Source organism: Rhinolophus hipposideros, assembly GCF_964194185.1.
Source record: "Rhinolophus hipposideros genome assembly, chromosome: 24".
Classification (NCBI taxonomy): domain Eukaryota; kingdom Metazoa; phylum Chordata; class Mammalia; order Chiroptera; family Rhinolophidae; genus Rhinolophus; species Rhinolophus hipposideros.
Window position 1 is genome coordinate 13,367,626 of NC_138070.1, and position 51,427 is coordinate 13,419,052.

The following is a 51,427-nucleotide window of genomic DNA, read 5'->3' on the forward strand; positions in this document are numbered from 1 at the left end:
GGAGGTAGTTCTTTCTTATGGTTTCTCGGGGAAGGGCATTTTGAACCAGATAATTATTTCTATGGGGGTTGTCCTGTGCTTTGTAGGACATTCAGCAGCATCCCTGGCTTTTCTACCCACTGGATGCCAGTAGCCCTACCCAAAAAATGTCTACAGACATTGCCAGTTATTCCCTAGAGGAGAAAAATCATCCCCAGTTGAGAACCACTGTTCTAGCTGAACTCCAAAATAGGTTATGATTCAGTTACTTATGGTGGTGGTTTATTCCACATATGAGTGTCATTTATTTTTGAAGCTAACCTCTTGAATTTCGGTTATGGCTGAAAGGACTAATAGAGAATTCCCAGACTTGACCACAGCTTACAAGTATAAAGCTCATTCTTTGAGTTTCAACCTAAGACTCTATAGCTCCTTGATTCAATGAAGAACCAAGTCAATTTACAGCTACTCACCAGCCTGAGCTTTCTGCACACCTGTCTACGACTAGACCACATATCTGGGTGAAGTTATTTAATGCCTCCTGAAAGCTTACCCTCTGCCTTCCTTGCTTGTGCACATCCAGCTTTTCAGATGCCTGCAACAACAGCTGCTCAAGAATCCTGGATTAATCCATTCTCTACACATGCTGAGTCCAGAAGATTTGTGAGTCTGCAAACCAAAATAGGATGCAGGAGCATGGGGATGGCATCCAGACGCTCTGTGGATGTGTGGGAATTATGTGGTTATGCACACACCACGTTTATCAAAATGGAGACATGGACAAAAGACCAGAGCTTCTGAGACCCCTTCCAGGACTTTCTATCCTTTCAGGAGTCTCGTGCAACTTAACCTTCTTCCTCGTTATTGTCTCATGGTTATTGAACATCTCTTATCCATTGGTTGGAAAGCTCCACAATGGCTGCTTACCAGAGCACCAAAAGTCAAAACAGTACCTAGCCCATAATACGCATCCAATATTTGCTGAATGAAGCTCATAGTTGTGTTTCCCTATGAGGAATAAGTGAAGAAAACAAGACGAAATCAGTATAACTCTGCTGACTTAAAGTGGAGTCTGTGTAGTCAAGGTGACAAAATTGGTTTGGACCATATGAGCTGACTCATAAGGAATAGATTTTATTTTACTTTAACTTGCCTAAGGACTTAAACCATTGAACTTTTCAGTTATGCATAGATAATCCTCTGAAGGACTAAGGAAAGAACGTTCACATGTCCGTACCTCCTGACAATCATTATGCAGACCACCTAACATATGGAAGGTCACCGTCTCAGACCAATCCAGAAGCTAAGAACGCAAGACTTATTCTTCGCAAGAATGTATTTTTTTTTTATAAGAACCATGAACTTTTATCTTCAGAACATTCTGGGTGTTACCTGGTAGTATTTTCAATTTGCAAATCCTAATACCTTTGAATAAATCTTTGTCGTGTATTTGTAGTCAAAGCCTCCTGACTCTTTTATGCTGGGTTGACACACATAACACACACAATAAATATTCATTCGCATTAGGACCACATCTCTTCTCTCCTCCACACTGATTAAACTTATCTCATTGCGTTTATCTCACAACGTCCTATAAATTACTCTATCTTATCTATTCCTATTTTCTAAAAAGTGATTATAAAATAATAGTAATACCAAATACCAATAATAACAGGAGCTGTTATTATTGAAGACTTACAATGGGGCAGGCACACCACACCTTTCTGTAAATTATTACATTTGTCCTTATCTAGATAGTAAATATTTAGCTTTGCAGGTCATATATGAGTTTTATTGAATATTCTTCTTCCTTTTTCTCTTCCTATTTTTCTTCTTCACAAACCTTTAAAATTGTAAAAGTCATTCTTAGGAAGCAGGCCATACAAAAGCAAATTGAGGGGTAGAGGGAGATAACACATTATCTCCGTTTTGCGGATGATACTAAAACTGCAGCCTAAAGAAGCATCTAACATTTTTATTTTACTTATTTTTTATTGTAGGTCTATTGCAGTAGAATGTAAGCTCCACAAGGACAGGATTTTTCTCTCTTTGCTCACTGCTGTTTCTCTAGTGCCTGGAACAGTGTGTGGAACATAGCAGGTGCTCAATAAATATTTGTTGAATAAAGGAATGACTACACGGCTTAACTTGGCCAAAATTATACTGTGTGATTTGACTATTAGTTGCCTCAGTCATGTTGTGACTGCGTAGTCTGGTCATTAGGTTTTGCTGTTTGCGCTGGTATCAATCGGTGTTGGGACAAAGCGAATCTCTTCTAGGGAGGGAGACCCACACTCTAGATTGACAAGTATGACACAAGCTGTTGGGGCACATATCTGCCCTCACTCAAGATGGAGATAAGGCAGCGGTACCTTTCCGGTCACATGACTGCCGGACGCCGACAGGCGCCTCCCCGCGCGTGCGTGCTGCGCCCCGGCTGCGAGGCGCTGAAGGGAGAGGCGCCGCCGCCAGCGCCGCGGAGAGGACCCGTTAGAGCGGAAGCGCTGCCGCCGCCGCCGCCGCCACTGTCGCCTTCGCTGTCCCGGGGCCCCCAGTACCCGGCAGGTTGGAGGTGGGAGCCATGTCGAAGCGGCTCCGGAGCAGCGACGTGTGCGCTGACTGCAACGGGCCGGGTGAGTCGCACTGGCCGGGCCCGCTCCCCTCAGCTCTCCTGACCCGGACCCCTGCCCGGGGACCGCCCCCTTGGGTCGGGCGGGTCCCGGCGGCGGCGCCCCACACCCCATGCCCGAGGTCGCGACGAGAAGGCATCGGGGCGGCTTGGGGACGGGGGCCGTCGGGCCTGTCAGAGCCGGGCGGACAGGGGGCCGCCGCCCGCCGGTACCTCTCGTCCCTCGCTTCCCTGTGGTCCCCTCTGTCCCAGGCCGAGTGGGGCGGCGGCGGGCTCCGGGCTGGGGCCACTTCAACAGGAAGGGGCTTGGGCCATCCGCGGGAAGGTCGGTTACCGACGTGAACGGCGAGCGTCCCGCCGACTGCGGCGGGCGGAGGCTGCAGGTGTCGCCCTCCCGTCTGCCCCGCCGCTCCCCGGAGCCGCGCTCCGCGAGGGGGCCCTGCCCGGAGGGACGCGCCCGAGGACCCGCAGAGGATTCCCTCTCTCCCGCCGCGCGGGCTCCCACTCGGCGGGCGGAGTCGCCGGGGTGTCGGGGGTCTTGCCGACGCCGCCGGCCCCGCGGAACCTGTGCTGCGTTTCGTGTGCAACGTGCGTCTCAGGTTCGGCGATCGGAGCGGCGTGCAGTCAACCTGGGTTTTGCCTCCGGGTGACCTTGGGCTGATGACTTCGTTTGGCCGAGCCTGGATCTCCTCCTGTTTCCAGTGTGGATGGTGGGGAGCACCACGCTCAGTGGTTAGCAAGATGCGCTCGATAAATGTTCTTAGGCTCATCTCATCTCGTAGTGTGTTCTTTAGTCCAGAACCTTGGCAGCCCCTTAAAAGCCACAGTTGAATTTCTGAACCGTACATGCATGACAACTTACAAAACGAAGCAAGAAAGAAAAAAAGAAAAAAAAAACACTTTGGTAAATAGACATATTTGGGCATTCAGGCAGTAGAGGCCTCACGGGGTTGTTGAAAGGTTAAAACCATTTCTCCCATGCAAAATTTTCAGATTTACGAGTTCAGGTCCATCTTAGCAATTGGGATTGAATTGACAGGTCTCTGCTGGTCTTCAGTGTTCAGGTTTATCTGCTTTGAATTTGAAATGATTCGAAGGTAAGATGGCTCTCTGGGCACAGCAGCGTCCAGTAAACGATCTTAATGAAATCATTGAGCAGCCCGTGTGTTTGCAACTGTTGTAAACTTCATCTTGTCATATGGAAGTGGAGACTGATTTTTAAGTAGTACTATGATAACTCCAACCTTATGTGGTTATTTCGTGGCCGGTATAGTGCCAGTGGGGTTACCAGTTTCCTTTGAAGATAGAGAGAAGGGCGGAGGACTTTAAAAAGAAGAGTTTTGTAAACCAACGTAGTGTGGGTTATACAAACTCCATCGTTTTCTCTAAAAACGGTATTTGTTCCACTTCCTTATTTTCTTGCCTGTTTGCAGTTGAGCTGTCTGTGATGTGTTTGATTCATGTGAGTCTAGATTCAAACTTCCTCTTGGAAATCGTAGTCTTTACTTCTTAATGGATGATAGCTGGGGCAGAGGAAAACCGTGGCCTAAAGACTACCTGGCACGTCGGGAGTGTTTTATGCATTTCAGAACATTTTCTCTTCCACTGTATCATTTTAGTTGTCTCATATGCCTAATCTACAGAGACTTGAGTCACTTCCTTCCTGTTTTGAGTATAATTAGTTTACCTTGAAATGTTCCGTGAACTTGAACAGCTAGGAATTTATGCTGCTTTTTCTGCAAAGCCCTAGCGAAAGAGTTACCTTTAGGATTAGGGACCTTTTAGAGAGTCTGATGAATGCTGAGGTCCTCTCCCCAGAAAAACGCATGTGTACTTACTCTTTCATACGGAATTTATGTTAAGATTTCTCAGTGGGGTCACAGACATCTTTAAAACCCATTTATTGTATTCCTGGAGCCCAGGTTAAGTATCCCTGGCATTAAACATTCAGATAAACGGGAGTGCTCACCCAACATCATTCATACAAAGTCTAGTTGGATTTTACTGTGTTAACATTCTAATATTTGTTCCATGGGATTCTGATCCGTGATGTTAAAGTGATTAACTGAGAACTTTGCTTAATGTGTGTTAAATGCTTGCTGTCTTGTTCCTGTTTAATTTCCTCCAAGAACATCGTGAATCATCTGAGTGATATGTGAAAACTAAAGCTGTGATTCAAAATAGTCTGGATTTTTTTGGGTCATTAGTAGTGGTACCATACTGCAGAAAGCAATGTTATGTATCATTGTAGGGATCCTTCATCTTGATGTTTCCGATCTTTGCTTTTTATTTGTTTATTTTTTCACTGTTCAAGGTTTATTTGGTGTTTTAGTTGATATGACACTTGGATAGTTGGCTGCATTATTTATATGTAGACTTTTCTTTGTACATTATATGCCAATGTACACTACTCTGATACATATAGGACACAAAGTAAGAGTCTTTAGAACAGTTACGTACAAGCCAATCTTTGTTTTTTAGAATGATGTGGTAGTACTGACAGAGTTGTACTTCATTGAATTATTTTGTTTCTGTTTTATTTCATGACAAACATTTAACCATGATCATGTCTTAGTAAATATTTTACTTTAAAAAAAATGAATCTAGTTCAATTTAAATATATCCTACTCTGAGTTTAACTACCTGAAAACGGCTGAGATTTTCACTATAGTAATACAGTGTTCATGTGAAACATTCGACATTTTGAGTATTAACAATCAAAAACTTTTTCCAGTGGTCACTTTTTAGTGGGCTCTTGAAAATGTCTGAATGATCCTTAGAAATTAATCTGTAACAGCTAACATTTCTGAGTACTTACTATATGCAAGCAACTTTACTCACTTGTTACATCCTCATTACCCTGAGATGTATTCTTATTCCCATTTGATCTGTGGTGAGGATAACTTGCTCAAAAAAACAACTTGCCTGAAATCACTGTCCGAGAAGTGGGAGAGTTGGGGTTCAAACCCTGGACTGCTTGTCTCTACGGCCAATCCTCTTAACCACCACACTCTCGGACTCCTAGGATTTGTCTTTGATTGAAATCCCATAACTTTTCATTTTATGGTTGGAAAGGGTTTGAATAAGGTGTTAAAAATGGTAAAGGTGGTACATATGCATTTTAAAGATTTTTGTGGATCTTGAAGAACTTTTAAATATAACCTTTAGACCACACAGCTTGAGTAGCACCTATTGTCACCCCATTGTGAGTCTCATGAAATGTAGGTCTTTTTTTTTTTTTTTTGGCTTCTAAATATTCAGTTTCCATCCCCAGTGTGAATTACTCTTTGTTTCAATGGATGTCTTACGAAGTTCTATGGGACTTCATGGAAAAAAAAGTATTATACACACTCCAGAAATATTACTTGTTTTTATTTTACATCTCGGCTTCTGTGAAGCTGCTGTTATTACAGATCTGTTCTTTCAGATCAGTTGCAAGATGGACTCAGGAGTTTTATTTAAAACAACTAATGAATATCCTAGAACATCCCCCAGTGGAGAGGGCGAGGTTTCCCAGTCTGTCCCCAGAACCATTGCAGCTGAACCGTTTTATAGTTTTGTCACTCGCAGTTTTCTGCTAAGCAGATAGTCACATAGATTTTTAGCAGTCTTTTCACTCCTCAGCAAGTGCTGTGTGGATTATTCACTGTCACAGTTATATTACCTTGCCATTTGTGGAGATGGCTTTAAAATGATTCATCTGTATTCTCTCAATTTGCTTCTTTCATGTTGAATGAAGGAACATATATCTGAGATGGTAGATCCCATTCGGGCTTCATACTGTGGCCATGAACCAGAAAGTAGCTAACTGCTTAGTTAGGATTTCCACTCATGTTTTTGGTTTCAATGAACATTGTACCCAGTCAGCCAGGACAGGTGGTATCACTAGACAAACGCACTGGCTTGATATGTCGATTAGCCTACTAATACTAAAACGACAAAAATGTCTTTTTTTTTTTTTTTAAACTATACTTCAGTCATCTTTTGCCATCTGGAAGTAAAATATCCAACTTGTATCCTCGCCTCTGAGATTTCATTCTTCCTTCCAGATCCTTCCTGGGCATCAGTAAATAGGGGAACTTTTATATGTGACGAGTGCTGCAGTGTCCATCGGAGTCTAGGGCGCCATATCTCTCAAGTAAGGCATCTTAAACACACACCATGGCCTCCAACATTGCTTCAGGTAAAGGATGAGAATTCTTGTGGTTTGTAATTTAAGTTTTTAGGGCTCATTGTTTTAGGAACTAAAATTTCTCCTACTCTACTTAAATCGTACAAAAATGTTTGAGTTGTAACTGAATAGAGGTTCTGTGCCCAACAATGCTGTGTGTGTGTGTGTGTGTGTGTGTGTGTGTGTATTGAAGTCATCATTTAAGATTTTGTTCCTTCCTAACATAAATCTTGTCCCAATAGGTCGATTATAGAAAGACAGATACATAAATAGTCATCAAAATTTCTTGGTACTGTTTCAATGCTGACTTTCTAGAATGTCTCCAGAAATTGTTTTCAAACAGTCTATCTTTTCCACATACCACGATGAATGTTTCTGAAAGCTACTGCCTTAGAAACTTTTTCATTAATGTACATATTCCTGAGTATTTGCTAATATTTTTAGAACATTTTTTCCTACTTTGATAGAAGCATGAACTGGGAATTCTCAGAAGTTTCTGAAACATCTGATTTAAGTTTTCTTCAAGTTCTTGTTACTAGTTAGAGACCAAATCAATGAACATATTTTGATTGATTGCCTAACACTCTGCTAGGTGTTAAGTGGGTTGTTTTATTTGGGGTTCAATGTCATGTCACCTGTACTTCTATTTTGGGGTGCACATTCTTCAAGTTCTATTGGAACTAAGAATTAAGCATGTGTTTCTCCTTCATTTGTCTTGAGTACATATTTTACTAAATCTATGGCAGCTGCACGACACGTCCCTTCAACATGCCTATGTGAACCAAGGGACCAGGGCAAGCGGGTTTGGGTTTCTGATGTGAAACTATCTCCACTAATGTAAAAACCAGATGGGGCCATGTCAGAAGTCATGCTTTGAAATGAAATTGGGAGATATGTTTTATTACTAACTTTGCTCACAGATTTCTAATAGCTCATTCTCATGTGAAAGTGGGTGTTTACTGCCCTCAGGTCTGTGTTTACAGATTTTATTATAGGATATGAATCAAGTCCAGAGATGAGTAGTTTAAAATGCCAGGGTTGACCCTAAAATAACAATTCCCAAAGTATGGCACATGAACCACCAGTGGTACTCAAGACAGATGTAGATAATACTCAAGTATTTATTTTAGTGGTTGCATTATTTTAATATATATAACAAAACTATAACTAGCACATAAAACCATAATTGCCAGTAAAAGTTTTTTTAAAAGTGAGTGTTTTTAAAGAAAAATTTAAGTGGATAGTGCATGGGTTGTCAAGAATCTTACAAATAGTATTTGGATAATCAGTCTTGGGAAACACTGCCCTAAAGTGTCGAAGTACTCTTCCTTCATAATCTATAAGCACAATATATTCAAACCCATGTAGGTATTTAGCTGTCCTACTAGTCAAACCTGAATTCTGCGTACAGGTTCATCTTTCTCGTTCTACAATCAGATATCCCAGTTAGGCTAGTGTTTGTAATGGGGCTTGGTTTTCCTAGTTCAGTTACTGATTCCTACTGAATATTTGTGGAAAGACATTAAAATATGATTTTATACTGCTTGGTTTTAGATGGTTGAAACCTTGTATAACAATGGTGCTAATTCTATATGGGAGCATTCTTTGCTGGACCCTGCCTCTCTCATGAGCGGAAGACGTAAAGCTAATCCACAGGATAAAGTACAGTGAGTGGAATGTTTATAAATACCTTTATTTCTTTGTAACACATGGGGCCCACTGAAAGGAGTGCAGCTATTTTTGACTAGCCTCCACAAGGGCATCACAGGAGGTGGTTACCCCGATTGTTCATTGAGCTGGTTTCTATTGGAAATGCAGAACAAGGCTGGGCACCGGACCATCTCTTTTGCATGGTTCCCCAGCACAAGTCAGTGGTTTCTCCAGTTTGAGACTAAGACTTGGAAGTTGTTGATGTAGTCAGATTTAATCTTAGGCGTTCAAACAAGAGGCTGTCAGACCAGAAATCTAGGCTTTGGGCTCCACGCTACCTGATGCCTCAAATATAAGATGGGATGAAATGCTGCTTCCTCACAACGTTGCTAGGTCAGTTAAGAAAATTGCGCAGAGAAGAAAGATGCTGTACCAAGCTGGTATTCTGCAGTCCTGGCCATTATAATGACTAATACATGTTTTCAGACTTCAGGTCTTACCCACTGCTGAAACTTTTTCAGTATTGTTCATTTTATTCTTGAATGGGGGATGTGGGTCACTTCCTCTTCTTTTTACACTCTAAAGAATGGGGAATGTTGTATCTGAACTGCAAGTGAACTGTTTTCTTTTTGTTTTCCAACCAGTCCTAATAAAGCAGAATTCATCAGAGCCAAGTATCAGATGTTAGCATTTGTCCATCGCTTGCCCTGCCGGGATGACGATAGTGTCACTGCCAAAGATCTTAGTAAGGTGGGTCACACCTTTGAAAATCTCTAAAATTGCTGGATGAAACCGCATATTGTTTTGTTTGGAAAAAAAAACTTTCGAAGGAAGAAAAGAAAAACAAAACAAAAACTGCTTTCTATTCACTAAATCGTAACAGCGTTTGTTTTTTTGTTTTGTTTTGTTTTTGCAATTGGTTTTGTCTTGAACCTTACTTCACATGGCAGCCATTCATGTTAGTAGAGGTATGGGCAAAGAGGGAAAATAAATATCTAGAAAACTATTTGTTTTCCAGATATGGTTTGAAAATTATATTCTGTACGTTTTTTGTTTATTTAATTTTGAAATAGGAACCATCTCAGAGTTTGTTTCTAGAAGGGACTAGAAAGTTTGTGGGGCTTCTTCAGGTTTCTAGATTGCATACTGAGTAGGATCTTCAGGAAGCAGGGTGTGACTCAAAGCTGTAGTACATGGGATGGTTTATTATATTTGTAAAATGAGTAGATGGTTTTTTTTATGTGGGCCTTTGCATGTTTTTGAAAGATGCTCCAAGAAATATGCATCTTTATGTTCAAAGCACTGCTTTTGGCAAATGCTCACACAGCACGGGCACTCACAGTTCAGAATTTGAAACTTGGCGTAGAAATGTATATTTCTTTCTTTCTTGTTATTTCCGTTCTTGTTACTTCTGTTAATTAATAAGATGTAGTACGTGTTTTTTACCACAATTTTTAAAAATAAAATAAATGAACTTCAAGGAAGACTTAGATATAGATGTTAGGGTAGATTTTTTCATTCCTATGGAGAGGGTTATTGCATTTTCTACAATTCTAGGTTAAACTTGAAGGAAGGCAGCTCGTCTTCTGAATATATAATCACGTTTCTGCAGTGGTACAGAGTTTGGTACACCACAGGCCTATTTCCCACCCGGAAAGACTTTATTAAAGCATTGTATACAAGGCCAAGAGTAGCGGTGTGGGGAGGGTGTGGTACAAGGCAGAACCCCACAGTCTGCGCAGTGTAGCATATGAAGTCCTAAAGCCCTAGGTTCAACAACAACAACAAATAATAATAATAGTCATAGTGGCGGCTGTATACTTGGAGCGTTTTCTATGTACCAGGCTCTATGCTAGGCACTTGATTACATCATTGACTCCTTACAGTAACCCTGTGAATAGTTGTCATTATCATGCCCATTTTAGAGATGAGGAAAATGAGGTTCAGATGGCTTAAAGAACTCACTTGAGGTCACACAGCTTGAAGGGTGTATGGTTTGAAATTCAGGTCTGTCAGACTTCAGAGCCAATCTCAGCCACCTCCTTATCTTGCCTCTCCCGCAAGGTCTAATTGTGCTACTTAGATAGGTCCTGCGTTTGGGCAGGTTTAGTTTCCTTATCCATAAAATGGGCCTGACCCTGCCTTAGTGCCCAAGGCTGGTTGTGACCAACAAGGGAGAGATTGCTTCATCTGACTTCCTTACCTAAAGAAAGATTATGTGTTACCAAAATAACGCCTTAAAATGGTCTGCCCGCTGCTCTAGGATATCACTCTTTACACTTTTAACAATATACTTTTTTGTTTGTGTTTTTCAGCAACTCCATTCAAGCGTGAGAACAGGGAATCTTGAAACCTGTTTGAGGCTGTTATCTTTAGGAGCACAAGCCAGCTTTTTCCACCCCGTAAGAAAGCAGGGATTATCCACATATTAATTTGAAACTGAGTGGATTGTGTTCATGTAGTCTCTTGTTTATTTTCTTTGCTTGTTTTTTTTCTTCTTTCCTTTTTTTTCATTTTGGTCTACTTTCTATTAATGATTCTTAGGAAAAAGGAAATACCCCACTCCATGTTGCCTCCAAAGCAGGGCAGATTTTACAGGCAGAATTATTGGCAGTGTATGGAGCAGACCCAGGCACACAAGATTCCAATGGTAAAACCCCTGTTGATTATGCAAGGTAAGAGACCTAGATTCTTGTCACTTATCTCCATTTGGGCTTGTTTGTGTTGTGTATGATTCATTGTTAAATAGCTAAATTGCATATGCTTAACGTTTCACCTCTTTAAAGATTTAATTTGGTTATTTTGCAGATGACATTGTAAACGCATGTGAGCTCAGAACCTAGCAAAGTCAGACAAGGTAGAACCATTAACCAGTGAGCTTAGCTTCCAGTCTTTCATGTAGTCCTTTATAACACTGTGGGGTTTGAGACACAGAGTCCAAATCAAGTATCAAGAATGGCAGAACCCACTCCTCAATTTTTTAATGCTTTTAGTCATTGCTTAAACTTAAAACAAATCCATGTGGATAGATAGATATATGATTAAACAAATAGAGTAAAATGTTAATTGTAGGTTTTAGGTAGTAGATATCTAAGTGCTCGCGTAAAATTCTTTATATTTTTTGTTGTTTAAAAAATTTGTGAAATGCTGGAAAAGTGAATAAATAAATCCATAGGTTAGTCTTGAATATCATTTAAATGACAGAGGATGGATCATCTTTCCTTCTTTTTCCAAATTAAATTTATTAACTGCAAAGTACTATACTATTCTCTGCAGAAAATAAAATGGGTGAAATGACAAAACTGCCCTCCTAGAATTTACTGTCCCATAGAGGAGATGATTCATAAATGCATGAAAGAGTTAAATGAGGCAAGTTAATGTGGAATTCATTGCCAAAATGGATAACTGGATAGCCACTGAAAAAGAAAAAAGCTTGGGCAATTAAATGATGATGTACTATCAATTGTAGGATACTTTCTGATTTCACAGATGTTAAAAAAATGAGAGAGAAAAAAGATGGGCATCACAGAAATCAGAGCTGGGTGGTAGGCTGGAGAATATTTTGTAGTGCCTTATATGGAAGGAAGAGAAACTGACAGAAAGTAGTCTTTGTCTTTTAAGAAGAGAGCCCTCAGTAAATGATGCTTACCATCTCTTACCTTGGAATTTTTTCACATGTGCCTTGCATATAATAGTCTCTCAATGTAATAACAAGTTATGTGCCTTGTTAATAAAAGAATTTTAAAAAGCTGAAATATTTATTTTACAAATAAAAGGGAGGCAAACTTAATGTTTTCTGTTATGGAAATTGAAGACAAGGAGGTAAAATTAGCTATAGGTGTGGATTAGGTTGGTCTGTCTCTCCCTTGAAGTGGTTGTTAAACTCTCAGGCAGATTCAAACTGGTCATCAGAAGCATCTAAAGGAAGGACCTTGTTTAGAATACTGATGTTCACACTCATCCCATCCTTACTGACATGGAATTTCCAAGGGTGGGGCCTGGACATCTGTATATTTTTTAAAGCACTCTAATTAATTTTTGAGACTCTCTACCCTACACCACTTACTAATTTTATCTTCTACTTCATTGGATGAAGTTATTCTTTATCCTTCTCATGAGTCGTTTAATTTATCATTAAGTATTCTGTCTTGTAAATTAATAAAGGAGAGGGAGTAGTTCAGATTGTGAAAACAGTTGATAAAGGTGGGAGTCAAAATAGACGTTAACAATTTACCTCACACAAAAAGGTTGATTATTCTAAGAAGTCATGTTTGATCAATCATTCAGGTGTCCCAGGAGACATCTCTGTACTTTTGTATTTTAGAGCCAGTGTCTGGTGAACGGTATAAATGGTACTTTGTTTTCTCTTGCTAGGCAAGGAGGGCACCACGAGCTGGCAGAACGCCTTGTAGAAATACAGTATGAGCTGACTGACAGACTAGCCTTCTATCTCTGTGGCAGGAAACCAGGTGAGTGAAAGGACAGGGGCCTCTCCACACCTCCAGTCAGTCAGTCTCTGGGAAAACAAGTTGGGACACTATTACTTATGACCTCTGCTTTAACATATCCTTAAGAAAATTGCAAATAATTTCTGTTTGAAATGATAACTACAGCATTTTCAGTTATATGTAGACAATGTCAGTCAAATCTCCTCAAATTCTAGTTTTTAAAACTTTATTTTGGCTCTAGAGTAGTGACTGTTTCAAGCATCCAAAAATTGAACCAAAACTGAATGTGGACCACAGTTCTCGCACATAGTGGGACAAGGAATGGAAGAGCAAAACAACCACTTCTGTAGTTATTTGAAGAATTCTGCTATCTAAGGAACAGAAAAAAGTCCAAAAGTGAACTTTGCTGTTAGCCACCTTTATTTGTGAGGTAGACTTGGGGTTGGTAAACCATGGTCGGTGGGCAAAATCCAGCCTATCACCTATTTTTTTTAAAAGATTGTATTGGGGAAGGGGAACAGGACTTTATTGGGGAACAGTGTGTCCTTCCAGGCCTTTTTTTTTTTTTCCAAGTCAAGTTTTTGTCCTTTCAATCTTAGTTGTGGAGGGTGCAGCTCAGCTCCAGGTCAAGTTGCCATTGCTAGTTGCAGGGGGCGCTGCCCACCATCCCTTGCGGGGGTCAAACCAGCAACCTTGTGGTTGAGAGGACGTGCTCCAACCAACTGAGCCATCTGGGAGTTCAGTGGCAGCTCAGCTCAAGGTGCCGGTGTTCAATCTTAGTTGCAGGGGGCGCTGCCCACCATCTCTTGCGGGACTCGAGGAATTGAACTGGCAGCCTTGTGGTTGAGAGCCCACGGGCCTATGTGGGAATCGAACCGGCAGCCTTCGGAGTTAGGAGCATGGAGCTCTAACCGCCTGAGCCACCGGTCTATCACCTATTATTTTAACTAAAGTTTTATCGCAAGATAACCACGCCCATTCTGTATTGTCTGTGGCTATTTTTGCACTACAGTGGCAGAGTTAAATAGGTTGAGTAGGTGTGACAGAGACCGTATAGTCACAAAACCTAAAATATTCACTGTCTGGCCCTTTACAGAAAAAGTTTGCCAACCCCTGGTGTAGACTGTCCACATATATGTATACAGTGGTTCTCCACCCTTGTTGTACATAGAATTACGAGCCCCTGATGTGGTTCCAGTTCCTGGTGAGATGGAGTAAGCACACTCCACCCTGTTTCTCCTGAATACAATGAAAACCCCTGGACCAAATGAATGGCGTAGCTATCTAAGCACTCTAGCTGGTGCATTAGGGAACTCAAAGTACCGTCAAGCTGGTGGTGAGTGTCCTGTTTATTTTATTTCTGAGATGGCCTCCACGACAGCCTGAAACCTGGAACAGCATAACAGATGCAAAGAAACCTTCTTTCTCCATCGGGTCCAAGGAGTAGGAAATGGAACTCCTACAAGACAGAGAGCAGGGAAATTCCCCTGGGTTTGTTTGGGGTTTTTTTTACCCCTTCTTCCTTTTCCCCCTGTTCTAGCCCCTAGGCCATCCTGTAGCTGCAGTAGTGGCAACAGCAGTGACAGTGCAGGTGCCTAAATCTCTGACCAAGAGCCGGGGGGAGTCCTGATTGCTTTTATTTTTCTATTCTCTCACCACTTGGCCTGGGAGGCAGAACCTAACCTGGTCACTTGCCTGCTAAAACAAAAATATTAACATTCTCCATAGCATTTAAGGAAGACTCAGAGTCTCACAACATAATATTGAAAATGTCCAGGATACCACCCAACGTTACTTGATACATGAAGTACCAGGAAAATCCCAAAGACTTGTAAGGGAAAAGGTAGTCAACAGATGCCAACCCTAGACGACACAGTGGTTGGAATTATCAGACAAAGATTTTAAAGCAGACAATAAAATCATACTCTAAGAAGTATGAACCTTCTTGAAACAAATAGAAATATAAGTCTCAGCAGAGAAACAGAACATATAGAAAAGAACCAAAGAGAAATATTAGAACTGAAAAATACAATAAATAAAATTTTAAAACTCACTGGATGAGCTTCTTATAAGCAGATTGGAGATGACAAAGAAAAGAGCAAATGGATTGAAAATAGATCTCTAGAAATTATCCAGTTTGAGCAATAGAGAGAAAAAAAAGTGGGAGGAAAAAAACTGGACAGAGCCTCAGGGACCTATGGGATAGTATCAGAAGTTCACATTTGTAGCATCAGATTCCCAGAAAGAGCTCAGAAAGAGTGTGGAGCAGAAAAAGTATTTGAAGACATACAGGCTAAAAATTCCGAATTTGCCAAAAGACAAACTTACAGATTCAAGAAGTTCAGTGAATCGCAAACAGGATAAACTCAAAGAAATTCTCATTCAAACACATCAAAATCAAAACTGCTGAAAACCAAAGAAAAAGAAAACATCTGGAAAGCAGCTAAGGAAAAAAGTGACACAACATATAGATGAACAGTTATTTGAATGACTTGATTTCTTATTAGAAACCATGGAGATGAAAAGGAAGTAGAACAATATTTTTAAAGTGTTGGAAGAAAAGAATTGTCAACGTAGAACTCCATTTTCCATGAAAATAACCTTCAGGAATGAAGGAAAAATGAAGAAATTTTAAGATGAAGGAAAATGAGAGAATTAATTGCTCTAAGAAACATGCTAAAGAAAGTTCTTTGCATAGAGGGGAAATGAAACCGGAGGGAAACTTGAAACCTCAGGAATGAAAAAAGAGCAACAGTAATGATAAGTATTTGGATAAATATAACAGACTGTTTTCCTCTTAAGTTCTTTAACGGATGTATGACAATTTAAAGCAAGAGTTATAAAATTGTCCAGTGGGATTTTCAGCATATGTCAATGTAATACATTTGACAACTACAACATAAAAGGGGGGAGAAAATTAGGAGACAAGATTGCATTCTTCAAATGGTAATATGTTATTTCTAAGTCAACTGTAAAAACTTATGTATATTATAATTCCTAGCACAACCACATGAAAAAAAACTATATAGTGATATATGGTCAAAAACTCTAGAGATAAATTAAAATGAACTATTAAAAATTACTCAAATAATCAAAAGATATTTTGATTCAAAAGATTCAAAAAAAGAGAGGAAAGGGAAGAGAGAGGAACAAAAAACACTGAGACCCAAACAGAAACTAAATAAAGTCATAGACTTAAGTACAAACATATCAATAATTACATTAAATGTTAATAATCTAAACATACCAATTAAAAGCAGAGATTATCAGAATGTATTTAAAACAAAAAACACACAGTTACTATATGCAGTCTATAAGAAACCAATTTTAAATATAATGACATAGTTAAGTTAAAAGCAAAAAGGTGTAAAAATGTATACCATGCAAACAATAAGTGAAAAAAAGCTAGAGTGGCTATGTTAATATCAAACAAAATGGACTTCAGAACAAGGAACATTATTAAGGATAGAGAGACACATAACATGTTGATAAAAGGACCAATTCACCAAGAAGACATAACAATCCAAAATGTGTTCATATCCAGCAACAGAGTTTCAAAATACATGAAGCATACTTTGAGAGAAAAAGGAGAAAAGATCAAATCCAAAATTATTGTTGGAGGCTCAACAGTCTTCATTTATTAATAAATAGAACTGATAGATAGAAATCAGCAAGGATATTGAACTGAAACCATACTGTCAACCAACTGCATCTAGTTGACATTTAGTATACTCTACCCAACAACATCATTCCTTTCAAGTATACATCGAACATTCACCAAGATAGACCATACCCTGGGTCATAAAACAAACTTTAGCAAATCTAAAAGAATTAAAATTCTACAAAGTGTATTCTCTGACTATAATGGAATTAAGCTGGCTATAACTAGAAAGTACCCAAATGCTTGAAAATTAAAAAAACATACTTCTAAATAATCCATGGGTCTTAAGAGGATAAATTCTTACATTGGAAAAGAATAAAGGTCTAAAATCTTTAAGCTTCCCCCTCAAGAAAGTAGAAAAGGAGCAAAATAAACCCAAAGTAAGCAGAAGGCAGGAAATAATAAAGAACAGAAATCAATGAAATTGAAAAAAGAGAACAGTTAGAAATCAATGAAACCCAAAGCTGATTCCTCAAAAAGATCAATAAAATTGGTAAATGTCTAGCCATACTGACAAAGAAAAAAGGAAAGAATACACAGAGTGGGATATCACTACAAATCGCACAGACAGTAAAGGGTAATAAATACTATAAGTAACTCTATGCACATAAATTGGACAACTTAGATAAAATGAACCAATTCCTTGAAAGTCACAAACTACCAACACTGACCTCAGAAGAAAGAGATATTGAAAATATGTAATCCTACATTTTAAAGAATTTGTACTTAAAAAAAAATGCTGTTAAAGAAGATCCCAGCCCAGATGACTTCATTGATGACTACTGTGAACAAGCTGAAGTAGTGTTGCTATGTAGCAATGCAGTAAATACAGTTTATGACTCACGGTTTGCTGGCTTTGCAGTTATTCTTAATGCATATTGTTAACTGTTTGGAATTCACATTTCAAGTTTTGCACATAAAATGAGACTATTCTACCAATCATTTGAAGAACAAATAACATCAATCCTGCATGATATTGTTTTAGAAACTAGAAAGGGAGAGAACACTTCTCAAGTCATTTTGTGAGGCCATCATTATCCTGATACTAAATCCAGCAAAGACAGCACCAAAAAATCGCCCTTGTGAACATAGACACCAAAATCCTCAACAAAATGTTAGCAGATTGAATCCAACAATATATAAAGAGAAGAATACAACATAATCAAGTAGAATTTACAGGTTTGCATGACTGATTAAATATTTGAGAATTAGTTATTGTAATTGTAATCCATCACATTAACAGACTAAAAATTGAAAACTATGTAATCTTATCAGTTAATGCAGAGAAAGCATTTAGCAAAATTCACTATTTTTCATGATTAAAAAAAAAGAAAAAGCATAGCAAACTAGGAATAGAAGGGACTTCTTAACCTGATAAAGAGTATCTATGGAAAACCTACAGCTATCATCATCCTTAATGATGAAAATTGAATGCTTTAGCCCAAAGATCAGACCTATTCAACATTGCCCTAGAAATCCTAACCAGTGCCATAAGGCAAGAAAATAAATAAAAGGTATACAGATTGAAAAGAAACACAACTGCCCCTTATTCATAAATGGGATGATTTCTGTGTAGAAAATTCCAAGGGATCTACAATAAAGTTTCTAGAACTAACATAAGTGAGTTAAGCAAGGTTGCAGAATACCAAGTGGACAACCAGAAATCAATCATAGTTCTGTAGACTAGCAGTGAACAACTAGAAACTGAAATTAGAAAAACAATACCATTTACAGTAGCTCCAAATTAAATACTTAGGTATAAATCTAACAAAATACGTATTGAAAACTATAAAATGCCAGTGAAAGAAAGCAAGGAGGACTTGAATAAGTAGAGATATATACTGTGGTTATGGATTGGAAGACTCAATATAGTTAACATGTCAATTCTCTGCAAATTAATTTGTAAATTTAATGCAATTCAAGAATTTATTGTACACATTGACATGCTGATTCTAAAATTTACTTGGAAACGCAAAGGAAATAGATTAGCCAAGATAGTTTTGCAAAAGACAAACGGGAGGGATTTGCTATAAAGCTCTACTGTACTCAAAACAGTGTGGTTATGGTGAAGAGACAAAGATCAATGAAACAGTATAGAAAATCCAGAAATAAAACCACACAAATATGTTCAATTGATTTTTGACAAAGGCAATTCAATCTAGGAAGGATAGTCTTTTCAATATATAGTGTTTGAACAACTAGACTTCCATATGCAGAAAAATGAACCTCAACCTAAACCTCACACCTTTTATAAAAATAAACTCAAAATGGATCATAGATCGAAATGTAAAACCTAAAACTTAAACATAAAACTATTAAAACTAGAAAACATGGGAGAAAATCTTTGTGATCATGGATTAGGTAAAGTACTTGGATATAACACCAAAAGCATAAGCTGTAAAAGAAAATACTGATACATTGGACTTTGTCAAAATTTAAAACTTTTGCCCTTCAAAAAAACTAGTTAAGATAATGAAAAGGCAGTCACAGACTGGGAGAAAATACTTGGAAATCACATATCTAACAAAGGACTTGAATCCAGAGTATTTATATCTAAATACTTAAAACTCAACAGTAAGCAAACAAACAAGTAATAACGGGGCAAAGACAATATACAAATGGCAAATAAATAAGCACATGAAGAGAGAAGCTCAGTACCATGAGCCATTAGGGAAGTGCAGATTAAAACCACAATGACATACCACTGCATACCTGTTAGAATTACTAAAAAAATTATTTTTAAAAAATGATAATTCAAGCACTGGAAGAGAGGGAGCAACTGTAACGCTCATACATTGCTGGATGGAAAACAAAATGATAGAGCTACTCTGGAAAAAAGTCTAGCAGTTTCTTACCAAGTTAAACATGCATGTATTTATAACCCAGCAGTCCCATTCCTAAGTATTTCCCCAAGAGAAATAAAGGCTTATGTTTACACAAAAACCTACATGTGAATGCTTATAGTGGCTCTACTCATTGGTGTGTGACTAGTGTTCTCCAGAAGCGAGATTAGGACTGAGTCAGCCAGCATTGTAGGAAACGGAGCCCCTGCCTCGATCTGCCAAGACCACCTCCCCCGGCCCTGACTGTTTTATACTAATTGATTTATTTGAAGGTGAGCCACTAAAGCTCAAGGAAGCTCCACCCATGGCACATGAATAGTTTATGGAAGCCTGCTGTGAGCTAATTCAGCTCCCTAAATGTTCCTTCCAGGCTGAAGAGCATCAGTTATATTGGGGGTGAACAAAGCGTAAGGATTAGGGTGAGCGTTAAACTTTCTGCTTAGTGATGTCTGGACGTTTGTACTAGAAGAAAACGAGGATATGATCCTTGCTACCGGCCAGGTCTTTGGGAATTTGTAGCCAATCTGGCAACTTCTGTCTCCTTACATAATTCATAATTATGGGAAGATACTAATTGCAAAACATAAATTGAGAAAATGTGGTGTTCGTTTACCCATCTTATCAATGTTTACATAAACAAAACTTTGGCTGGTTTGTGTTTCAGATCACAAAAATGGACAGCACTTTATAATACCTCAAATGGCGGACAGGTAAGGCCACTGAAATACAATTAATTTTATCTGTCACTAACATTTCCTTGGATGTATTTAAGTATATTATATTTTGTGTTTAACAAAGCCCATACATTTTTCTCTTTTATGGCTATACAATTCGGAAATAAGACGGCTGTAAGTAAACCACCATATAAAACTTAAGTTTGAAAGAGCATAAGTTTACTCATAAGAAAATGGGAGTCAGTGATATTGTCACAGTTTTAGCCAGTTGTGACAGTATATTGTGTCTGTAGATTACAGAATATTTCTGTGCTATAAGAGAGTATATTATTTGTCTGTAACATGGAGCGGCAACTTTTGTTGTTGTTAAAGGCTAGACAGTAAATATTTTAGCCTTTGTGGGCCATACAGCCTCTGTCACAACTACTGAACTCGACTGTTGTAGATGAAAGCATCCGTGGACACTATATAAATGAAGGGAATACCAATTCCAATAAAATTTTATTTCTGGATACTGAAATTTCAATTTAATATAATTTTCACAAGTTATGAAATATTCTTCTTCTTTTGTTTTTTTCCCCAGCCAGTGAAAAATGTAAATACTATTCTTAGCTCATGGGCTGAACAAAAAGTGGGCTGTAATCTGCCGATCCCTAGTCATAAGGTCAGATGAGTTCATGGCTGCAGGAATGAACCGTTAATTTAGCCAATTACCTTTGCACAAATACTGTCAAGAGTTTATGAAATTATTAGTTGCTGTTCCAGATATAATCTTGCCATTCTAGTTTTTCATGTTCTTTCTGTATTCTATCATGCTTTTTTTAATACTTCAAAAATTGACTTTTCACACAAAGAACCTGGAGACTAACCTGGCAATAATAGTAATAGTTTTTGTCTTTTAGTTAGTAGGTGACGATTTTTCATTTTACCATGTTACATGATTATGGTATTTCTAGGAGTTACTTTCACCAAGTTGTTCTGTTCAGAATTTCCTCACTGATTTTATTGGGCTATAGAATTGTTGGCTCTGACCATGGCCATGAGCTGTAATTAATATCTTGATCCCGGGGCTATCTTAATCTTCTGCAGAGCTCACAAAAATGATTTTATTTGCTTATTAGTTTTGTACATTTTCTTAGCAGCCTGGATTTGTCTGAATTGGCAAAAGCTGCTAAGAAGAAACTTCAATCTGTGAGTATCTTTCTTTCCTAGTGAACTCCAGTATGGGAACTGTATCCTGCTGATACTTATTCTGGGCTCATTACCTGTTGCATCAGATGAGTGTGTTTCATACTCTTAGATATTGTTAAATCAGAAGCAGACCGTTTAGTATGTAGCGATGAAGACTGGAAGTGCTATTAAGTTTAGTAGATCCCGTTTATTGGCTCTGCTTCAAATAATGCCATTTTTCTGTCATTTTAAAAGTGAAGCCCGTGCCTTTGACATTAGGAAGTTGTTTCTCCTTGTAAGAGTTCCTTGTTTCTTCCAATGTAAATGAGTAAATGGGACACACTTCTTGAGATTACTTCCTGAGACTTTATAGGATGCTAGAGAATGATAAAAGCTGATGCTGCAACGGTGAGGACCGTAGATTCACTTGCTGCCATTGGGATGCAGCCACCATTATAACTACCATGTATATCCCATGCCATTCATCAGAACTTTGTAGATGTATGCTTTTAAAAGCTGGTGGTCCTGCCCTGGGCATGTGCTCAGAGTTTGCCCAGTTCTGCAGGCAAACCTCACTTTAATCTGACTGTTTCTTTCCAGCCTGCCCATCTCAGCCTTAGTCAGGAATCCACTTCTCTGGGAATGATTTCTCTTTGTTTAGTCCCCACAAATGAAGCCTCACCAGGGCGCTCCCCCAGCCATTTTCACCACCAGATTACACTCCTCAGCTGTTCTCATTGCTCTCAGGATCAGAACCAAGATTCTTCTTTGCATAACCTTTAAGGGCATCATTCAACTTTCACCTTTCCGTTCTTGTCCTGCTTCCCATCTGGTTCCCATTGTGTGTGTGTGTGTGTGTGTACGCTTAAATATTTCGTCATGGGTTAGCACTCTGAGGCCATGAGCTGTCACCTTTAAGGCCTCTTTCAGGAATCCTCCTCTGCCTGCAGCATTCCCCTTTTCCAGCTTCCATCCCGTTCATCATTCAAGCAGCGGAAATATGAACACCTTCACATTGTAGGTAGTAGTTTCCCAAAACCCAACTGAAATTGCAACTCCCATAATTTATGATCTTCTCTTTATTCCCCTTTTCACAGAAGACCTTTTACTAGAATAACATATAATATTAAGTACTAAATATTACAGAAAATGAATTTATCACTACTAGTATTTAACTGTAATATGAAATAAATGTATTTTATGCAATTTGTTTGGTGTCTCTGTGTTCTATATCTACGGTTTTGTGTGTCTGTGTGTTTTATCGCCTTTCTTAAATTAAGGAGATCATACAGTAAGGTAATTATGATGATAAACTTTGGAGTCAGATGACACTAATATTCTGTGATTTCCTTTTAATTACTTAGAGTATGTAAGGCAATTTTTACTTTAAATAATTCCAACATTATAGATAAACCCAAGCTCCCTTTGACTATCCTATATTTGCTAGGCTGAAAAAGACATGAAAGCTGAGGTTATAGCTATACTAATCTCTAATATATGGCAGGCACCACATAAATATCTGGAACACAGTTGAGTACAGCCTTCCAGAACTTGGGCTCTGGGTCAGACTGGTCAGGTACAGAGCTCGGCTCTGACAAGCTTCTCAGCATCTCTGAGCTTTGGCGTCCTCTCCTAGGGAGGGAGATGCTAATCGGGTTACAAATCAGACATGCTCGGTGAAGGTGAGCCGCTGCTGTTATTGATCCTACCTTGTGGTCTCCTTGGCACAAGTGAGAAGGAACATATCTTACAGCTCTTACCAGTGCCAATTCAGTACTGATCCTACAATATCTCCCTCACTCCCTCCATCTCTACCACCCTCCTTCTGTTCTTTCCTTTCTTCCTCCCTCTCTCCCTCCCGCCCTCCCTCCCTGATGAAAAGCTGGGAGAAATATAATAAGACTAATGTGTTCCTTGATTTAGCAAATGTTAACTTTCTGAGAGACTTAAACTTGGATCTCAGATCCATCATTTATTGGCTTTGTGACTTTAGGTAAGCTACTAACTTCTGTGCTTCAATTTCCTTGTCTGTAAAGTGGGATAATTGTAATTCCTATCTTCACAGAGGTGTTGTATTAAATATGATATTAGCACAGTGCCTGAAATGTAAGCCCTCAATCAGTATTGCTATTGTATTTGTTGTTAGTGATAATAGCATCAGCTTATAACCCCTAAGAGGAAAGAGACTAGATATTTACAGTGCAAGTCCAAGTTTCCAGCCCTTTATTACCTTATCTAGCAATAAGACTGTCAGAGTTTATTTTCAGTTATAAGTGTAGTGTAACCACATGGGAGAAAATTTGGAATCATCCTTATTCACTATATTCTTAATGGATTCAGGCTCAATATTTTGGTATATTTCTTCTAATTCTTCTTTTAGATGCCTCTTTTTTTTTTTAAACTGAAGTGCAATCATAATTATAGAATTTTATATCCTGCTTTTTGTTGCCCAACAATATGTTGTACCCATTTTAACAAGTTCCCAATGAGGTTCATGTAGCCAGCATTTAAAATTGCTGCATAAAACACCTTGTGGTCAATGTGTGAGTGGATATGTACTGAGCTCCATCTCAGTGCTAGATACCGCGTGCACATTGTGGAACATAGTAGGGAATAGAACAAATGTAGCATCTGTCCTCACAGAATGGGGAAGCAGTCAACTACACAGTAACAGCTGCCCAGCGTCAGGGTGCGTTTTCTGAGGAAAATGGAGAGAGAGCCGGAACCACCCGACAGGGGCTTAGCCTCGTCTGGGTTGAGGAAGACGTGAACTATCCTACCGATCCCGGTTGCTGCCAGGCGAGAACCCAGTCTGTGAGGGGATTGTTTTCTTGGCTGTCCCTGCACAGCATACTGAATAGACAGGCTGTCCATTGTTGAGGACACTCCGTTCCTCTGGGGATTGGACGGCTGCTACTGAGGAGGATAGCAAACAGGCTTCCGTCTGGGTGATGGATGCTGTTTTTGTGCAGTGGCATGTTCAGTCTTCTCAAAATAGCCTGCTTTGGTGTCTTTATCCTGCCAAGGATTTCAGATCCCTTATACCTGGGGGAACTGGCAAACATTCCCAAGAGCAGGAGACTGAAAGGGTGATAGCACACGAAGAGTGGAGACCTGGCACCTGTGTGTGAGATAGGCACTTTCAGTGCCTCTTACCTGCGTCACATAGAGCAGTGAGGCTGCCGTGGGAGGCAGGTCCTCCTAGAGGATCTGTACTATATGCATAGCAGTGGGTATTTACTAAGCACTGGCTTGGGATCAGACACTGGAAATAAAAGGGTGAATAAGTCACAGTCCCCACTCATTCTGCTAGTGTTAATCCTTGTCCCTTGTGTTCCTGATATTTTCTTTACTTTCAGCTAAGTAATCATTTGTTTGAAGAACTTGCCATGGATGTGTACGATGAAGTTGACAGGCGAGAGACTGATGCAGGTGACTTGACATGTGGCTTTATCTAATAAGCTTCTGTTATCAGTGGGCAGTGACAAGCTGCCAGCCTCCGTGTTTTACTTGCCCAATTTCTACTGTCCTGGTAACACGTGTGTGGACATTTACTTTTGTATATGTTGGCTTCGAAGTGTGCTTTCCCGAGTCTCCCTAGTAAGGCGGGGGCCGCGGCTCTCAGAGGAGCAGTAGCACACCCGTGGTGATGAGATTCTATCTCTGGCTCTTTCCTCTGGCTAGTCTGGCTCGCCACGCAAAACCACAGCGCCCTGGTGACTGAAACAACTGTCGTCCCCTTCCTTCCGGTCAATCCCGAGTACTCATCGACACGGAACCAGGCAAGTGGCTGAGTTTGCAAAGTAACCAGTAGTGATCTTTTGAGAATGGCTGATATCTTGGTATTTTCTTTTCCCAGGACAGGCATTTTAAATTTTTTGATTGATTCAAATGTTAATATTCTTTATACACACACACACACACACACACACACACACACAACTCACAAATTGATAACAAAAGTGATAGATGTTAATCGATGACTGGGTGAGAACATAAAACATTTCACAGAGGAAATATAACTGGCTTTCAAATGTGAAGAAATGTTTAACTTCATTAGTAATCAAAGAAAGCAGCCTAAAGACATTAATGAAAATTTCATCAATCAAATTAATAAAGTATATATTATAATACGGGAAACTCTTTAAGCTGTTAAGGATGTGGCAAGATGGGCCTTTTCATGCTGCAGATAAGAGTTGAAGTTGCTGCAAACTTCAGAAAAGTAATTTTGTTAACTGGTTTCAGAAACCTTAAAATTAAGTACAGCTTTCACATGAGAATTCCTTATTTTTCATTACGAGGTCTACTTCAAAACTGAATTGATGTTAGAAAAAAAGCATTAAATAGAACCATTTTCTTTTTGTTCCCAGAATAAATATGCATTGTAAGAACTTACATGTTACATAGTTCTCTTAAGAAAATGGTTTTAAACTGTTTGCAAGGAAAGTATTAATGTATTAATGTTTGGTTTAATTATGGCTGTGATTAGTGATCCCTTAATCATGCTGAAAGGTCTTTGCTGAAGTCTAACAATAGTCCAACTAGTTTTATGTGAATATTTATGTGTGTTTTTACACTTGGGAGTATTTCCAATTATTTTTTCACCTTCAGGGCAGACAGAAATTAGCTCGGTTTAACGCCCATGAGTTTGCCACACTGGTTATCGACATTCTCAGCGATGCCAAGAGGAGACAGCAAGGCAGTCCTCTCTCTAGTTCGAAAGGTAACTGTTTCCCGCCTCTAAATGTTCGCTTCTTTGGCCTTGTAAAAGTCACGCAAGCGTTAGATTCAAAGTTATAAAATAATTAAGGCAGTCATCAACGCACAGCTTAGTCGAAGCCCTATAAGTTTTATTGGTAATATGTTGTGACGAAAAGTTTACCTCTTTGAGCCCTGGTGAATTATAAATATTTCAGTGTTATTAACTGCTATTCACATTTATCGTATGTATGATTTTTGCCTCTTGGGTCACCTGTCTTCCCTATAAAATTACATCGTGCAATTAACCCAAAAGTCTGCCTTAGATCTTGTTAAATTACCTAAGAAAATAAACCCTCTTGATTGAAAGTACAGCTCACCTGCTGTTGCTCACCTACAAAACTAGTTCTAAATATTTAAAATTTATTACTATAAACCTTAGATGTCTAGTGAGAGTTATTGTAGTTTAAAATAAGGAGAGCGTTGAGTACCTATTTCTGAGGTGCCCTGTTGAGTCTAGTTCAGTAGCTCGGGGTCCTGTCTCCATGCTCAGGAATACACTTCCTCCTCAGCCCCAATACTGTATCCTCATTGGTGATTTTCTAATTACAGAAATCAGACATTTTTAAATTGTAACACATTTAAACAGTATCATAAAATTAAGTTTTCAGTCAGCATCACATTTCCCAAAGACAGTAAATAATCATTAACTGACAACAATTTGTGGATTTTATTGGTTCAACCAGGAATAAATAAGTTCTAAAAAACTTTATTAAATTTTGTTGAAGGTGCAGTGATAAGGGTTCTTTCATAAATTTGGAGTTTCAAAATGTACATGTATGGTAGTTCCATTTCTAGATGTTAATTGAGGGGAAATAATCAGAGATGATTTTATATATTTTATATATAGAACACTGAAAACATTGGAAGCAAATAATAATAGAGCAACGATTAGTCACAAATTTTAATAGTGCACAGACTTATTTTTCAGGAATATGTAGTGACATAGTATAAAGTAATATATTAGTTTTTTAGAAGGTTTAGCCTAGTCCCAGTTTTGTAAGAAAAACTTTTATATACATATGTACAAGTGAATATGCCACATGTAAGTATAAGTATACAATCTTCATTATTCACCCATTCCATATTTGCAAAGTCACCTGTTTGCTAAAATGTATTTGTAACCCCAAAATCAGTCCTCACAGCTCTTTCATGGTAATTTCTGGACATGTGCAGAGTGGTAGAAAATTTGAGTCACCCAAAATACACATTCCCAGCTGAAATTGAAAGAGGCAAAGCTCTGCCTTATGTTTCAACTCTTAAATTGTAAACAAGTGTCTTTCCATGTTTAGTTAGTGCCATGTTGCTCACATTTGTGTGCTTTTTGTTAGTGATTTCACTGTTTACAATGGCCCCCGCGTGTAATGCTGAAGTGCTGTCTAGGGTTACTAACCAGGAAGGCCGTGATGTGCCCTGAGTTCACTGCTAGTGAATCAACAATACATATCAAAGCGTCTTTAAACAGAAGCACACGTATGCGTAAAACAAGATTATACATTGATCAATTGACAAAAATGTTGGGACCAGAGGCTCACAGGAACCTAAACCTGTGTTTCCACTTAGCACAGTGGTTCAATATTCGCTAATTCAGTCTTCACAGCAACTTTACAAACCACTCCTACTGCAAATAATGAGTGTATGTGCATGCTGAAGAGAAAGACTGGAAGGAGATAGAACATGTGTCAATGGCGATGAGTGATCCAAATTAAAATTCCCGAAAGAAATTGGGGAAACCTGGCTAATTTGTGAAATCTTTTATTCAAAATATGTTAGAGCCTGTAGAGTCTTTCCTGCTCCCTTATAGACCATACCTTTCTCTTAGGCACGTGTACATGTCCACTGGGTCACTCTTACGTTTCCCTGTCTCTCTCACTGGCATTCGGCTGACTAAATAGCAGTGTACCTGTTCTTTGAACATCTAATTTCTAGGCTAAACTTTAATGATTTCCTTTCTATTTAATGTGACATCACCTTGTAAACAAGTTCCAGTTATAATAGAACGGTAGTTAATCTTGCATTAGCACAGCGTTATCTTCAGGATTTGGAACTATGCGCTATCTCATGGAATGATTAGAAACATGAGAACCTGCCTCCTTAACCGGAGCAGCTCTTTCCTAAACCATTTAATTAATTTGCCCACGTTTGGCGAGTCGCTCAGAGGGATGCTTAAAATTCTCTGTGCAGTTTATAGTAGGCTGTCTGTCTGACTGATAACGTCTCTGTTATCCCCACATTGGTGTGACCATAGCACTGCTATTTCTGTCATTCTCTTTCAGTCTTTTGAATGACTAAACTCAAAAATCCTCCCAATAGTTTTTTGGAGGGAGGGTGGGGGTAGGTTGTTTTTTTTAAGCCCGAAGTCAAGTTCTTTGCTTCTGTTGATAGACAATGTGGAGCTCATACTGAAAGCGATCAGTAACCAGCACAGTATCGAGAGTGAAGACAATGACCAGCCGGACTATGACAGCGTGGCATCGGACGAAGACGCAGATCTGGAGGCCGCTGCCAGCAAGGCACACAGGGAGAAGGTGAGGGGACACACCGCAAGGGAGACTGGGCTTCTTTTTAGAGTCTCTTTTCCTGCACTGTTGCCTTATTTGTAAGTCCCTTGCGGGCTAGGCCTGTGAAAACTGCTATGGAGGTAACGTTGGGTTTCCCAGGAGCTTGGGCCAAGCAAAGGTCTAACAAGGTAGATAATTTTAAAAGAGGAGGTCCTTTGTCCCCTAGTCAGTTACTGAATCACAGCCCAGCTGCAATTGCGACTTTATAAAACTTGTGAGAAGAGACTGGTGTGTTTTATGTTCTTTCAACAAATACTTACTGAGTGACTTCGCTGGATAGTACTCTCCTGAGTGAGGTCTAGTCCCATTCCTGTGAGGCGGTCACTGCCTAATAAGAGAGAGAACGGCAATGAAAGGTACATAGTGCTATGTGCTATAAGAAGCACAGACAGCGGTTTGGGGGTGAGAGGAGACAATTGGTTGGTGAGGAGGAGTATCGCGAAGTTTTATAAATAGGATGGTTCTTAATGGGTGTCTTGAAGGATGCCTGGGTTTAGGCATGTCGAGAGGCTGGGAAGGGTGGTCTAGGCAGAGAGAAAGTGAAAAAGGGGGCCCTGTGTAGAGACAGCCTAAAAAGAGTGGAACTCAAAGCTGCAGAAAAAGGCACAGAAAAGGGCACTGTGGAGGAACATGATGCCAGACTGAAGAGTGTGGACCTCAGCGGGCCGTGCAGAGCCCAGGGCAGGAGGCGATGGTCGGCCATTTGGGGTCCTCTGTTTTGGGAGGAGTGTTCTAGAGGGTCAGAGAGTAGGGGAAGGAAACCCAGTTAGGGTAGAGCTGGCCCAGGCCACGTCAGGACTTGGGCTGGGAGGGTCCCGATGGGAGAGAGGTCATTGCAGCAGAGTGTGAGCCCGAGGAAAGGGCAGCGGAGGTCTGGCTGGTCGGCCCACTGCTCCCCTATAGACCTGGTACCTTTCATACCATCCCCAGGACCTTGGCCCCAACCTGGCCCACAGAAAGGCTCAGCTAATGTTTGAGAATGGATGAGCAGGAAGATAGAATAGACAGGCCCTGGCAATAAGTTGAATGTTTGAAGTGGGGAGATAGACTTATAGAAGCTGTGTCTGGAGATTTCCAGCTCACGTGACTGTGAGAATGGTGGTGCCATTGGCAGAGGCAGGGAGTGTGGAGGGGACTGCAAGAGCCGCTTGTCTGAAACGCCCCTGCCCAGTCTCCCCAGAAGCTCTGGGTTCACTAGGTGAAAGGGACAGTCCTGACCGGACCCTACTAGGCAGGGTCCTCTATGGGCTGACGGGCCTCCTACTCCCCTCCGCCCTGCACACGCGCTCCCTCTAGCTGAGCTCTGCTGTTGGCTGGAACATTCTCCCTCCAGACAGCCGTTTGACTAATGTCCTCACCTCCTAGGCTACTGCTTACGTTTCACCTATCCAAAGGCTTATCCCCTCTGTCTGATTAAACTGCATCCACCTTCAGCCTTTCTTCAGCTCCCCAACTCCTTACTCTGCTCCATTTGGTCTATTTTCCACAGTACTTACCACCTTCTATCATACTATGGAGTTATATAGTTACTTATTATTATTTACACCCAGAATCTCTGTTGGGTGTAAATGCCATAGAACAGGAATATTTATCTATTTTCTTATATATCTCAAGCCCCTAGAACACTGCCTGATGCTCAATAAAAATCTCTTGGAATGAAAGAATTAATGAAAGAAGGAATAAAAAAGAAAAATGAATGAGCAAGAGATAGGCAGACAAGACAAGATAAATGCACTTAGAGAGTCATTGTCAAGAGTAGATTTGTAGCCCCGCTGCCTATTGGTTGGAAAATATTGACTTCAAACATTTTCAAATATTATAGTAACCCCACCTTTATGTTTTATTTTTGCTTTATCCTCAGAAGCCTTGATTTGCTTTGATTAACTTTGCAATCCAGCCGGCATGGTCAGAATTTGAAATTCTTTAGCTGTTAGTCTTGAATGTTATCATCGTCTCAGATTGTGAACATTTTCCCCAATTTATTTTTAGAGCCTAGATTCAGATTTATCAGATGGACCAGTCACTGTGCAGGAATTTATGGAGGTCAAAAACGCTCTAGTGGCTTCTGAGGCCAAGATACAACAGCTAATGAAGGTGAATAACAACTTGAGTGACGAGCTGAGAATTATGCAGAAAAAGGTAACATGCTCATAAATGCCAGGATGGTTGACTCTTTAACCCCATAGTATAAGGAAGAATCCCAGGCACGATGCTTGTGGTCAGAGGGAAGAAAAACAGTGATTGGAACAGACCTAAACATCTTTGGGCCAAGCTGTCTTTTTGGAAGCACTATGTATTTGGATATTTCAGACGAAGTAGCTTGGATTAGAAAAAAATCCAGAAAGCTTCCCGAGTAGAAGCAACATACAACCTAGTAAGCATTGGTATCAGTTACGGTAACACTTGCACTGTCCTGTGCTTCCTGGGGTCTTGGATGTCACTCCAGGGGTGTGATTCTTCCTACTGCTCCTAGTAATCACACCGTGAAGATGGCGAAGGTGACAGCCCTGGACAGGTGGATGCTTGTCAGCATTCCTAGCCCCACGCCACGCAAGGGGTGCTCTCCCTCTTCACTTGTACAAGTTGTTACTCACCCCTGCCCTGGCAACCCTATCCCATATCCCCGCTTTATTTACCATCAGTACTTAACCACTAATTTATGACGTCCTCAGATCCTGGAGCAGGGCCCGCCACAAAGCAGGTTCCCAATAAATATAAGAAAGCATTTTGTTTGCACTAGTGAGAATTATGTGCTAATAAGAAACAATCCCATTTGCTCAGCATTTTCTCATCCACTGCTTTTTGAGATAGCCAGGAATATGTGAATCCCTGAAAGGAGTGGGGCTAATAGTAGCACAGAATTTGCTTAAGATGAGGGTTATTCATGAGCTTGCTAAGAAAAGGAAGTAAAAAAATTCTGAGTTCTGCCCAAGACTTTGTGGGTAATGCTTTTAATATTCAGTTCTCTATAAAATGAGGTTTTGTACACTTCCCTTAAACAGAAACAGAACAAAGTATGTAGCCGTGTCTTCATACTGTCATTTGAAGAGTAATGCTTTATTATCGAGAACAGAGGACATGGTGCATTTCATTTGTAGCTGGACCCTTTTCAGTGACACCTCCTAAAGGAAGGCCATAGAGCTAAAAAGAGGTACCCCTCTACTTCTTAGGGAAGTACTCTACACCGCACCCTGGCCTGGAGCTTGGTCTTGGGTTCTTTTGGTGTTGAGTTCTACATCATTTTTTGATACCTTCTGAGATAAATGGCCCACTGCCTATAATAGAATGCCTGAGGATTAATCCAGTTTTAATCAAATACTTGTCCTGGGCTACGCTGGCCCTGTCTAGGGCTGGCGTGCACCTATGAACAAGACAGACCAAGAGCCCTTTTGCCATAACATACAGAGCTTGCACTTCCTCTGTCTTTTCTGAAATATCTTTTGTTTAATGAAGTATGGTTTGACCCATTAATGGAACTAATCGTTCTGTTGAGGTGCCTTTTTCGAAACATGCTGAGTTTGCCACTGTACATCAACCTGCTAAGCGTAACTTTTTTTTGTAACGTTCCTTTATAGTGCTTATAGAAATCACCAGAGATAACCTACTGTCTCTGAATGCGAATGTCTTGAGGTTCTTTAAGAAATGCAGAGTGAAATTATTTGCCGTTGCTAACAGATTAGCTCCTCAATTCTTAGAAATGCTTTTGATTTCTGAAATTATTGAGTTACCTTTTCATATCCTGTTATACTCCTTCCAAACAAAAGAGTGCAGTCTGATTCTTATTAAGATAAGCATCATTCATTTTTATCTGAGGACCTCTCTCTAAATACAGGATACTAAAATTTTTAAAAATTGAGACCAAGAACTTGTGCTCATCAAAACGCATGCAAGCAAAATCTAGGCTGGATGTTTCAGAGGCATGAGAAGTGTTAAGACAAAGTTTCAGATTTCAAGACCTTGTCTAAAAAGCTCTTAGAGAAGGTTTTTACGTAGACAGATAAGCACGTCAGCAGACACCCCAATCCTTCATTGACAGGCATGTGTCAGTTATGCTCCTCATTCTTTGTCCCTTGACCATTTCCCTTTAGGATATGGGTTCCCTAATACATAGTTTTGACGGGCACCTTACGCCTGTGTCCTGGAATGTAGGAATTTTCAGTGGCTGCTTGTCACTTTGCAGCTGTTCCTTCTTTGCAAAGGGAGTTGCAGATATAAGTTATACTCTGAAAGCCTTTGTGGTGTAGAAGCAATCTGTCATTCCTTGGATCACTGAGAAAACCGAGAATGAGGATATTTCTGTGGCAGGGGCAGCAAGTCAGGCTTTCACAAAAGTTTGGCACTATTAATATAAAGTATGCAGAATATGTTTATTTAGCAAAGATGTATTGATTTTATGTCAAAGTTAGGTAAAGTTTTTATATATATAGTTGACAAAGTAGCATGATTTGTATCTGATCTTTCACATTTTAACAGTTGCTTGGAAAAGATGCTAATTAATGAAGAGGAGCAGCCACTATTGGTGTATTTTTCACAGATCGGTGCTTCCTAAATAAAAATTGAAAGTAACTCCTAACACTGAATGGGTTTGCTATTGAAAAAGTAATGATCTTCTGGTGCAGATACAATTGCTTGCGGACTTAAGCCCTGACCCTGGTGGGGAATTTGGTCAGATTTTACAATCTCTGTCAAAGAGTAGACAGACAGCTGAACCACACCCAGCTTATAACATGTCATGGAAGATGAAGGAGCACCAAGGGGAAGGACACTGTGCAGACTGGACCCAGTTAATTGTGTTAAAATGCCAGACGCCAAAGAGTAACACAATGCCTTGCTGATCCTTTAACTCTAATTCATCAGACACCATCAAGCAGCCTGCATGTGAGGAATGGAAAGAGCATTCAGGTTCTCCAAGTGACAGCCTCTAACTAAAATGGGGGTGGTGCCAGGTAGATTAGAGTGTTTAAAGCTAACGCCATCATGGTCGCGATTTGGGGTGACACAGCCAAAGGAGAGAAAGGCCACATATTCCAGCCCTGGCTGAAAGCTGATCCATCACCAGAGGGAAGTGAGCGTGCTACGTGGAGCATTTCGATGAAGATGTTAACATAGTTCAATAGGTCTTCAGTTTTCTTCGTGATATGATATGTTAATATAGCAAACATACCATGATTCGGTTCCCTCTATTTTTAAAAAAGTGCTAAATTGTTTGGAACATCAAGAGTATTATGTAATAAAAACTTGTTGACCATAATTTTTCTTGTTGGCTTTTTGGGAAGCAGTCATTGGTTTGATTTTTCATAAACTGAACTTCACTGTGTTTCTTGCTTTGCAAAGCAACTCTGGTTATCGTTGTGCTGCTTCCATGGTGTCTGCTGGCATTTTTGGCATTTGCAAATTGCTCAGGGCTCATTTGAAAAGCAAGTTACCTAAGTGATGTCTTAATGATCTCAAGCTCTTGCTAGAAACAGCGTTAGAATAATCCAGAGTCCAGCTTGCCTGCAAACATTTCCCAGGATCGCCATGACCAATTTTTAAGTAGTTAAACATTTCCTTTTTTAAAAATCCAAACTGCAACGTTTCCACATTCAGAAATTAAGCTACTTAATATGCGTACGTGGTGAAGTGAGTTGATAGTGTTTCATTCATTCTAGAAGAAAGAGTTCTTGTTTATATTTGCCTTTTACTTTGAACCCATCTAGCTGTTATTTGTTCGTATTGTTTAAAGCTGGTAGTTGTATGCGTTTATTTGGTGTTTGCTTTTTTCTGCTTGCTGTAGAAAAACACAGTCCCACTGCCAAACATTTCTTTCAGCTTCAAACACTCCAGAGTGAAAATTCGAACCTCAGGAAACAGGCCACAACCAATATATATCAGGTGCAAACTGGTTCTGAGTACACAGACACTTCCAACCACTCTTCCTTAAAGCGACGTCCGTCTGCCCGAGGCAGTAGGCCCATGTCCATGTACGAGACGGGATCGGGTCAGAAACCGTATCTCCCAATGGGAGAAGTGAACCATCCCGAAGAGAGCAGGACGAGACTCCAGCCTTTCCCTGCACACGTAAGTAACACCACTGGCACCTCCGCTGTTCACACTCTCCATCCTGACTCCTTCATTTCCTCTTCTGAACCTGCAGTTCCCCATGTCTCTGCTTTGCCAAACTGGGCTACAAGAGTTGTCCTTGTGTTTGCTGCATTAACGTGTCTGCAGATGTTTGCCGTGTTTCCACAAGCACACAGGGCCATTGGCCAGAAGTTTTCCAACAAGCCTGGGGATTCTGGCTCTTACTCAGGCCCCCTCCTCTTTTTCTCCCCTGTATCCATAATATCTTTCCCAGCCTGCCAGTATTGGTACTTTTTTAATAACAAACTTCCTTCCCCACCTCCAAAAATAAAAACAAATTGTCAAGGTCACCAGCAGAAGTAAGTGCCGTCTTCCTCAAGGTAGACAGGTATGTGCCCCGTTACGAACTGGAGCCCTTAGAATTCAAGGTGCCTTCTCCGCTCCTCTCAGTTGATCAGATGGCATCTGTGGCCTGGGCATGCAGGATAGGTCTAGAAACCTCCGGGCTTCCACAGCCTCTGCACGTGTGCTCAACGTGCCTGCTTAGCTTCTGCATCCCACCCCACCACCTTTCGTGCAGAAAGAGTTGCTGTGTCGTGTCCTAGAAATGAGGTATAACTACATTGATTTTACAAGTGTTGTATTCCAAAGATTGTGTTCTGTAACAGGCTGCTAACAATATTATTTTATGGTGGAAGAAGTATTATGTTGTGAGGTTTTCAAATATCATGTTTCTCTTGGATTAATTTATTTCTCAAACCTGTTTTGACAAGATGTTACAGACATTTTGAACTTATGTGATGTTTTTTCAGAGAGTAATATTTATCTTTTTGAATGTTGAAGTTGTTATTTCTTTCAGTCAAATTTTAGAGGATTTCCAAAAAATTCTCAGAGTAAATGCAAAGTAAAGGATATGGTCTAGTAAATTAAACCCTAGTTTAATTTTCTCAAGCTTTAGTGTGGTAAAATTACAGTGTTATATTGTAAGTGGGAGTACATTACTTCAACTTTTTAAGTTGTTTGGGCTAAACATTCAAGCAATTGATTTGAGACATTTGGTGTAATGGGAATGTCATTGAACTAAATTAAGCATTTTATTTTTGTATAACTGAAAACAAAATGTAGGAAAAGCAACTTTTGTTAGTTTTCACAGTGTACATTTTTATTTTAGAAACATTTACAATGTAAGAGTGTCATATTATTGCAGATGTTCTATATCTATACTAAAAAGTAGAACGATAACCTAGACCAACTTTTAATCATTCATATAGTTTCTCCTTTCATATTATCTGTCCTGATTAAAAACCAAATATTTGTCTAAGTCTGTTTATTAAAAAATGTCTACTGGTAAATTTGACAAATTATGCTAGGTATTTATTATCTTCTCCCTTAGAGAAAAATAGCCTTATAAATTCGGAGTAATTTATGGAAGGCATTTCTCTAAGGGATTAGACATCTCTGGGCATCTGTCATCGGCTAGCGTGGCAGTGAGCCCACCTGTCACAGAAATATCAGCACTAATCTCGCAGAGTGAGTAGCTTTTCAGGATCCTTCGCTGGGAAATATGGGCGGAAGTCGGGGTAGGGATTTTGTTTGTTTGTATTTTCCCGAGTGTGTTTCTTTTTCCCCTTCCAGATCGGGAGGAGTGCGCTTGTGACCTCCTCTTCGTCCCTGCCTTCCTTCCCCTCCACACTTTCCTGGTCGAGGGATGAAAGCACCCGAAGGGTTAAGTACATTCTGGACGGTCTGCTCTCTGCAGGAGGCACGGTGCCCCTGAGCGCTTTGTGCTTCTGGCCCTCCTGTCCCTGCCTAACTGCCCTCTGTCCCTGTCCTGCATGAGGCAGTGCTTCCCTCCTGGTGTCTCACAGAACAGCAGCGTGCACGGAACACACACACACACCCACACCCACGCGCGTGCATGCATGCACTCACCACACGCACGCACGCATGTCTATAGGAGGCGGCCTTCCTTTTGTCTAACTCCACATTACTCATTTTCATGTACTATTTAACCAAGTTTGCAATTCATCCTGTAACATTTATTCTGAGCATACACTGTCTGTTTAAACAATCAGAAAATTAGCTGGCTGCTGGTTAGATATTCTAATGGGAAATCTGTCAAATTTGTTCAGCGCGTCAGTTATCAGATTAAAACTAGCATATTTGGATGCACTGAACCACTAAGTAAGACATCATATTTTTCAATTTTTTCTTTTTACCCCCCCATACTTGACAAACCAAGGTTTTGCAGTTTTGCATCTCACAGCAGCATGGCAGCGCATAGCAGTACTGGCGGTGCAGGCGGCTGTTATATGAAGCGGTTCACTTTATTAGCTGATCAAGTCCAACCTTCTGATATATAACTTACATTCCTAGTAACAGTATGTGATTCAGGTAAGCTCCTTTTAGAGTGGCCAGGTAACAAGTATTTATTAAGCACATCCTCTATACCCAGCCTTTTGGTAAGTCAGGGAAAGGGCCCTAGGGATGTAGGTGACGTCCCTGCTCCCAGAACCACTGTCAATTTAAAACACACTTTCATGCATGAAGAGTGTATGACGGCAAGCTGGGAAAGTCACAGCAAGTTTGAAGACCTGCAACTCAGGTCCCAGCTCATTCCTTTTTTTTTTTTTTTTCTTTTTAACAGAATGAGAGCGCAACTAAGGTGAGAGGAGGTAACATGGCTGTGGTTGAGGGACCACCTTTGCAGACGTGGGGTTCACATTGGGCCTTTGTCCATTCCCTCTATGTCAGTAGGAATGATGGAGAATCATTCTCTCCCACTGCCACTGCCATGTGGCTCATCGAGGTCCTCTGGGGGTTCTTTTCTACACTTTCGAAGTCTATTAAAAAGAATTCTCGATTTATGATACTTAGTTTTTTGAGCAATTCTGATATGGAACTGCAATGTTTTTATTGAAATATTTTAGTTAAAATAAGGGACAGTTAACAGAAATGAAATACCTCATTTGAAATTTTGTTAATAAGAGTGAAGTAAACTTCTTTTGTCTACTGTGAAATTTGTTTAAAAAAATTTGGGGCGAGATACTTTTGAGAATCATTGCAAGGACTGCTTGCTGAAACAGTTTTATACAGGATTAGCAATTAAGTCATTTAAGTTGATAATCCTGATTGTCCCTGACAACTTCATTTCTGAGTTTAGGTTTGTATAGCATCTATTCAGAAAAAAACTGCAAATCTATTAAACTGAACCAGCACCAGCTATAAGGTGATTTTTCTATTAACAGCTTTGAGAGAGCAGCACTTTTAACTAATAGATCTTAGCTCTGCATGTTTACAGTAATTGTCACAAAATTAAGCTGGCTAATTTGAAATCCTGTACATGTTTTCGTTTGACAACAATGAAAATTGGATTTAATGCGTAAGTAACTGATTTCCGGGGTGGTTACTGCTATCCATTGTTTTCAGCACTTTGGAAACATCTCCTGAGTACTTCTATTAGATGTATGAGTTACTCTTCTAAAATGTTTGAATGAAACTTGGTACTTTTGATCATTGTGGGGGTGATGCATTTGATTTGTAATTATCAAATTTACATGAAGGCAAAAAGATCCATTATAAAAATGTGGGATTTTTCTGGGCTTAATTCTATATTCTATATTTTTCCCTGGAGCAACTCTGGATGAATTTTCCAGAATAATTGCTTAAATGGAAGTTTTTTTCTACATTTATGTATATAAGTGTGTGTGCATGCACACGCAAACACACACTCATCCCTGTGTGTGAATGTGTATATAAAGATTAAAGGAAAAGAAATTTAAAGATCAGTCAAACTTTCCCTGTGAAAGGTGAGATAGGTTTTTGTTTTGAGATCGCTTCCGGAAGAGCCTGTGTGCACTGGATATAGTGCCTGCCTTTGGTCTTCTATCTAGACTTCCAGCAGCCAATAACTGATTGATTTCATACGGCCAGATCAAAATAAGGCAGCAAGTGAAGTAGAACTGCTTGCTGGTAGGAGATATAAACAAAGGGATCTTAAAAGTTGTAGCAGGTTTTACGGAACTTAGCTTTACAGACTTTTCATATGGCTCCAAGCTAACACTTTTAATCGTTTGCCAGATGAATTTGAATGAGTAAACTTCATAGTGAATTTTAGGAGCCCAGTGTAAATGTTTTGTGTTAGAGTGGCTAGGAGCAAATAGAGCACTTGGGGGGGAATGGGAAAGACCTCAGCAGACAGGGAACTAGCATTTTCCCTGAGAGGGGCCATGGAGCTAGTGAGCAAAATGTGACGTGAGCAAGGCGTCTTTCCCATTGGGGGCTAGCTGCCTTGCCTGTCCACATAGGGCCTCCAGAGGGCCAGACGGCATTATCAGTAAGGAGCAAATATTAGACTTTATGTAGACTTCCTTAAACGGACTTGCTCTGAAGTAGACACTCTTTTAAATGAGGTTATAGGGTCTCCATATGTTTAAACAAGGCTCTCCATTTACAGTTGACACTCGAACAACACAGGGTTAGGAGCACCAACCACCCCAGCATTCGAAAATCCATTTATAACTTAAGTGTGCCCTTTGCATATGAAGATGTCCAATCACCAATTAAACAACACGGGGTTGAACTGTTTGGGTCAATTGAAAAAAATTTTTGTGTAAGTGGACCTGTGCAGTTTACACCTACATTGTTCAAGGGTCAACTGTATAGCTGTATCTTTAGCTACATTTTATTGTAGCCTCAGTAAAATTCCTTAGTCACATGTTTGATTAACTTAGATTAAACTGAAGGCATAGAGCTGGAAATAGCTTATATTTGTATTTTGCAGTAGGTCAGTTTTGGTCTAAATCAGCTTCCACTAAGTGAAGAAATTCTCAGACATTATGGATAAAATAAATGCTGAAGGAATATTGTTTTAAACACTTCAGAACTAACATAACCGCCTTCAAAGGAATGTGGTCCTCTTCAAATTTTGTCATCCTGGAAGGCCCTAAACTTAGCAGTGCCACCATTTGCTCGAAACATTCTTAGAATTGCTGTGTTGAATCTGTGTCCCATTTTTGAATCTCCACAGTTGTACCAAATCTTTGTATTTTAAGCATTCGATGTTTTGGAAAACAGATAAAAGTGGCTGGAAACCAAGGGTCACACAGGGTTAATCCATTTGATTCACAAACAACGTGTGGCAATAGATGAACAATACTGGTTTTCTCGTGTGGCTCATACAAACCATCTCTGAGGGTTGTTCTTAGAGAACCATACGTGTTTTGAGCAGTGGGGATCTTTAGCCCGAGGCAAGAAATATTGAAGATAGCAGGAGACAAGGGACCTGGGTTCATGGTCCTGTTCTACTGACTCTGGCCTTGGGTAGGTCGGTTTCTCATGGGCTCTTCCTTTTCTGGTGTTAAACTAGATAATCCACAGATAGTTTCCAGTGCTGGAGGTCTATGGGTATGTAAGTGCTGGCATGTTTTCTATTTCAGTGGTTGTCATTCTAGTTCAATTCATGTTCCTTAGAGAACTAAATGTGGGTGTGTTGCCTTGTGTGTCTGTGTTAGTTTGTACCAAGGATCTGTTTATGGAGTAGCCACTGAGCTAAGAAGAAAATGGTGCAAAGAAGGAAAGAAACCATTTCTGGATCCACTGGTCATCTTTTACTAAATTTTCAATAAAGGGTTGGCTCCTGTCCCAAATAAGGTCTGGGACGTGAAGGCCATGTAGCCTAACAGGTAATGACTCCTGGGGAAGGCCCCCAAGAAGGGTCTCGTCCTCCAAACTAACAGGGGTCGCCTTTTCTCTCTTGTAGGCATCCAGGCTGGAGAAGCAGAACAGCACACCTGAAAGTGACTATGACAACACTCCTAATGACACAGACCCAGATGACATGGGGTACATCTGCAGGAAGGATGTGTCCCGGGGGTCGGGCCCCTAAATCAGAGACCTAGCAGGCCGTGGTCAGGAGATGCAGTTCATCGCCTGCAGCCCTTTTCACTACTTTCAGACCCAGAAGGTCTTAAAATATTGAGGCATAAGGTCACAGTATACAGTTCACACCCCGGTTCTCATATCACATTATTGCCACAGGGGCTTTTTTTTCTTTTTCTTTTAGCTGCATGTTATACACATGTCTGAGTCTCTGTATGTATTAAGTGTGTGTTAGGTTATAGTCTGCATTTGTACCCCAAGGACCTGATTTAATTAGGGATCCCCATTCTAGTTACTCCCTCCCTTTCCTCATCTTTCCCTTTTCTGCAAGACTCATAATTTCCAGCCCCACGGTAGAATACAACAACCTCCATATGAGCTGTGGCTACCTGTTGAAGAAACGCCCTCCCCATGAGGCCCCTGCTGACAGGATAAAGGAAACCACAAAAGCAACCTGCTCGTGCATTTAGCAGATGCACAAGCACCGGCTCCTAGGCGCAGAGAAGCAGCTGATAAGCTCCTGCTGCATTTCACCACTTCTTCACTATTCACAGGTCAAGCAGGAAGGGAAGGCAGAGGAGTGTGCTGTGGCAAGGTGACAGCGCAGCAGATGTGGCAGAACCCCACACAGCCCCAAGCCCCGTTCTCCCCAGCACCGAGGACGTCATCCGGAAAACTGAACAGATCACCAAAAACATACAGGAGCTCTTACGAGCAGCCCAAGAAAATAAACATGACAGGTAAGGGGGCTTGAACATCCTGCCTGGGAGAATGCGTGGGCATGCTCTGGAGGAGATGCTCACCCAGTTACGATCAGGGAATTGTTTTTTTTTAATGTGCTGATTTTAAAGGTTTTTGAAAAATTCAGGGTTATATAACAGGCTTCAGAACAAATTTGTAAATGTGGGATTTTTTTTCTTACATGGTATTTTTAGGTTTCATCTTGTTCTGAAGTGCTCTGAAAATCAGTGCCTTTAGGAATAAAATTGCAGCGTAGCTGGGGTGGTGATATTCCTAATTCTAGATGGAGAGGGGAAGAAGCTACCTGAGAACTTGCACTTGATGCTTCCCACCACTGCAGTTCCCTGTGGTCTCCTTAGCTAGGAATAAGGCTGCTGACATAAAAGCTATCCTGAAATGGACCTGGGTTCTTACCTGTCTCCTGCGTCTGTGTGTGTGTGTGTAAAAGTCTAAGAAACAAGGCGTTTACAAGTCAAAGTTGATCAAATCACCACCCAGAGAAGTCTGCTCGCGACAGAAGCCTCTGCTCACTCTGAGCAGAACCATATTGTCGGCAGAGTTCCTTCTCACAAACTCTTACTCTAATTCATCCTTTGGTTCTCTGAGAACTTCCGGTAAGTTGTTAACTGTTCTGGGTGACGTCCCAGCTTCATGTGGCTGGCCTGATCTAGACATACGGATAAAACACTGTGTAACATCACCCCACTGAGTTTAAGAAAACGACAGCGTTTCGTCAAAACCGAAGAACAATCTCATTCTTTTTGTCAGGTCAGCAAAGGTTAGGGTCCTCCGTGAAGAATTCTCTCTGTGCCTTACACAAACGAGTTGTTCAGGGACCACAGTGCTTCTCCTTCTTTCTCCTCTCTGTTGTCTTCTTCCACGTAAAGGTGTCTCAGTGTCTTTTGTGTTCTCTGAGTTCCTGACACCGCCGTGCTAACCTTCCCTCTTCCTGCCCTTTTCCCTTTTTTTTTTTTTCTTATCCAGCTAAGACTTCTCCCGGTGTCATTATGTCCTGCCCGGTAGGAGAGGAAGAGTCAGTGTTTAGTGAAGGATAAGAGTTAGTCTTCATGGCTGGACTGCTGGAGGATCCTCAGAGAAAAAGAGGAACCTGCATAATTTCTTGGCCTCCTTCCACGAAAATTATAAGCTGTTTATCTTCCTTCTTTCCCCGGCATCCCCTTTATCGCACGCCTTTCATGCCTCACAGGCTACAGGTTCCTTTCCTCAGCACACCACAGCCTTGGCAACAAGCAACTTCACTATCTTATTACTAAAGCAAAATGTGGCATGGCTTTCCAAGTACAGTCTTTAAAATGATCTCGATACCAGATGAACTCGTTTCCTAGTGCTGTCTTCCTCCATTGAACAATATGCTTCGCTTTTCATTTCCCCTACAAGTGCCATGCTTACATTTCAAACTAAAAAAAAAGTGCTTGTGTTGCATTGCTCTTTTTGATAGTTGTCAAAAATATAAATATCTGCCCTGAGGCCATTTCTAGCTTCAAAGATTGCAATATGGTGCTCGGTACAATAGGGGAAGTTGTGTTTTTTTTTAATGTACAAATTCAATAAGTGCTATGATCTGATTTTTTTTTAAGACCGTGAGACTGTGATGCAGCGATTTGAATCGTTAGCACATTTTTTTACTTTAAACCAGAATCGGTCTAGAGAATTTATATTTTACAAATTGTTCAATGTTTTGGTAAACTCTCCGGTTACTTACGTATCCAAGACGCTTCCATTTATGACCTTTCGTTGTACTAATTAAACCCATGTCTTTCCCTCTTGTTGATCCATCACTTAACGTTCATCCTAAGTAGCTCATGTGTGCACATTCAGGTTTGGTCGTGGTCCTCTGGGCCGAGCAAGCTCCCCCAGCCCCTGACCTTGCCTAAGCCTGGTCCCATCCCCTCGGCCTCCAGCTTTGTTCTCTCTCTCTCTCTCTCTCTCTCTCATGCATGTGTGTGCACACACGCACACAATTACCCAATTCAGGATTACTACATATTATGCACAAAAGCATTTTTGAGGAAAGATACCCGGAAGTTGTGAACATGAACTCTCTGGTAGAGGAAGAAGACTTTCTCATTAAATTACATGCTTTCTTTTGTGGCTTATTGAGGAATTCCTCAAATATCTTAATAGTGAGCTTTTGAGAGCTGTCCTTAGGAAAAATGTCTTCTCTGTGTAGCAGGGGGAGTTATATTTCTAGGTCAAAATGAAAATCCTACGCAGCAAAACATAAAACTCTTAGGTGTGGTTGTCAGTTACTGTGATATTAATGGCAGTTACTGTGATATTAATGGACATACTGTTTCAAGAAACACTTATGTCTGATACAATGGTTGCTGTGGACATTGCCTTTTTCTCTGAGCGTCTGTGTGACCACATGGGTTGTTGCCCCTTCGTGTTTGCAAGTTAAATAACTCATGTGTTGGCATTTTTGTTATTATATGGTGTATGGTTCTAATTGCTAACAAAAGTAAAAGTCAGGATTTCCTGTTTGAAGGCATTTTGAGATCATGTAAACCATTTTCTTGAAATGTAATGGTTTCATTAAAATGTAGGCAATCTTTATTAAAGTAGTTTTGATACTAGATTTCTTACAAAGATGAAGTACAGAGGTTGCTGATGACAATCTTTAAGTAGAAGTCAACTTCATGACATAAAATATATGAGGATAGCACGTCACTTGAGGGCTTTATGTGCTAGGATGGATGCCAAACAGCATTGGTTTTGTATCTTAGAACGGAAGTTTTAAAACACACCACATGCGTTCTTGTGTCAAGCCCAAACTGTAATCACACCGTATTTCCCAACATGCTACAAACAGGCTCCTAAAAGTACTTTTGCCATGTCCCATTCCCTTCTGGGCTGTGTGGGTCAGTTCTCCTAGAAGCAGAACCCAGGCCTGGTGGCAATGTGGTATCTAAGAACTGTCACTAATACCATCTTCAATTTGTCTTTGTCTCTGTGCCTTGTAACATGTACTACTCAGGGCAGAAACCTAACATTTTTAAGGTCCAGGGAACTAGCCCCCTGTGTTGCTTGTCATAATGCTAAGAATAAGAATCAAGAATGAAACCAAAGTCTCACTTCTTCCAATTCTCATCCCTTAAGAAGTCAGAATCACCAGTCATCAGTGGAAAGAGGCTTGCTGTAAAAAAAGGTGAATCAGTTGCCTCTCTGATGCCAGGCGAGGCCTGTGGTGTGGCAGTGAGGGTCCCGGGCTCAGGCGCTGGAGGGCCAGGGTTGATCTCAGCTCACTCCCACCCACTGTAGGACCTCGGACACGTTCTCCACCGCTCCAGGCCTCAGTGTTCTCATGTGAAAAATGGGTGAGATAATAGTGCCAACCTGTTGGGAGGATGACAGGGGTCTCTGCAAAGCACTGAGAAGGGAGCCTGGCGTGCGGCCAGGGTGCCTGTAGCCTTAGCTCTCATGGTGTCATCTCAGGCCCTTAAGAGGCGCTGTGGCCGGGAAGAAAGGACGAGGACAGGTAGACTTAATGTGCTTGTCTTCTTGGAGCTTGTCAACAAGCAGAGTGATGACTGCTGACAGCATTTTATTACAAACAAAGTCAGGGTGATTCCATGAGAAAGTGGGTAAGTGTCTGAACAAGTATGTGAAGCCAACCTCAGTGTTTCCTCTTTATCTGAAGTAAAGCTTTTGACATCTCAGTAATTCAAATGCATTGAATGGAAGAACATTAGAAGTGTCACTTGATTAAGACATGTGGGTGTTGAGGTGTGGGCTCCAATTCTAAGGAATATTTGTAACTTCTGTATTTTTAACTTCTGTGACCTTTTGCATGGAAATCCCTGTTTTACTTTCAAGAAAGTGGGAAGATGAAACATGAGAAATAAAAGACCAACTTAAGGAGGTGTGAATATCTTCATAGATTAACTGTTTTATGGCCTCACCTGGCTAGTAGTATATGCTGCCTATGCTTCTTACCTGGAGACTGATTTTATCAGATTGAATGAATTTTCAAAAAAGTATGGGGACCCTATTTAAAACCTAGTGCCTTCTTCTTCTATTTGTGCGGGATCCACAACAGGCTGGCTATGGCCTTAACCCCTTCGTTAAGGGAATATAAATGGAACCTGTGCTAGCCCCTGAGTGTTCTCTTTTTCTGAATTATTTTTACTGTCTTTAAATAACCTCTTCTCTATTCTTGCAGTTATATTCCATGCTCAGAGAGGATACACATAGCTGTTACAGAAATGGCAGCATTATTCCCCAAAGTAAGTCACTCCCTACTTACTTGGTTCAGATCCTTTTAAATGAATTGCAAGAAATTTCTTTTTGACCTTTATATCATATTAATCTTTTTGTAGCACAGAGTCTTAAATATGCAAACAGTAATATAGGGCATTGAAATATTTTTGTTCTACATGAATATTGGTTTTATAAGAATGCCTGAGCCCAGTGCTAAAAAAGCAAAACACTAATAAAATAATTTTTTTTCTGGAATATTTCACCACAGTGGATTAATATTTTTCAAAAGCTGCCTCAGAATAGCACATGCTACTAAAATGACACTGCGTGCACTTTGACCTTTGAGGCAGAATGTTTCAGCATCTCTCACCCCGAGGTTTGCAATGCTTGTGGTGTTCTGAGCACTCCCTGTGCAAAAGTGCAAAAAAACTGCTGTCTGTGGAACAGCTTGTTTTCAGAGGAATGCTTGTCCCTGCTCTTGGATATCTACCCTGCAGTTCTTGGCGAACGGCTGTGTTTTCTGTTTAGAAACCCAAGTCTGATATGGTGAGGACTTCCCTTCGCTTGCTGACATCCAGTGCCTATCGACTTCAGTCAGAGTGCAAGAAGACCCTCCCGGGGGACGCCAGCCCTCCCACGGACATCCAGCTGGTCACACAGCAGGTCATTCAGTGTGCGTATGACATCGCCAAGGCCGCCAAACAGCTGGTCACCATCACCACCAAAGAGAACAACAACTGAACAGCGGAGTGCTGGCCCTTCTATTTTCTAGGCTTTTCCAAGTCCGGTTTCAAATTTAGACATGGAACTCTTCCGATTTTTATAGAAACAAACATTTAATGAAAGTTTAAAACTTTTTTTAAAAAAACCTCAGTATTATTTTTGCATGTTTTCTAACAAATTTTCAACTATTAATTTAACCCACTTGCCTTATTTTGTGCCTGTTTGCCAGCTTTCTTTCTGATGTCCTGTCGTGCTGTCAGTGACTATTGAGTTAAAGATCATAGACATCCGAAAGCATAGCTTCCTCGTTTCAAGTTTGTTAGAACTTTTCTAGCCCTTAACACTCCCTGCCTGTGGTTAAAACTATAAATGAGATTCTTAGTGAAACATTTTCTTGAGAGACTTGGGTTAAAAAAAGAAAATCAATATTATCTGTTCCCTACGAAGCATTGTGCAATAAGCAAATTTCCCACCCTATCGTAAGACTCTCTAAGTTTGGAGGATCTCCAAGCGTGTATGTAGAGACAGGACTTTGCCACTTGCTAAAAATAGTGTAACGATCTCTCTTGGAAGGAAACGATGAATCGCTCCATTTCTTCTTATCACGTTAGATGTTCCGTAATTTTTCTATCTTGATTCTCTGTCTCTCTTTATTGTACTGTCATCCTGAAGTCTCCGTGGCGTCTGGTAACCAAGCGCTCACCCTCCATGTCACGTGTCATTTGGCCACGTCCAGGTAGGAGCATCACCACATGATGACGCAGTCAGTCCACGGCTCTGCCTTACACAGGAAGCTAGATGTTTCATTCCAGACGTGCAGCAAACAGCCTCCCAGGCCGTAGCTCAGTCTGTACCACCCCCTTCTGCTCTCACTGCCGCAAACTGGGGAAGAGAAATCATCTGCTCCCTGACCTTGTATGGTACCTCTCATCCAAAACGCAGTTACTCCCTTAGCCACTTTCGGCTTTCTCACACGACCTGCTCTGCAGAGCGCGTCACCTTTAAGCGCTTCTTATAAGGTAAGATTTATACAATCATCTGAGTTTGTTTCTCTTCCATTACCTCACTGGTACTTAAAAATTAGACCTCAGCTTTTGAGAATGCCTTAGAGAGGCTCTTCTAGCTGCCCACCAGCTATCCGAAAGCGTACAAGTGTGCTCGCTTCGGCAGCACATATACGAAAGCGTACAAGTTTAAGTCCTGGAACATACTGAGATTGTTTTCTAAGTTGCTCAAAAGACCTTTCTGGATCTGAATGCTAATGCGTATTCCACTCCCTGCTTATTACAGCCATGTTGTGTGGCTGTGGCTCAGACCCGGACCTAGGCCAGAGGGGCCACGCAGTAGAAATGAAGGGGAATGAAGTGAGCCAAGTGCAGAGGGGGAGTGGGGACAGAGAGGGCGCCCATGGCACACCCCGTGGGCACAGCAGCTCCCCAGCTCCACTCAGGCTGCCACGTGCAAAAGTGGGCCTGGCATTGCCAGAGCTTTCATTTCTCAAGAGACACCGGAAAGCTGGATGTTTTTTGTGCCATCTCTCTGTGTATAAATATTGGCAACCGTTCTAAACATCTTCACAGTGCACGTGTGGGTGAGCTGTGGCCTCAAGGTTACCAGCTCATAGCCTCCGCCCCGGGACGCTATAAACTGCAGTGTGAGGGCCTGGCTTCCCTGGTCACACCTGGGTTAGCCTCTGAGCCTAACCTGTAACGTGGCCTCCCTACCTGTGTTCAGTTGCTGTTAGTCCTTGTTTTACCCATACATTCTGTCCCACAGTGCTCATTTACACACGTGAAGGAGTCAGAATAATCAGAGTTGCCTAAATCCTTGCTAAATAAGCCTGTATTTTCACAGAACTGTTCTTTTTACAGTCACCTTTATAGCTTGACCGTAAGCTGTTATGAGAGGAACATGACGATGATGTTTGGTTTCCTGAGTCACTGTGTGTGAATGCTTTTGCTGGGTTTTGCTACACTGAGTAGCGTGGGGAAAGGGTCCACATCTCCACACGACTCATCCACTTGATTGTCTCCACAACCCGAAGTGCCGTGGTCCTGTCGGCTGCTGAGGGGATGCCTTCTCAAAGGATGTCTTACCTTAAGTTCCAGCACCATCTGATAACCTTTTCTGCTCGCAACATGTATTTAGCTGCCCTTCCTCTTTCTCGCAAACACCCACCCTCCTGTGGAGCCCACGTGGGGTCCTCCGAAAAGGACCAGCAGCAGTGTTGTGTTGGTGCCTTTGGCTTCCCAGGGAGGACGGGCTTCTGAATAATGAGTCCTCTGCATTGGGTGAAATGGTGTCTTCACTCGAACACTCAAAGACCTGTGATGGAGGACATTGTTTCTGTGCCCCTAGAGAAAGTCAAGAAACATGGGGACCAAGAAAGCATTTCCAGGTCTAAGAACACCACAGAAGTTTGCTCTGTTAATCCAGTGCCAAAACTCCGGAAAGAAGTTCCCGGGGGAGTGACATGCGGTGAGAGGAGGGCTGCAAGCCTTCCTTCTCCTTAAGTGCCCTGCGCATTTCCTCGGCCTCATCTGAGATCGGTGCCAGATGTTCTCTGGGCCTGTTGGCAAATCGCACCTTGTCGGAACGGTTGTTCGCCGCCTTTTGCACAGGGGTCCCATAGCCTTGCACTAACGTCTGTGTTCTGTAATGTCATTTTTTTACCCTTTATTCTCAGCCCCTTCCCCCTCCCCAAACTGATAGGACAGAGGTGCACTTTACAAAACTGGCACTTGCTGAAGAGGAGACAGCTCCACCCCTAAGCTCCTTCGACTGAAGTCATCTTCTGCCTCGAATGCAAATAGTTCTTATTTGCCAAAGAACAATGAATCAGGCCCAAAGATCAAATACAGCATTTCATGTAATTGGAACTGGAAACGCACAACTCAGGAGCTGTTATCCAATTCCTCAAGAGATTCACACTGCGGAACCCAGAGTGAGACTAGCATGTGTCCTCCACAGCAGCTGTGAGTTTTCCAAACCATTTTCATTCTTTCCTTGTCCCGGTTGAAGGTCTCCCTTGTTTTTACAAAAGAAAATGCTGCATAGGAAACATGAAATGCCTTTTATTCAAATGTGTTTTATCCATGTCACCCATTCTGTACTTATTTTTCATTTTTATTGTACATTCTATTCCTGTAATTATTGTACAACCCTTTAAGCGTTGTAAAATCGTTTTGGAATTTGTGCCTGCCAGTTATGCAATAAACAGGCTCTATAAGTGTCTGTGGTGATGCTGTGTTTCCATCAATTAGTTGGTGCTCCCACATAACTCTGTCACAGTTCTGAGAAAGTTCTCCTAACATAACCCCGTCTTTAATGAGACAGTACTGAATATGTGCTGTGGACATTTTATCAGTTTCCAGGAATGATGACTTTTTCAACCTCTGTGCTTAGCAAATAGCTTTGTTAAAAGAAATCCTGCATCAGGGTATCAGTTCCAGGTATCTTATCATGATGTGTTTACTCCGTAAGTTTAATTTTTTAAATTCAGTGAAAGCCAGCCAAGGACAGGTGCTCTCACCTCTTACCAGGTGATCTGGTCCTTTCAGTCTCTTAAAGGCCACCGGTCTCCTTTTAATTTCAGAGCAAAACCTATTGTGCAGGTTCACATGGGGAACTGTGGAATATAGATTTATACCTGGGTTCATCAGGGCCAAACTCAGACCCCAACAGTTGTCATCTGGAGTGGTGACTCGGGGCTCTTCTCCCAAACAGAAGAAGGGGTCGGGCAGGACCTGGTCATCATAGGTGTCTTTCCAAGGGAGAAGTCTAGGAAAGGTGGAGCCTTCTCACTGTGTAATCCAGCTTGTCTGAGGACCCAGAACCAGCAGGTCAGACCCATCAGCTCACACCCAGAAGCACCTCCCAGGGCAGGGATTGTCCGGTGAGCTAGCATCCAGCCCCTTGAGGGCCGCTGAAACACAGCCTCGGCTTCATCTCTGAGTCAGCAGCTCTAGGCTGGGGCCTGGGAGTCACATTTCTAACAGGCTCCCACGGGGATGGTCGCTGGTTGCGACCACACTCCGAGAAGCACTGCTGTAGACCATTTTCAGGGCCTCCTTCCCCACCATGCAGCTCTTTGCCTTTCTGTTTGTAAACATGTTTTTATAATGATTCTAATTACAGCTCACATTTATCAGCTATTTGCTCTGCTCCAGGCAGTGTGCTGGGTTCTTTGTATGGCTGAACTCCTGTAATCCTCACGACAACCCTCTGAAGCAGGAGGCATTCCTGTTGGACAGATGAGGAGGTGAAGGCCCACATCGAGGGAAGAGGGGAGCATGGCAGTTACGGTGATTCCAGCATGGGTGACCCCAACGGAGTCTGTGATGAGGCGTCCCAGAGAATGTGGCCTCGTGTGGAGATGAAGCCTTGGGGCGGCTACATTCCCCCGAAGCTGTAGATCAGAGTGGGGCCAGTGGGTGACGTGAGACTGTGACTACGTGGCTTTATTGAATAAATGGGGCACAGTCTGCTTGTGGCCCTTGAGTGGAGGCTGTGTCTCATCTTTGAGCCACAAGAACCAGAACCCCTCCAGCATTTGTTGAGTGACCAACTGAAGGACCGTCCTCTGGCTCCCAGGTACCTTAAGAGCACTTTCCTGTCCCCTGGCGCCCAGGGCTGAGCAGGGCGGCCTCACCACAGGGACAGTGCAGTGAGCATCTGAGGCTGACCCTCTGCCCAGCAGGCTGGCGTCCAAGACAGTCCCGGAGCCGGTCCCTGTGGCCCATGGACGCCAGGCAGAGGAGACTTCATGGTCCCCATCTAGCCAGAAGCGAGACCCACACCAGGTGGGTCAGACTGCTTCTCTACTTTACAGGGGTAATGCGTCAGCTCTCCGCAGGGCAGGTCCCCAGGGGAGGAGCCGCTGGGAACAGGAGAGGCTTTGGGGACCCTTGCTTCATCCTGCACCACCACCATCTTCCCTTTCCCACACCCAGGCATTTGCTCGCACAGCTTCCTGACTGCACGGTCTTCCCAGGCCCCCAAACTATCTCAGCCTCATTTCTTCCAAATGCAGCTTCTCTCTGAGGACCCACATCTCCTCCTCCAAAATCCCTCTTCTCATCCCTCACCTCTTCCCATCACCTTCTCTTCTTGGACCTCATCTTCCCCCTTCTCTCTCTTCTCTCTCAGGCTTTCCCCGCCAACCCCCTCCCTCCCAGCCCTTGTAGCTGGGACCTCTCTGTGTCCTGCCCTTCCCTTCTGTGAGCTCTCCCTTCCCCTTCCCTTTCAGAACCCCC

At 41.2% G+C, this 51,427-nt stretch overlaps 1 protein-coding gene across 17 annotated transcripts; it reads left to right on the plus strand.

The window, feature by feature from the left end:
* The first annotated feature begins 2,393 nt into the window (after window positions 1-2,393).
* Window positions 2,394-49,406, plus strand: GIT2 (GIT ArfGAP 2). Of its 17 annotated transcripts, XR_013992457.1 has the most exons (21): window positions 2,394-2,612; window positions 6,658-6,791; window positions 8,334-8,446; window positions 9,074-9,179; window positions 10,745-10,831; window positions 10,974-11,104; window positions 12,804-12,898; window positions 20,046-20,091; window positions 21,195-21,246; window positions 24,585-24,657; window positions 24,910-25,007; window positions 25,837-25,948; window positions 28,369-28,511; window positions 30,534-30,683; window positions 34,356-34,604; window positions 36,243-36,332; window positions 40,369-40,451; window positions 41,042-41,227; window positions 45,412-45,475; window positions 45,978-47,191; window positions 48,044-49,406. XR_013992457.1 is itself a non-coding variant. In XM_081036627.1 (20 exons), exons 1-20 carry the CDS (start codon window positions 2,561-2,563, stop codon window positions 46,188-46,190), a joined length of 2,277 nt encoding a protein of 758 aa, XP_080892753.1. In that variant the 5' UTR covers window positions 2,394-2,560; the 3' UTR covers window positions 46,191-49,406. The 17 variants fall into 17 exon arrangements, 16 of the variants coding, with proteins under 16 accessions (XP_080892753.1, XP_080892764.1, XP_080892767.1 ...); XM_081036627.1 differs by having other exon boundaries at window positions 45,978-49,406; XM_081036638.1 differs by having other exon boundaries at window positions 30,534-30,638; window positions 45,978-49,406.
* Window positions 49,407-51,427: the final 2,021 nt, after the last annotated feature.

Excerpts from the sequence above, each read along its gene's own strand:
- GIT2 (XM_081036627.1), top strand. The coding sequence starts at position 2,561 with ATGTCGAAGCGGCTCCGGAGCAGCGACGTGTGCGCTGACTGCAACGGG. Across the intron at positions 10,832-10,973 it reads AAGCCAGCTTTTTCCACCCC|GAAAAAGGAAATACCCCACT; the intron begins GTAAGAAAGCAG and ends AATGATTCTTAG. Across the intron at positions 36,333-40,368 it reads GGGATGAAAGCACCCGAAGG|GCATCCAGGCTGGAGAAGCA; the intron begins GTTAAGTACATT and ends TCTCTCTTGTAG.